Source organism: Oncorhynchus clarkii, chromosome 6 (genome assembly GCF_045791955.1).
Source record: "Oncorhynchus clarkii lewisi isolate Uvic-CL-2024 chromosome 6, UVic_Ocla_1.0, whole genome shotgun sequence".
In the NCBI taxonomy this organism is placed as follows: domain Eukaryota; kingdom Metazoa; phylum Chordata; class Actinopteri; order Salmoniformes; family Salmonidae; genus Oncorhynchus; species Oncorhynchus clarkii.
The window spans coordinates 36,911,325-36,983,413 of NC_092152.1; the positions used below are offsets into that span (position 1 = coordinate 36,911,325).

General features: G+C 43.3%; 3 protein-coding genes across 6 annotated transcripts; all 3 read right to left on the minus strand.

Moving 5' to 3' along the window:
• Window positions 1–16,061: 16,061 nt before the first annotated feature.
• Window positions 16,062–20,856, minus strand: LOC139412055 (cholesterol 25-hydroxylase like 3). Its single transcript, XM_071158843.1, has 2 exons — window positions 20,359–20,856; window positions 16,062–16,518 (listed from the first exon to the last, which is right to left on the minus strand). The coding sequence occupies exons 1-2, from the start codon at window positions 20,799–20,801 to the stop codon at window positions 16,062–16,064; spliced, it is 900 nt and encodes a 299-aa protein (XP_071014944.1). The 5' UTR covers window positions 20,802–20,856.
• Window positions 20,857–26,499: 5,643 nt separating this feature from the next.
• LOC139411097 (erlin-2-like) lies at window positions 26,500–36,168 on the minus strand. 4 transcript variants are annotated; one of them, XR_011634564.1, is made up of 13 exons: window positions 36,036–36,168; window positions 35,650–35,725; window positions 33,376–33,483; window positions 33,118–33,199; window positions 32,368–32,414; window positions 32,180–32,241; window positions 30,596–30,721; window positions 30,326–30,399; window positions 29,150–29,208; window positions 28,670–28,761; window positions 28,360–28,449; window positions 27,333–27,468; window positions 26,500–26,947 (listed from the first exon to the last, which is right to left on the minus strand). XR_011634564.1 is itself a non-coding variant. In XM_071156946.1 (13 exons), the coding sequence occupies exons 1-13, from the start codon at window positions 36,106–36,108 to the stop codon at window positions 26,774–26,776; spliced, it is 1,143 nt and encodes a 380-aa protein (XP_071013047.1). In that variant the 5' UTR covers window positions 36,109–36,168; the 3' UTR covers window positions 26,500–26,773. The 4 variants fall into 4 exon arrangements, 3 of the variants coding, with proteins under 3 accessions (XP_071013047.1, XP_071013049.1, XP_071013048.1); XM_071156946.1 differs by having other exon boundaries at window positions 27,333–27,412; XM_071156948.1 differs by lacking the exon at window positions 35,650–35,725 and having other exon boundaries at window positions 27,333–27,412.
• A 16,813-nt stretch (window positions 36,169–52,981) lies between these two features.
• On the minus strand, window positions 52,982–57,247 carry LOC139411081 (zinc finger protein 703-like). Its single transcript, XM_071156920.1, has 2 exons — window positions 56,577–57,247; window positions 52,982–55,340 (listed from the first exon to the last, which is right to left on the minus strand). The coding sequence occupies exons 1-2, from the start codon at window positions 56,826–56,828 to the stop codon at window positions 53,838–53,840; spliced, it is 1,755 nt and encodes a 584-aa protein (XP_071013021.1). The 5' UTR covers window positions 56,829–57,247; the 3' UTR covers window positions 52,982–53,837.
• Between the last annotated feature and the right edge of the window lie 14,842 nt (window positions 57,248–72,089).

Here is a 72,089-nt window from a genome sequence, read left to right on the forward strand (position 1 = left end):
TTGTCGATGTGTTCCTGGTTCGAGCCCAGGTAAGGGCGAGGAGAGGGACGGAAGCTATACTGTTACACTGGCAATACTATAGTGCCTATAAGAACATCCAATAGTCAAAGGTATATGAAATACAAATGGTATAGAGAGAAATAGTCCTATAAATACTATATTAACTACAACCTAAAACCTCTTACCTTGGAATATTGAAGTCTCATGTTAAAAGGAACCACCCAACTTTCACATGTTCTCATGTTCTGAGCAAGGAACTCAAACGTTAGCTTTTTTACATGGCACATATTGCACTTTTACTTCTCCAACACTTTGTTTTTGCATTATTTAAACCAAATTGAACTTGTTTAATTATTTATTTGAGGCTAAATTGATTTTTATTTATGTATTATATTAAGTTAAAATAAGTGTTCATTCAGTATTGTTGTAATTGTCATTATTACAAATACATTTTTAAAAAATCGTCCGATTAATCGGTATCGGCTTTTTTTGGTCATTGAAAAATCATAACCTCTATACCGTACCCAGCTAAAAAGTACCCAGAACACTGACACCGTGCAAGGGCCAGTTGACTGTATGCCAGACTGTTGGCATGGTGTCTCCCTCTTTGAGAGAACTAGTGTCACCCATGTCAACACACTGAGGAGGGACACACACAGATAAGTAGAAACATGGAGGAGCTATTGGCTTTCCCAAGCAGCATGCCACATGCCTTAAACTGCCAGGAGACAAGCATACTACCAGTTTAAACCCTGTGATGAAATAAATACATAACACAGAGTATAAAAACAGTGGTGGAAAAAGTACCCAATTGTCATACTTAAGTAAAAGTAAAGATACCTTAACAGAAAATGACTCGCATAAAAATGTAAGTCCTCCAATAAAATAATACTTAAGTAAAATAATAAAAGTATTTGGTTTTAAATATACTTAAGTATCAAAAGTTAAGGTAATTGCTAAACTAAACTTAAGTATCCAATGTAAAAGTATAAATAATTTCACATGACTTGTATTAAGCAAACTAGACAGCACAATTTTCCTTCCTTTCCGGAAGCCTGGGGCACACAACAACACTCTGACATCATTTACAAACGAAGCACTTTTCTTTAATGGGTCTGCCAGATCAGAGGCAGTAGGGATGACCAGGGATGTTCTCTTGATAAGTTTGTGAATTGGACCATTTTCCTGTCCTGTTAAGCATTTAAAATGTAACGAGTACTTTTGGGTATCAGAGTAAAAAGTAAAAGTTGTCCAAAATATACAGTAAATAGTAAAGTATAGTTATCCGAAAAACTTTAAAGCATTTTTATTTAAATACTTTACACCACTGTATAAAAGGACATGGCCCTACTCTCTCTCTCTCTTGCTCCACCTCGCTCTCTCTCTTTCTTTTACAAAACCTCTCTGTTTTCTTTATCTATGCATGTAATATTTATTCTCTCTCTGCTGCTAACTAGTGCTTTTCCTATTAGATAGACAATTACACAAAATGAAATATTTACACAAGGATTAGTTCACCAAAACACATAAAACTTGGATTTGACAAAACCATTAATCAAAGACAAGTAACCTAGTGGTTAGCGTGTTGGACCAGTAACTGAAAGGTTGCTAGTTTGAATCCCCGACCTGACTAGTTGAAAAATCTGTCGATCTGCCCTTGAAAAAGGCACTTAATCCTAATTGCTCCATGGTTGCTGTCAATAATGGCTGATCCCTGGCCATGACCCCAGTCTCTGAGGGCAGGGGGAGTGGGATGTGCAAAAAACACATGTCCATTTCTCACCGCACACTTGTAGATGTGTGAAAGAGGACAAATATAAGCACCACCAATTTGACCTTGAGGTCAAAAACTCATTAATTGCAAAATATGAAAAGTTAAGTCACATCGACCCACTTTTCTTGAAGAGTCCTATACCATAGAACTAAGTGCATGTGTCTAAGTTATTCACAACCATATACACAGCTATTTGGCATTACCATACTAATGACAAATGCACTGCAATGTTTTGGGAAGTAAACTATGAGATCCGTGACCTCTGTCATCTCGTGATAGATGAGAGCAGAGGTCATCTATAAATAGTCTCAGACCAGAAGGCAAGGACCCTAACCAATTACTAGACACTGGACATCAACAGGCTGGCATTCAAGCCTCAGTGTGGGAGCTCACTAATTGAATATTTACAGAAACCGCTGAAAATATGAGTCTGGCCACTGTCAACTAATGCCAAAGTCTAAGAAGCATGTTGAAATAGGAAGTCGTAGTGTTTGTGCTGATGATAGGACATGAATGTGGAAAAATCTGTGCTTTCTCTGGCTACTTCTCACATTACAAAATGACACGGCTCTCAAAACATGCTTCGTAATTACGCATCGATTGCCTTGTCAAGACTAGTATAAAAATCAGTATTTTACCCATTGTGTATGCTCATGCCAGAGTTTGTGGCAACATTTTTTCCCCCTGAATGTGGTACATACTTAGTCATAACTGAGAAATTGCCATGCATAGGTTAGACATTACAGATGAGTTTGAGATAATGCTGGAAAGGGTGCTTCGGTGTGTCATCCTGCCCTGCCTTTGCTCTGACGTGGGATAGCTCCCATCATATCCCTCCCTCTGAATCCCTCAGGCCCATATCAGGCCATGTGTGGGTTTGTGGGTGTTCTTTCCAGCTGTCATTTTGTGTAATTATCTATCCATGTTCATAGGCAAAGCACAAGAGAAGAAATGCTAGATTCATAGATAAAGAAGAGCAGATATGTTTCATACAAGAGAGAGTGGCAGAATGCGAGAAAGAGAGCAACATGGAGAGAGGTGGATAGAGAGAGAGGCAGAGCAAGAGAGAAAGAGGGAGGGAGCTGTGAGATGTGAGGAACCATCAAACGTGGGTATTTACATGGGAGGAAATGTACTAATTGCCTGTAATGGGGACAGGGGAAGGTGTGGCGTAGGGTCAAGGACGCTGCCCTCCATCCAGCCAGATCTCTGCCCCACAGCCCGTGCTGATCATGGAGATAGCTGGCACGCTTTTGGGCAGAGCCCCAGAGTCCAATTGTCCTGAGGAAGCTGTGCTGAAGTCACACTGCCATGTGGACTAGCTGTGTGGCAAGGAGCTACGTGTGTGTCTGCATCCCCCAGGGGTGGCCCCCAACCTTTTCTTCCCCCTCCTACTCCCACCCATGTTCATTACAGCTGGGGTGAGCCACACCTCAGCAGGAATAAACACTACTGTTCTGTACTGTACTGTAAGCAGCTGCAGCTCAACCAGGAGTTCTGGTGGGTGCACTTCTGTAGAGTGTAATGAAGTCTGGAACTTTCTGCACATTGCCACTCTCTGCACAGAGACTTGGTATTCCAGCAGTGTTCTATGCTGGCCAGGGCTTTGCTAATGGACTATTATTAACTTTCATCTCCTCCATCAGGGTTTTTTTTTTAATGTTTTATTTTTTCTTCATCCGTGTTCAACTGACTATCAATGATATGGGGAAAACAGGTGTGGGTTGTAGGGGGTTTGATGACCTTTTTTGGGGGGACAATGTACCAAATGTTTGTCATTGGTAGCCTCAACACTCACACACTAGACTATTGTGCTGGGAAATGTATTTCCTGTGTCTATGATTCATGGTTTATTTCTCAGTGTACTATCTGTCTTCCCCAACCACTGAGACTACAGAGTAGCCAACATGTTGCAATTCATTGACTTGAGGCCCTTTTGCTACATCCAGTCAAACTTATAATATTGACTCAATGAAGACATCTGGTGGCCTTCCAGGGTATTTATGGACGTATACACATGGATTTATGGATTTATAAACATGTACTTTCCAGGAACACAATGCATTGTATCCACTGTCATAGTATTACATAACTTTCTGTCTTGTTTACTTATATAATGTAGCTACAGTTACAGTAGTTAACTGCAGATCTGTGTGTTTCTACAATGGGGTGATGTTTGCCTATGATTGACTAAACGAAGTGTCCCCAGTTTGCCTTACCTTTCTTCCAACATTATGCAGTCAGACATTTTAAGTCTCGCTTCAGTTTGAAAACAGTGAAAGTTCGATTATGTCCTGTAAACCTAATGTACTAGGAAAACATAGGTATATTTGGTTTAGCTTTGTACAGATATGGTATATAATAGCAAATTTTATTTTTTTTTATTTTTTATTTTACCTTTATTTAACTAGGCAAGTCAGTTAAGAACAAATTCTTATTTTCAATGACGGCCTAGGAACAGTGGGTTAACTGCCTGTTCAGGGGCAGAACGACAGATTTGTACCTTGTCAGCTCGGGGGTTTGAACTTGCAACCTTCCGGTTACTAGCCCAACGCTCTAACCACTAGGCTACCCTGCCGCCCCTGGGCGGAGGACATACAAGTTAAATACAGTAGACAGTTGTTTGGAACTGTTGATTTTGTCATTATCGGGGAGTTACTTCACTAAGGGAATTGCCATTGTGACATTGTTATGAAAGCTGAGTAGTATGCCAGTGAACATGTTCTGTGATTGAGTTGGAATAGCGTGAAATGTAGTCGCTAAACCACCTCCAATCCCTGAGAGAAAAAAAGAAACATGACCTTGACCTCAACTAAAACCTCCACAACCATTATTTGTCAACATGAATATATTGGTGGTATTCACCTGGGACCTACAGAAAACCAAACCCACATTCATTAAGTCAACAGTTCTTCCTCCTGAGTAATTCTTGTTTTAAAAAGTGTTGCACTGTTGGAGCAAGGAACACAAGCATTTCGTTACACACCCCAATAACATCTGCTAAATACGGTTGAATTCGGAAGTTTACAAATACACTTAGGTTGGAGTCATTAAAACTAGTTTTTCAACCACTCCACACATTTCTTGTTAACAAACTATAGTTTTGGCAAGTCAGTTAGAACATCTACATTGTGCATGACACAAGTAATTTTCCCAACAATTGTTTACAGACAGATTATTTCACAATTAATTCACTGTATCACAATTCCAGTGGGTCAGAAGTTTACATACACTAAGTTGACAGTGCCCTTTAACAGCTTGGAATATTCCAGAAAATGATGTCATGGCTTTAGACGTTTCTGATAGACTAATTGACATCATTTGAGTCAATTGGAGGTGTACCTGTGGATGTATTTCAAGGCCTACCTTCAAACTCAGGGCTTATTTGCTTGACATCATGGGAAAATCAAAAGAAATCAGCCAAGACTCACACACTAGACTATTGTGCTGGGAAACGTATTTCCTGTGTCTATGATTCATGGTTTATTTCTCAGTGTACTGTTTTGCCCAACCACTGAGACGCCAACATGTTGCAATTCATTGACTTGAGGCCTCCACAAGTCTGGTTCATCCTTAGGAGACATTTCCAAACACCTGAATGTACCACGTTCATCTGTACAAACAATAGTGCACAAGTATAAACACCATGGGACCACGCAGCCGTCATACCACTCAGGAAGGAGACACGTTCTGTCTCCTAGAGATGAACATACTTTGGTGCGAAAAGTGCAAATTAATACCAGAACAACAGCAAAGGACCTTGTGAAGATGCTGGAGGAAACAGGTACAAAAGTATCTATATCCACAGTAAAACATGTCCTACAGTGAGGGAAAAAAGTATTTAATCCCCTGCTGATTTTGTACGTTTGCCCACTGACAAAGAAATTATCCGTCTATAATTGTAATGGTAGGTTTATTTGAACAGTGACAGACAGAATAACAACAACAAAAATCCAGAAAAATGCATGTCAAAAATGTTATAAATTAATTTGCATTTTAATGAGGGAAAAAAGTTACAACTTCATCCCAAGTATAGAAGATAGTGAGATGTCACAGCTATCTTTAGACATATAGCCAGTACCACCACTGAGGTATATTAATTATAACCCACCTGTAAGGGTTTTCCTGTGGTGAAGGAGAAGCGGACCAAAACACAGCGTGGTGGTTATTCATGTTCTTTAATAAAGGAACTAGACATGAAATAACTAACAAAACAATAAATGTGCGAAAACCTAAACAGGCCTATCTGGTGCAAACACAGACAGGAACAATCACCCACAAACACACAGTGAAACCCAGGCTGCCTAAGTATGATTCTCAGAGACAACTAATGACACCGGCTCTGGCGCCTCTGGGCTGAGGGGCGGGCGCTGGCGCCTCTGGGCTGAGGGGCGGGCGCTGGCGCCTCTGGGCTGAGGGGCGGCGCCGGCGGCCCCTGGCTGACTGGCGGCGCCGGCGGCCCCTGGCTGACTGGCGGCGCCGGCGGCCCCTGGCTGACTGGCGGCAGACTGGCTGACTGGCGGCGCTGGGCAGACTGGCGGCGCTGGGCAGACTGGCGGTGCTGGGCAGACTGGCGGTGCTGGGCAGACTGGCGGCGCTGGGCAGACTGGCGGCTCAGATGGCGCTGGGCAGACGGGAAGCTCCGGCAACGTTGGAGAGGAAGGCTCTGGCAGCGCTGGACTGAGTAGCTCTGGTGCCTCTGGAATGAGGGGCGGGAGCTCTGGTAGCGCCGAACAGGCGGGAGACTCTGGCTGCGCTGGAGAGGAGGAAGGCTCTGGCAGCGCTGGAGAGGCGGGAGACTCCGGCTGCGCTGGAGAGGAGGAAGGCTCCAGCAGCGCTGAACAGGCGGGAGCCCCTGTAAGGATGAGCCGGAGAGATAGCCTGGTGCGGGGGGCTGCCACCGGAGGGCTGGTGCGTGGAGGTGGTGACGGATAGACCGGACCGTGCAGGCGCACTGGAGCTCTTGAGCACCGAGCCTGCCCAACCTTACCCGGTTGAATGGTCCCGTTTGCCCTGCCAGTGCGGCGAGGTGGAATAGCCCGCACTGGGCTATGCAGGCGAACCGGGGACACCGTGCGCAAGGCTGGTGCCATGTAAGCCGGCCCAAGGAGACGCACTGGATACCAGCTGCGTAGAGCCGGCTTCATGGCACTTGGCTCAATGCTCACTCTAGCCCGGCCGATAAGCGGGGCTGGTATGTACCACACCGGGCTATGCACCCGCACTGGGGACACCGTGCGCTTCACAGCATAACACAGTGCCTGTCCAGTCTCTCTAGCCCCCCGGTAAGCACAGGAAGTTGGCGCAGGTCTCCTTCCTGGCTTCGCCACACTTCCTGTGCCCCCCCCCAATACATTTTTGGGGCTGACTCTCGGGCTTCCTTCCGCGCCGCCGTGCTTGTCTCTCCAACTCCATTCTCCGATAACCTTCCGCGCACTGGTCCATCGAATCCCAGGCGGGCTCCGCACTCTCCCTGGGTCGACCGCCCACCTGTCTATCTCCTCCCAAGTAGTATAGTCCATACTCTTGCTGTCCAAAATGTCCTCCCATATCCATTCCTCTTTTCGCTGCTGTTGCCCGTTACCACGCCGCTTGGTCCTGTTGTGGTGGGTGATTCTGTAAGGGTTTTCCTGTGGTGAAGGAGAAGCGGACCAAAAGGCAGCGTGGTGGTTATTCATGTTCTTTAATAAAGGAACTAGACATGAAATAACTAACAAAACAATAACTGTGTGAAAACCTAACCAGTCCTATCTGGTGCAAACACATAGGCGTCTCACAATTAATGTCTAAGTCAGCACTACAGGGAGACAGGACGGACAGCTGATCGTCCTCGCAGTGGCAAACCACGTGTAACAACACCTGTACAGGATCGGTACATCCGAACATCACACCTGTGGGACAGGTACAGGATGGCAACAACAACTGCATGAGTTATATCAGGAGCGCACAATCCCTCCATCAGTGCTCAGACTGTCCGTAATAGGCTGAGAGGCTGGACTGAGGGCTTGTAGGCCTGTTGTAAGGCAGGTCCTCACCAGACCTCACCGGCAACAATGTTGCCTATGGGCACAAACCCACCTTCGCTGGACCAGACAGAACTGGCAAAAAGTGCTCTTCACTGACGAGTTGCGGTTTTGTCTCACCAGGGGTGATGGTCGGATTCGCGTTTATTGCCGAAGGAATGAGCGTTACACCGAGGGCTGTACTCTGGAGCGGGATCGATTTGGAGGTGGAGGGTCCGTCATGGTCTGGGGCGGTGTGTCACAGCATCATCGGACTGAGCTTGTTGTCATTGCAGGCAATCTCAACGTTGTGCGTTACAGGGAAGACATCCTCCACCATGTGGCACCCTTTCTGCAGGCTCATCCTGACATGACCCTCCATCATGACAATGCCACCAGCCATACTGCTCGGTCTGTGCCTGATTTCCTGCAAGACAGGAATGTCAATGTTCTGCCATGGCCAGTGAAGAGCCCGGATCTCAATCCAATTGAGCACGTCTGGGACCTGTTAGATCAGAGGGTGAGGGCTAGGGCCATTCCCCCCAGAAATGTCCGGGAACTTGCAGGTGCCTTGGTGGAAGAGTGGGGTAACATCTCACAGCAAGAACTGGCAAATCTTGTGCAGTCCATGAGCAGGAGATGCACTGCAGTACTTAATGCAGCTGGTGGCCACACCAGATACTGACTGTTACTTTTGATTTTGACCCCCCTTTGTTCAGGGACACATTATTCCATTTCTGTTAGTCACATGTCTGTGGAACTTGTTCAGTTTATGTCTCAGTTGTTGAATCTTGTTATGTTCATACAAATATTTACACATGTTATGTTTGCTGAAAATAAACGCAGTTGACAGTGAGGATGTTTCTTTTTATGCTGAGTTTATGTTGGCTGTGTGTTGTTATGACATGAAGTTTTGGCTTGGAATGTTTTTTTTTGCCTGGTCACAGACAGCTGATGTGTTACGCACTGAAGTCCACAAGCGAACTGAAAAGATGAGAGGAGGAGAGTGCGTAGATGCGAGAAGGAATTAACGAGCAAAGTGATCATGCTGCTATAAAAGTAAACTGTGTTTGTATGTGATCAGGGGTGTATTCATTCTGCCAATTCTGTTAACCTCTCTGATCTCCCCATCCCGGATCCGGTATCGTGAATACAGACTCAAGCTCATTACCATAACGCAACGTTAACTATTCATGAAAATCGCAAATGAAATGAAATAAATATGCCATCTCTCAAGCTTAGCCTTTTGTAAACAACACTGTCATCTCAGATTTTCAAAATATGCTTCTCAACCATAGGAAAACAATAATTTGTGTAAAAGTAGCTAGCTAGCGTAGCATTTAGCGTTAGCATTAGCGTTAGCATCCAGCACGCAACATTTCAACAAAAACATAAAATCCTTAAAATAAAATAATTTACCTTTGAAGAACTTCGGATGTTTTCAATGAGGAGACTCTCAGTTAGATAGCAAATGCTCAGTTTTTTCCAAAAAGATTCTTTGTGTATTAGAAATAGCTCCGTTTTGTACATCACATTTGGCTACAAAAAAACCCCGAAAATTCAGTCCTCAAAACGCGAACTTTTTTCCAAATTAACTCCATAATATCGACTGAAAACATGGCAAACGTGGTTTAGAATCAATCCTCAAGGTGTTTTTCACATATCTCTTCGATGATATATCGTTCGTGGAAGCATGGTTTCTCCTCTCAATCAAATGGAAAAATACTTGCAGCTGGCTTTGCGCACCAATTTCGACGCAGGACACCAGGCGGACACTTGGAAAATGTAGTCTCTTATGGTCAATCTTCCAGTGATATGCCTACAAATGCGTCACAATGCTGCCGACATCTTGGGGAAACGGCAGAAGGTCTAAGCTTATTCCTGTCACATTCACAGCCATATAAGGAGACATTAGAAAACAGAGCTTCAGAAATTCTGCTCATTTCCTGTTTGACGTTTCATCTTGGTTTCGCCTGTAGAATGAGTTCTGGGGCACTTACAGACAATATCTTTGCAGATTCTGAAACTTCAGTGTTTTCTTTCAAAAACTGTCAAGAATATGCATAGTCGAGCATCTTTTCGTGACAAAATATTGCGCTTAGAACGGGAACGTTTTTTATCCAAAAATGAAATAGCGCCCCTAGAGATCCAACAGGTTAAAAAACGTTTCTTGAACAGAACGTAACTGTTTTCTTCTATCTCCTCCGCTGACGAGGAGGTGTAGCAGGGATCGGACCAAAACGCAGCGTGGTTACTTAGATTCATGTTTAATGAAGATGAAACACGAACAGTACAAAAACAATAACCGTAACACGAAAACCTAAACAGCCTAATCTGGTGCAAACTAACACAGAGACAGGAACAATCACCCAGATTCAGACGAATCAGACGAAACACTCAAAGAATATGGCTGCCTAAATATGGTTCCCAATCAGAGACAACGATAAACACCTGCCTCTGATTGAGAACCACTCCAGACAGCCATAGACTATGCTAGAAAACCCCACTAAGCCACAATCCCAATACCTACGAAAAACCCCAAGACAAAACGCACCACATAAAAAACCCATGTCACACCCTGGCCTGACCAAATAAATAAAGAAAACACAAAATACTAAGACCAGGGCGTGACAGTAGCAAAAACCTGTTTGCAACTCTTGTTTGTTGGACTAATGATTACTTATGAGATCAGCTAGATGCAGGCAGAGTGTGCAAGGCGGCATTGAATGTGTCACTGTCTGTCACCTTGTTTACTCAAATTTTCTCTTGACTTGTGCACCCCAGGTCGTTGCTGTGAATGAGAATGTGTTCTCAGTCAACTTACCTGGTAAAATAAGGGTTAAATAAAAATAAAACCTACATTGTAAACTTGAATTCAAATCAAATCCAAATCAAATTTTATTGGTCACATACACATGGTTAGCAGATGTTAATGCGAGTGTAGCGAAATGCTTGTACTTCTAGTTCCGACCATGCAGTAATATCTAACAAGCAATCTAACAATTTCACAACTACCTTATACACACACACAAGTGTAAATGAATGAATAAGAATATGTACATATAAATATATGGATGAGCGATGGCCGAACGGCATAGGCAAGATGCAGTAGATGGTATAGAGAACAGTCAATGCACATGAGATGAGTAGTGTAGAGTATGTAAACATTATATAAAGTGGCATTGTTTAAAGTGACTAGTGATACATTTATTACATCCAATTTTTAATTATTAATGTGGCTAGAGATTTGAGTCAGTTTGTTGGCAGCAGCCACTCAATATTAGTGATGGCTGTTTAACAGTCTGATGGCCTTGATATAGAAGCTGTTTTTCAGTCTCTCGGTCCCAGCATTGATGCACCTACAGTGCCTTGCGAAAGTATTCGGCCCCCTTGAACTTTGCGACCTTTTGCCACATTTCAGGCTTCAAACATAAAGATATAAAACTGTATTTTTTTGTGAAGAATCAACAACAAGTGGGACACAATCATGAAGTGGAACGACATTTATTGGATATTTCAAACTTTTTTAACAAATCCAAAACTGAAAAATTGGGCGTGCAAAATTATTCAGCCCCCTTAAGTTAACACTTTGTAGCGCCACCTTTTGCTGCGATTACAGCTGTAAGTCGCTTGGGGTATGTCTCTATCAGTTTTGCACATCGAGAGACTGACATTTTTTCCCATTCCTCCTTGCAAAACAGCTCGAGCTCAGTGAGGTTGGATGGAGAGCATTTGTGAACAGCAGTTTTCAGTTCTTTCCACAGATTCTCGATTGGATTCAGGTCTGGACTTTGACTTGGCCATTCTAACACCTGGATATGTTTATTTTTGAACCATTCCATTGTAGATTTTGCTTTATGTTTTGGATCATTATCTTGTTGGAAGACAAATCTCCGTCCCAGTCTCAGGTCTTTTGCAGACTCCATCAGGTTTTCTTCCAGAATGGTCCTGTATTTGGCTCCATCCATCTTCCCATCAATTTTAACCATCTTCCCTGTCCCTGCTGAAGAAAAGCAGGCCCAAACCATGATGCTGCCAGCACCATGTTTGACAGTGGGGATGGTGTGTTCAGCTGTGTTGCTTTTACGCCAAACATAACGTTTTGCATTGTTGCCAAAAAGTTCAATTTTGGTTTCATCTGACCAGAGCACCTTCTTCCACATGTTTGGTGTGTCTCCCAGGTGGCTTGTGGCAAACTTTAAATGACACTTTTTATGGATATCTTTAAGAAATGGCTTTCTTCTTGCCACTCTTCCATAAAGGCCAGATTTGTGCAATATAAGACTGATTGTTGTCCTATGGACAGAGTCTCCCACCTCAGCTGTAGATCTCTGCAGTGCATCCAGAGTGATCATGGGCCTCTTGGCTGCATCTCTGATCAGTCTTCTCCTTGTATGAGCTGAAAGTTTAGAGGGACGGCCAGGTCTTGGTAGATTTGCAGTGGTCTGATACTCCTTCTATTTCAATATTATCGCTTGCACAGTGCTCCTTGGGATGTTTAAAGCTTGGGAAATCTTTTTGTATCCAAATCCGGCTTTAAACTTCTTCACAGCAGTATCTCGGACCTGCCTGGTGTGTTCCTTGTTCTTCATGATGCTCTCTGTGCTTTTAATGGACCTCTGAGACTATCACAGTGCAGGTGCATTTATACGGAGACTTGATTACACACAGGTGGATTGTATTTATCATCATTAGTCATTTAGGTCAACATTGGATCATTCAGAGATCCTCACTGAACTTCTGGAGAGAGTTTGCTGCACTGAAAGTAAAGGGGCTGAATAATTTTGCACGCCCAATTTTTCAGTTTTTGATTTGTTAAAACATTTTGAAATATACAATAAATTTCGTTCCACTTCATGATTGTGTCCCACTTGTTGTTGATTCTTCACAAAAAAATACAGTTTTAAATCTTTATGTTTGAAGCCTGAAATGTGGCAAAAGGTCGCAAAGTTCAAGGGGGCCGAATACTTTCGCGAGGCACTGTATACTGACCTCGCCTTTTGGATGATAGCGGGGTGAACAGGCAGTTGGCTCGGGTGGTTGTTGTCCTTGATCTTTTTGGCATTCCTGTGACATCGGGTGGTGTAGGTGTCCTGGAGGGCAGGTAGTTTGCCCCCAGTAATGTGTTGTGCAGACCTCACTACCCTCTGGAGAGCCTTACGGTTGTGGGCGGAGCAGTTGCCGTACCAGACGGGGATACAACCCGACAGGATGCTCTCGATTGTGCATCTGTAAAAGTTTGTGAATGTTTTTGGTGGCCAGACAAATTTCTTCATTCATAGGCTAGGTTGGAGCAACCTTATGATGGGTATAGGTGTCAGTATCAAGTAGTAAGCTAAACCTATTGATGTTACATTGATCTGGGTGAATGGAATATGAATGACCGTCTTCCAATATGCTGCATTACAACCTATGTTGTGATAATTGCATTGTTTTCTCTATAACCCATTTGTTTCACACACCACTCCGACACAAGATACAATAAGACCGTGAAGACAAAAAGACAACAGTCACACAGTGGCGGAATAAATCAGAGAGCAACATCTGTCCGGTGAAGTCCACAAAGCAAATGTCTCCTGCAGCATGGTCAAGCAAGTTAATGCTTTCGATATGTTTAAGTCAGCACAACGACAACAGGAGTGCTGCCTCCGCTATTTCAGCACCATTTAAAGTTAAACATTACACCTCAATGCTGATTGGCTAATTCCTGTATGTTTTATTTTAACAAGGGAGGGCAAATTCTTTCTGGCGTCAATCAACAAATGCTATGGCGGCAACATGTTCTACTCTTTTGGTCCAGACAGCGTCAGATACCTGGGCTACACATACTGAGACAGAGGGGTTATTTTTCCTTCGCTCGGGTTGATTTCTCTGTTGAGATTCAGCCACTTCTGAATTGACGGAAAATTATGGAAACACAGAGAGACAGAATAGAAATTATTTTATAATTTTTACAATTTTTTAATTGGTTAAATATTTGCAACCATGGAATACACGCCACTGAATAGAAATAAGGCCATGCTCATTAAAAAAAAACAACCGCCACTGGTAGGTAGGTTACTCTGTTTCTGCTAGGCGCTTTCTGGTCAATAATCTGAATATGTGCATCCGCCTTTGCAATGCTGATGACTGGTCATTGGTCAACAGTCAAGATGCACAACTTTTTGTTTCTGAAGCACAGATTAGATGTTTCTGGCAAAAAAAGGTTTTGTAATCAAATCAAATCAAATGTATTTATATAGCCCTTCGTACATCAGCTGATATCTCAAAGTGCTGTACAGAAACCCAGCCTAAAACCCCAAACAGCAAGCAATGCAGGTGTAGAAGCACGGAGGCCTATGGTAACCAGATTGAATAAGGAAAGGTATGGCCTCCCCTATGGCACAGTGGTCTAAGGCACTGCATCGCAGTGCTAGCTGTGCCACTAGAGATTCTGGGTTCGAGTCCAGGCTCTGTCGCAGCCGGCCGCGACCGGGAGACCAGAGTTTCATGTTTAATCACATACGTTTCACAATACTTATATGTAAACCTGACAGCTGGAAAATGTACACTTTAAGAGATACAGTTATGTGTGTTTCCTGGCTATCCTGATGTCACAAAATGAAACAACTTCGACAGGATTGTTCTTTAAATACCCACGGACCATTCCCACATTCTCAAAAATTTAATTATTGTTTAATCCTCCAATTTTGGGGTTTAGGAGTTGAACATTCTCTCTCCATCAATACTGCATGTCCAAAAGGGGAGAGGGTCCCTTCCAGGAATTTACGACCTGTCGTTAAGTCGTAAAACTGTGGAGAGAGAGGGGTGCCTATGATACTTCCCCAAGCACAGTCATGACACCTGTCACCATCTTTAGCAGCAGCGCTCATTGGACTCACCTGGACTTCTTCCCTTTGTTGATTGCCCCGTCTATAACTGTCTGCTCCCCCGTTTGTTCCGTGTCTGCATTAATGTTATGTGTTTATGTCCAGACGCTGTCCTGTCCTGTTTCACGTCCGTCGCCATTAAATGTTCACTCCCTGTACCTGCTTCTTGTCTCTACCAGCGGCGATCCTCACAAATGACTACTGATTACTTAACCTAGAGTTGAAGTCGTAAGTTTACATACACCTTAGCCAAATACATTTAAACTCAGTTTTTCACAATTCCTGACATTTAATCCTAGTAAAAATTCCCTGTTTTAGGTCAGTTAGGATCACCACTTCATTTTAAGAATGTGACATGTCAGAATAATAGTAGAGAGAATGATTTATTTCATATTTTATTTCTTTCATCACATTCCCAGTGGGTCAGAAGTTTACATACACTCAATAAGACGAAATCGAGTGGTTTGCTTCCAAAAAGTGGGCCGCAACTGGGTAAGTCGAGTTAGACGCAAAAACTTGACTTACCCAGTTGTGACCCACTTTTTGGAAGCAAACCACTTGATCTTGGGGCAGCAGCATAGCCTAGTGGTTAGAGCGTTAGACTAGTAACCGAAAGGTTGCAAGTTCGACTCGCTGAGCTGACAAGGTACAAATCTGTTGTTCTGCCCCTGAACAAGGCAGTTAACACAATGTTTGTAGGCCACCATTGAAAATAAGAATTTGTTCTTAACTGACTTGCCTAGTTAAATAAAGGTAAAATATTTTTTTTGTCTCTACGTTATATTGGCATCGAACATGTCACCCTCCCTAGGAGAGGGGGTGACCTCGATAATTTATTGTTAAAACAAGAGGCTTTCTGGATCTTTAATATAAAGACCCTTGCTCCCTTTGGTCTCAACGTAGACTTTGATCTGAAGCCATTCTTGTGATTATTGTGATTTTGCTACTGTAAATGTTTGTAGGCTTATGTAGCCAAATTGTATCTACGATCATACGCTATCCATTTATGATTTTTGTATGCTATTTTAATATATGAGAATTAACCAATGATGTCAGGCCACACCAAGCCATGATTACAGACACCTGCATGTGTCTTTTGACACTATATAAACTAGTCATCCCGCAGTGTTTGTCATTATACCCTGATGAAGACAGCTTGTCTGTCAAAACGTTGGACATTACATTTTTGCATCTGAGCTCCTAGAGTGTGCGGCTGTCCTTTATTTTCACATTTAGCCAAATGACCAGCATTGTCTCTTCATATCTAATGCTTGTCAAATATTCAATTTGAGTCAACATATAACCTGTAATTTACAAACACAAGTACACATGACCCATGTGTTAGCCTGTACTCACTGTACTAATGATGCTACCTAAGATGTCAGTTCTTTGTTTGCTTCATAGATTACATTCATTTTAACACATGCAAGCTTGTGCGCACACACAGTCAGATCCAAGGCTCTTCTTTCTTCTCCTTCTCCTCATTGTCCTCCCTCCATGTTTACTCCCAGCCTCCTCCCTTACCCCCAGGTAGGTCCCACAGAGCCAGTCCCAGTGCCTGAAGTAGGGGGCATAGTTCCCCCTGTAGATGTGGTGGTGTGCCTGGTGGAAGGGGGCCCCTCCGAAGCAGGGCAGTAGTCTATGGATAGCCCAGGGCAGGTCGTAGCCACAGTGGTCCTCTATGGCCAGCCAGGTGTTGAGCAGGTGGAACAGGGCCTCACTCAGAGGGTGGCAGCCCACCACCCAGGCACTGCTCAGGGCCAGCATCTGCAGGGAGAGTAGCTCAGCCGGGCTGGCGTCCTGGGCAGTCAGGGCGAAGGTGATCCGGTTCTGGTGATGAGTCTGGTGGACCCTCCGATACAGCCAGGGAACCCTGGGGACCATACAGACAGAACATGTGTGTTTGGTAGGCAGTCAGGGACAAGCCTTATGTGCTCCTTCTAGACTCTCTACATGAGGGTTGTCCGAGGTAAAGGAGAATTTAGCTTTTTTTACAATATAATCTCTATTTTCCATGTAAATAGCATGTTATAGAACGGTCCGATTTAATTTGTTTTTGAGAAACTTGGTGTGTTTCCACTCCTCTGACTGCAGATAAAAATCAGTGCGTGATGATGTAGTGCACACAACATTTTATTTTCGCTTAAGTTTTCATTGTACTTAATAAAAATCTAAAAGTTCAGTGTTTCCATTGCATTTTCAACTCCACCGGTAGTTGTATCACAAAAACTGTTTCGTTGATTAGCAAATTTGCCTATTCTGGTCTTGGCACTAGACAAGAGCTCACCAATACAGTGAAGGTACGCTATGCTGGTAGACTAGTCTACATGATGAGATTATTATAGATAAGAGAACATTTGTATTTGTCAAACTGCAGTCAAGCATCGATCATCATGTCACCAGAAAAGGACCCTCGATACCAGGCAGTGTCAGAGGAAGGCCCTAAAATTTGTCAAAGACCCCAGCCACCCTAGTCATAGACTGTTCTCTCTGCTACCGCACGGCAAGCCGTACCGGAGCGCCAAGTCTAGGTCCAAGAGGCTTCTAAACAGCTTCTACCCCGAAGCTATAAGACTCCTGAACATCTAGTCAAATGGCTACCCAGACTATTTGTATTGCCCCCCTCCCCTCTCCACACCACTGCCACTCTCTGTTGTCATCTATGCATAGTCACTTTAATAACTCTACCTACATGAACAGTTGAAGTCGGAAGTTTACATACACTTAGGTTGGAGTCATTAAAACTCGTTTTTCAACCACTCCAAAAATGTATTGTTAACAAACTATAGTTTTGGCAAGTCGGTTAGGACATCTACTTTGTGCATGACAAGTTATTTTTCCAGCAATTGTTTACAGACAGATTATTTCACTTAGAATTCACTGTATCACAATTCCAGTGGGTCAGAAGTTTACATACACTAAGTTGACTGCGCCTTTAAACAGCTTGGAAAATTCCAGAAAATATGTCATAGCTTTAGAAGCTTCTGATAGGCTAATTAGTATCATTTGAGTCAATTGGAGGTGTACCTGTGGATGTATTTCAAGGCCTACCTTCCAACTCAGTGCCTCTTTGCTTGACATCATGGGAAAATCAAAAGAAATCAGCCAAGACATCAGAAAATAATTGTAGACTTCCACAAGTCTGGTTCATCCTTGGGAGACATTTCCAAACGCCTGAAGGTACCACGTTCATCTGTACAAACAATAGTACGCAAGTATAAACACTATGGGTCCACGCAGCCGTCATACCGCTCAGGAAGGATACGCGTTCTGTCTCCTAGAGATGTACGTACTTTGGTGCGAAAAGTGCAATCAATCCCAAAACAACAGCAAAGGACCTTGTGAAGATGCTGGAGGAAAGAGGTACAAAAGGTTTTATATCCACAGTGAAACGAGTCATATATCGACATAACCTGAAAGGCCGCTCAGCAAGGAAGAAGCCACTGCTCCAAAACTGCCATAAAAAAGCCAGACTACGGTTTGCAACTGGGGACAAAGATCGTACTTTTTGGAGAAATGTCCTCTGGTCTGATGAAACAAAAATAGAACTGTTTGGCCATAATGACCATCGTTATGTTTGGAGGAAAAGGGGAGGCTTGGAAGCCGAAGAACACCATCCCAACCGTGAAGCACGGGGGTGGCAGCATTATGTTGTGGGGGTGCTTTGCTGCAGGAGGGACTGGTGCACTTCACAAAATAGACGGCCTCACGACTAAAGAAAATTATGTTTATATATTGAAGCAACATCTCAAGACATCAGTCAGGAAGTTAAAGCTTGGTCGCAAATGGGTCTTCCAAATGGATAATGACCCCAAGCATACTTCCAAAGTTGTGGCAAAATGGCTTAAGGACAACAAAGTCAAGGTATTGGAGTGGCCATTAGAAAGCCCTGACCTCAAGGAAATTTATGGGCAGAACTGAAAAAGTGTGTGTGAGCAAGGAGGCCAATGAACCTGACTCAGTTACACCAGCTCTGTCAGGAGGAATGGGCCAAAATTCACCCAACTTATTGTGGGAAGCTTGCGGAAGGCTACCTGAAACGTTTGACCCAAGTTAAACAATTTAAAGGCAATGCTACCAAATACTAATTGAGTGTATGTAAACTTCTGACCCACTGGGAATGTGAAGAATGAAATAAAAGCTGAAATAAATCATTCTCTCAACTATTATTCTGACATTTCACATTCTTAAAGTAAAGTGGTGAACCTAACTTACTTAAGACAGGGGCTTTTTACTAGGAATACATGTCAGGAATTGTGAAAAAGTGAGTTTAAATGTATTTGGCTAAGGTGTATGTAAACTTCTGACTTCAACTGTACATACTACCTCAACTAACCGGTGCCCCACATTGACTCTGTACCGGCACCCCCCTGTATATATTGTTATTTTTTGCTGCTGCTCTTTAATTACTTGTTACTTTTATCTCTTATTCTTATCCATATTTTTTTAAACTGCACTGTTGGTTAGGGGCTCATAAGTAAGCTTTTCACGGTTTCACTACTACATAACTCATAACTTTTTTCATCTGTAGCCTAATAAACTGTATGGTTCCCAAATCATAGTGGGAGGACCACACATTATATCATCATGTGACTCCAAGTTTACTTCGATATGATGGTTATTATATCAATATTTGTACATAAAGGTGTTGCCACCACCATTTCTCGCATTATTAATTTTACAGACACAAAAAGATCCCACCATGTCGAACGAACAAATGATCTGTCGGCATTTACAAAATTGTACTGAAACTACCCGTTTCTATCACAGCTGTCGTGATTTTTTATATATTTTTTTACGGTATGACTTTATTTGCATAAAAACTGTTGATGGAAACGTGGTTATTAATGCTATTTTAATGTTGTTTGACTTGGTTTGCGTATTACCAAATTTGCTTGAGATGATTTTAATGCAACACCGCATCCAAGTTACTTGACATAAACATTTCAAAAAGCTGTCAGTCAAGGCGAAGCCATGAGTATAAGCTCCCCGCCCACTCAGCCTGTCTTTTCAAACTGACTGGTAGTTAGCCACGAGAGAAAAAGTACTTAAATAACAATATATATATAGCATTTCCATCCAAACACATAGTGTGGGTGATATTTTAGACACTCAAAAGGCTATTTTACATAGGAATCAGAATGACTGTTGGGACATTTAGTGTATTTGAATTATATTACCAATATTACAGGTGCAGAAGAGGTTTGGCGCATGTACACTTGGTCAAAAACAATACTTCGTTTTTTTCCAGACAATAAAAAAATATATATATATATATATATTTCACCTTTAACTTTCCAGACAATGCATTTTAAATCAGTTGCATATGTGACTTTTTATTTAGACCTTTTTAGGAAGTACATAAGCCTACTGGCTGTAACGGCAGTAATGACGATAGTTGTTCAGCGAAACGACATCCTTTTCTAATTACTGAATGTATTATGACAGTATTCAGCTTGAAAAGCTGGTGAATCTTCACATTCAATGTCTCCTGAGTCCAGTGGAGGCTGCTGAGGGGAGAACGGCTAATACTAATGGCTGGAACTGAGTAAATGGAATGGCATCAAACACATGGAAACATCAAACACATGGAAACCATGTGTTTGATACCATTCCATTTATTCCACTCGAGCCATTACCACGAGCCAGTCCTCCCAAATTAATGTGCCACCAACCTCCTGTGCTGTAAACCCAGATCCTGGTTCAAGCTTACCGATGCATGGAATAATGCCATATAAAGAACAGCGCATCAAATAAAAGTAGGCACGCGATAACCTCCCCAATGAGCAGGCTGCATGATGGCGCGAGTTCGGGAAATCTTGGAATCCTAACTCTTTGATAAAGCGCGGTGGCTGGGAGAACAGTTGTCAGGTATTTCAGAAAAATCCTCCAACAGCAGCCAACCCATCGCTGCAAACACAACAGCAACGGTTCAGCGGTCCTCGAGATCCTGTAGAGATTTATCCGTGGCCAGAAACATCCCAGCGCTTCAAAGGCTAGAAAAGGTGCGCAGAGGAGAAGGTGGATGAGGAAAGCGAAGCATGCGGGCAGGAAAGGTGACGTGAGGAACTCCCGTTGTGCTCGCAGATCATCCCACAGCGGCTGGAGCAGCATTCCATCTGGGTTCCCATGTTTTAGAAAAGTACAAATATTCATAATACCAGCATACGAAGGGTTATTTTTTAATCAAACAAAAAATGACCATCATGAAGTGTTCTCCACATTTATCCAAGTGTGTTGGCTACTACTTTGTAATAACGTAGTCCATGATGTAGTTTCTTCAATTCACTCTCTCCAGCTGACGGTACGCATTTAGTTTATGCTCGAGTGCCTAATTAAATACTTATTTTCTCTTCCACAATGGTTGACAGAACACGATTGGCTGTCGTTTGGTGGGAGGGTAATAGAGCCACAGAAGCAGTAAATGTAAAAAAAAAAATCACATTCCAATTTATACAAGTCAACAGCACAGCCTGGTCTCATAGAATATAGGTAACATAGTAAATGTAAATCTGTCCCCCTCCATTTAGTATGATACAGTATGTTACATTTCATATGGCATGCATTAACTTGTGGATCTCCATCATCCATTTTGTATGATAGTTAGGGGTAGGTAACATAGTAAATCTACCTCCCTCCATTTAGTGTGATATGTTACGAATTCTATTTTTTATGGCTAACGTTAGCTAGGTGGCTAACATTAGCTAGGCTAGGGGTTAAGGTTAGCTAACATGCTAAGTAGTTGCAAAGTAGCTAAACGGTAGTAAGTCATTGCTAATTAATAAAAATGCTAATGTGGTCCGTGATGAGATTCAAACATGCAAGTGTTGGTTTGCTAGACATTCAGGTTACACGCCCACTCATCCACCCTGACCAACTACCCTCCTTTAGTTTTTGCCTTATTAAGTAACCTTCTGTCTTATGTAACCATACCAAACGTAGCATATACTAATTTCAGTGTCCTGTATTTTCATTTACTATGTTACGTCTAGTGTATGATACCATGCTGGAGTCAGATGGTTTCACATAAGCATCTTGCGTGGGGCCCCTCTCTGGAACAGGGTTATCTGTCTAGACAACGTGTTCCATTCAAACTCAAAGCCTGTGATAATTTTATGGGAGTAAAGCAATTCATGTCATAGACCTGACTTCAGATAAAGATTTTAGCTTTGTCATTATATTGTTTATTTTAAAATCATCTTATTTTATAATTTTATATGACCACATGGAGGGCCAGAGATAATTACAGACACCTGTGATAATCTGATGTACCCAATAAGGCCACTAGATTTCATGTGATCACATTTTTTAAAACTTGAAAGTTACCAAGTTCTGGTAGTTTACCGGTAGCTTCGGAAGTTACCAGTAATGCAATCCTAGACATGTCTCATGCTTGAAATGACCTCTACAAGCCTGAATCTGAAGCAGGGATATTGGCACCTTGGGGCCTGCCTACGCAGTCGCAGACTTCTGATTGCACATCCGGCATACCTGTTTGGGAATCTAGGGGGTTTCTCACAGGAGATAACAGGTGATTGAACTTTCAGCACTTGACAGTGTACGCCAGGTTATCAAGTCATCTTGACGCGGCAGGTAGACTAGTGGTTAGCGCCTTGGGCCAGTAACCAAGAGTTTTGCTAGATGAAATCCCCCAGCTGACAAGGTAAACATCTGTCGTTCTGCCTCTGAACAAGGCAGTGAACCCACTGTTCCTAGGCCGTCATTGTAAATAAGAATGTGTTTTTACTGACTTGCCTAGTTTAAAAAAATATTTAAAAAATCACAGTGCTACATTATGAAATACTATACTTTTTATAAAATGTTACTGACTTCTTCTCCTGGACTTCATTCCCTTCATCATTTCCTCCCCTTTATATGTAACTCCCTTATGTTTTCTCACCAGGTGGTATTGTTCTTGTTTACCGGTGTGTATTAAGGAATTGTCTCGTTACTGGTTTTGTTGTTTTATTAAACATTTCACCTGCACCTGAAATTGGGTAACTTCTCTTCTCCATGACGTCTGAAATCCAGTCCACATGGTGTGCAATAGTCTGAATGTCAGTCAAGATGTGAATCTATCATAGTTTAAATAACATAAGCAGATAAATATATTTTTTTAATAGACTGTGTGGTATGTAACAGTCTACCCCTACTAAATTGCAAAATCAAGATTCAGTCTCTTTGTTTGACAGATGTGAAAGGGCTATGTAAGAAAAAGGCAATAAAAACAGACTACATTTCAAGACAAAGTACCTCGTCATCAAAGAAAAACATTTAATCGTGTAAATCACAAAATGATGGATTTCTGATTCACAATTTAACATCAGTGAGCGAGTGCAAAATAGTCTCCTTCAAGTCATAATCAGTCAAGTCAACCTGAGAGTCTAACAAACAGTTTACACAGCCAGAACAAACCCGTGTTACATTGAGAGAACAGTTTAATGGATACAACCCAAGTGCCTCTCAAACAAGTCATTGCTTTAGTCAAAGCGTTGGTGAAAAACATACAAATGATTCACCCCAAATGAACTCAGTCCAACACTACACTGAGGGCACCAGTGTGTGAAATAGTCAAAAAGTTACAGTAGCATCTTTCATGAAAACCGCATTACATGTTTATACCATTGACTCATCCTTCCAATATGAAGGACTAAGACAAGTCAGCTTTTGTTTGCTTTTATGTAAAGAAATCACTTTAATAAGAAAAAAAACACTATTGGTTTTTTATTTCCACCATTCCTTTCCATGTAAGATGACAGAGAGATTTTATTTGGGAAATAACAAGAGGCCTGGTCCAATATTCAGCGAACATGCGTCACAATGACGGAATTAATATATATGGACATGATCTGTCATGAACCGCAGACGAGACGCAGACGAGACGCAGACAATAAAATGTACTGTTAAAACACGCACCTGTAATGCTCTTAGTATCCAATGTCAGGAATTTTTTTTTTCCATGTAGAGCCTGTATGAAATGCCTAGCAGATAACGACAAAAGTTGCTATTTTTATTTTTTTCTCGAATACTGAACTGGGAGTGGTTGGACAGGGCATCAGACTGTTAAATAGTGCTCTCTGGCCGGCTTCCGCCCGGTTACTCAACCCTGCACCTTACGAGGCTGCTGCCCTATGTACATAGACATGGAGTCACTGGTCACTTTAATAATGTTTACATACATACTAATTTCATATGTATATACTGTATTCTATTCTCCTGTATTCTATTTAGTCAATGTCACTCCGACATTGGTCATCCTAATATTTATTTATTTATTAATTCCATTATTCCATTTTTTTTCAACTCCCACCAAAGATTTTCTATGGGGTTGAGATCTGGAGACTGGCTAGGCCACTCCAGGACCTTGAAATGCTTCTTACGAAGCCACTCCTTCGTTGGGGGGTGTGTTTGGGGGGTGTGTTTGGGATCATTGTCATGCTGAAAGACCCAGCCATGTTTCATCTTCAATGCCCTTGCTGGTGGAAGGAGGTTTTCACTCAAAAGCTCACGATACATGGCCCCATTCATTCTTTCCTTTACACGGATCAGTCGCCCTGGTCGCTTTGCAGAAAAACAGCCCCAAAGCATGATGTTTCCACCCCCATGCTTCACAGTAGGTATGGTGTTCTTTGGATGCAACTCAGCATTCTTTGTCCTCCAAACACCGACGAGTTGAGTTTTTACCAAAAAGTTATATTTTGGTTTCATCTGACCATATGACATTCTCCCAATCTTCTTCTGGATCATCCAAATGCTCTCTAGCAAACTTCAGACGGGCCTGGACATGTACTGGCTTAAGCAGGGGGACACGTCTGGCACTGCAGGATTTGAGTCCCTGGCGGCGTAGTGTGTTACTGATGGTAGGCTTTGTTACTTTGATCCCAGCTCTCTGCAGGTAATTTACTAGGCCCCCCCGTGTGGTTCTGGGATTTTTGCTCACCGTTCTTGTGATCATTTTGACCCCACGGGGTGAGATCTTGCGTGGAGCCCCAGATCGAGAGAGATTATCAGTGGTTTTGTATGTCTTCCATTTCCTAATAATTGCTCACACAGTTGATTTCTTCAATCAAGCTGCTTACCTATTGCAGATTCAGTCTTCCCAGCCTGGTGCAGGTCTACAATTTTGTTTCTGGTGTCCTTTGACAGCTCTTTGGTCTTGGCCATAGTGGAGTTTGGAGTGTGACTGTTTGAGGTTGTGGACAGGTGTCATTTATACTGATAACAAGTTCAAACAGGTGCCATTAATACAGGTAACGAGTGGAGGACAGAGGAGCCTCTTAAAGAAGAAGTTACAGGTCTGTGAGAGCCAGAAATCTTGCTTGTTTGTAGGTGAACAAATACTTATTTTCCACCATAATTTGCAAATAAATTCATTAAATATCCTACAATGTGATTTTCTGGATTTTTTTCTTCTCATTTTGTCTGTCATAGTTGAAGTGTACCTATGATGAAAAGTACAGGCCTCTCTCATCTTTTTAAGTGGGAGAACTTGCACAATTGGTGGCTGACTAAATAGTTTTTTGCCCCACTGTATCTGCACACATCTCTCATACACTTACTGTATGAGCTATGCAACACATAGAAAAGACATGAAAGCGCTACCAATTAAATGAAGTTACAAAACATACATCATACACTTGCAAAAGTTCAATTCATGTTTAAAATGTCCCAAACCACACTGTTACATTCAATATATCATTGTTTCGCCTACGGTCTGTTGTAGGGCTAGTAAAACCTCCGGTCCAGGGTAGCATCCCAAAAGGCACCCTATTCCCTATATAGTGTACTATTTTTGAAGTGTCTGTCCTATATCTAGGAGATTTAAGAAATTTCAGGAAATATTTCGTTTTTTTGGACACATATTTAACCCCTTTTTTTGTAGGCACAAAACCACCTCCATACTTCCATTCATTTTTAAAACCGGTCCCGGGTTACCTGCTAATGGGCAGGTATGTCTCACTGTCTGGGTGTTCTGCAGTAGGATTGGATAGAGGCAATTACCGCAGCTGTGTAACCCTGTGTTAGTGGGCAAGTGAGCATTGTTGAAATCAAAACCCAACCCTCAAGTAAGTCATGAAGAACTCACTTACTAAACTCAGTTTTGGACAAGACTGACTTTATGAACAAAATGATCCTTTTTACACTTTGTAGTACATTTTGACACTAGAATAAATGTTTGACTAATATAGATGCCACATATGCCATTTTCTATCAGAGAAGTTGTTTGCCTTCAGTTGCACTTTAAAAAGGCAATCAGCGGTAGAATTTTTTTTAAATGTTTGGTAAAAAGATGAGGGATGGGGCTGGAAGAATGTAACCACTAAAATGAATAAACAGAGCTATGGGTCATGTTGAGGCTATATAGTGTTTGTTTACATTTACTTTGTTAACAAACACTGGAGTAAAACAAGCGTATATTTGGGGTTCTGATGGGGTACGGCAGCTGACCTAAGCTCATGTGGCATTTATAAGTTATATTCTTCAATAAGGTACATATATTTAATGTATAACTCCAAAAATGAATGTAGCAACTGCTGATTGCCTCTTTAAAGTATCTGTGGACCAGACTTCTATGAAATATGACCTATAATTAATAACACGAGTGAAATAGTTTTCCTTCCCAAAAAATGGCAATTAAGTAGGTTAGAAAGCAGCTTTCCTGTGTTTGAATGGTGTGGGAATAACCCAACAGAATGGTGTGGCCGTATACTGGTCATTAAAAATATTCATGCTAGTAGACCGCTCATTGGTCAGCTCAGCCAATAAGCCAACATGACATCATGTTTTATGAGGAAATAGCAAGCATTTTTGTTATTTTTTTTAAACGGACTGTTTGAGGTGGGGTTTTGAAGTGTTTATTTTTAATTTTTAAATGTATAAAGTTCTTTGACCACAAATATGAATACGACAAGTCAAAAACATTTTGGTATGAGTTAACAGAATATTAACTTTTAAAACTAAGATTTTCACTGGCCAGATACTTCAAAAATAGTAGTGCACTATATAGGGAACAGGGTGTCATTTGGGACACATAACCCAAGGCTCATCTTTCACCCCACCTTCTGGCTGACATGGGCCCAGCTCCACAGCTCCAGCCCTGGGATGGGTCTCTTCTCTTCTCCTTTCCATCAGTCTAGGTCCAGGATCTGTTCAGTTAGGACGTCCATGGCATCAGAGGCCTTAGTGGAGGAGGGGCCAGAGTCAACAAACATCTGGGGGATCTTACTCCCAAAGTAGATCTTACTGTTAGCTGCTATGGCCTGGAACTTCATAAGCTGCAGATACTCTGGCGTCAGCTTCAACTGGGAGTGGAGAGAGAGAGGGCGGAGAGAGAGGGGGGAGAGAAAGGAAGGTGAGGGTGGAGATAGAAATGGAGGGAGAGAGGAGAGAGAGAGGGAGAGAAGGCAGAAGCCAGTGATGAATGCCTGGATGTCCTGTGATACTGTTAGATTGTAGCCTGAGGAGGGAGTGTGTTCTCTCTCACTCTTCCAGCCAGTCTGAATTCACTCCCTACCACCTCGCCTTGGCTCTAACCCTTGGATATTTGTAGATCTGCATGGAGGAAGCAACATGGAGAGAGCTGAGAGATCTTTCACCACCCTGATTATGCAGATCCTTCAGATCTGCAAACGTGGAAGGGTTAGGGCCAAGGAGGACCGGCGGTTCCTCTCAGTATGGTCCTCTCACCTTATTGGCCTCGGCCGCTCTCTCTGCTGTGTAGAACTCTGCATCGGCCCTGGCCTTCATCTTAGCCAAGAATGCTCCGTCTGCAACCCAGGGGTAAGACGTCAAATTGTGTTGACGCCATCTAAAATATTATCAGCTGGCGGGTAGAATGAAAACATTATTTCAACCGGTGGGTTGGTTCGCGGTTCAGAATTACATTGTGGGTCGGAAACATTTTAAAATCAAGATAATACTTTTAAAAACCCAGGAGCTTGTTGTGATACGAATTCCATTCTGTGAGTGGCGAGACAGACACAAGGCTACCAGCCACGCATTGAGTGTGTCGAACCGGGAACTGTCCCTTATTTTGTGTTGTGCTAAAACATTCCAATTTGTCTACGCCAGAGCTTATGTTCCCTCTCCCCACGTGAGAATACGACAAGTTTACTTTCCATGGATAGCCTAGCACATGCCGAAAATGTCTAACGTAGGCCTAGCCGGAGAAACAAAAACAAAGGTTATGATAAGGGAATAGGCTACAACACCATCGTGGTCTGAAGACAGGAGGGAGCAGTAATGGGGTATGTCTAAATGTATAGCTTTGAGCTCCCATAGTCAATCCTCAGGAGACTACTCTTTCTACCATCATGACCCACAGGGAAAAGGACAAAAATGTAGAGCATCATAAAAGCCCCGTTATGCCAGCATGCCATTTCACTGACCAGTGGCCTAATGACAATTATAAACTGGGTGGTTGGAGCCATGAATGCTGATTGGCTGAAAGCTGTGATATATCAGACCGTATACCATGGGTATGACAAAAGCATGTATTTTTACTGCTCTAATTACATTGGTAACCAGATTATAATAGCAATAAGGCACCCCTGGGGTTTGCGGTATATTGCCAATATACCACAGCTCTGTATCCAGGCACTCCGTGTTGCAAAGAACAGCCCTTAGCCGTGGTATATTGGCCATATACCATACCCCTTCTGGCATTATTGCTTAAGTATACAGTCTTATTGTTTTGCCAAACACACATACACACCTTCAATTTCAGAGATCCTTTTCTCTGTTTCTTTCTCCATGACTTTCTGGCTAAATTTGATTTCAGCCACTTGAGCTAACTTCTCTGCCTCTGTAGGGCAGCACAGGGAGGAGACAGGAAATGAGCCTTACATTCTGGGATTTAATGAGAAAACGGGCAGAATTCCTCTTAAAAATTAATTCAAGAAAACAGACTTACAGTCATTTGTTTATAAATGTCATGTATTATTATAAAATGTCAGTTTAATATTTTTTTCTGTGAAAATGTAAAGGTCATAGTGCGTTAGTGTCTGACCAATCACATGACTGACCGATCACAGCCCTCTTCCGCTCTGTCTCCGCCTCCTTCTCCACCACCTTCTGAGTCTGAGCAGAAATCAGAAGCTTTGTCTTCTCAGCCTCCCTAAACAAACAAACAAACAAACGCACGCACGCACGCGTGACACACACACACACACACACACATTAAAGGTGCGTGCTAAAAGTTGGTTAATATCTTTCTCCCATCCTAAAACAACAGCCAGCATGTTAACATGGAAAAAATACCATCATCAGTCAATTACTAAAGCCCTCCAGATGGTAGTGGTGAGTGTCCCAAATAGCATACTATTCCCTATGTAAGTGCACTTGTCAAAGATCATGCACTATAGAGGGAATAGGGTGCCATTTGGGATACAACCAGGTTCGAGGAGAATGAATAAAGGATGGAAGGGGGTTGGAGGTTTTGGGAATATGGAGCATTGCAGTGTTCTAGAATGTTTCAGTGTTACACAGCCAACTGTTCTACTCACATCATCTCGTAGTTCCTCCGAATGCTCTCAGGAATGTTGGGCTTTGTGACTCGGACCGCCTACGGTCAAGATTGCCAAACCACAACCGTGAAAAAGAAGAGTGACGGAGAGATGACCGAGATCATATTGAACATTTGTTTTACTGTGGAATTGCAAGTCATTACATGGCATTAAGAGGCATTCCATCACCAGGGAATCATCTAGGCTAAATGCCAAATGACACACTATTCCCTTTGTAGTGCACTGCCTCTGATCCAGCCCCATAGGGCTCTGGTCATGGGAATAGGGTGCCTTTTGAGCACAAAAGAACCAACGCAATCTTACTCCTGCCCAAACACTTTCTGAAGTGAACTGTACTGTAGTGTTATGCGTTCCTGGCAGAACCTACAGCTGTTATTGTAGTTTCTTCTAGAGGATTAATGAGGACAAAAAGCTAAGTGTTTAAACCTAGAGGGGCCTTAAAACTGTAAAGGAATGAGCGGGGGTGGGGTGGGGCCGGGGAGGAAATTATTATTCCTCTCCCTTTCTCCAGCTCGCTCTCTCATTTTTGAGTCTGACAGAATCTGTCATCGTTTTCCAGTCCAGATATTGCAACATGGGATCTGTTCTGTCTATTGTCTTTCATTAAGTTTTAGCTAGTAACTGAAGTCCATCCAGGACAGCTTAGCAGCCCACTCATCGCCTGGCATTCATTATCACAATATAGAGCCTCATAAAGTGGAAGAACAGTATTCTACTTTAACCTTACACATTACTTTCAATTTAACCCTGTTTCCTGTCTTCCATTCAACCCCCTGTGTGTGTGTGGCTCTACCTGGATCACACAAGGATAAGTGGATTATCAAACCGAATCAGAAATCAATACGAGGTAATCTTTGTACATAAATAAACAGTTATGAAACAGTACTCACATAACATGGGCAGTTTCAATGTTCAAACTGCTTATGATATTGTTAAATGAGTATTCACCATCAATAACATATTTATATGCAAGGATTCTCTACAATTCAAACCTCCCATCGCTCTTCCTCTCCCAGTCACACAAGGATAAGTGGAGTATCAAGTAAATCAAATCAATCATCAGAATTCCTTGCCTATAAACCTTTAATAAACATTTATACTGGTATGCAAGGATTCTCTAAGATTGGTTTGTTGTCTCTTCCTCCTTCCAAGTACCTGTATGATGAGTCCAGGAGCCATGCAGGTCAGATCCTCCTGTAAGGTCAGCTTCAGGTTTTCATCTATCTGGTCTGAGGAGGGAAACCAACGCACGCACACGCACACACACACAATGGAGACAGAGGCTGCATCCCACACACTACCCTAGTCACTATTCAGTATAGTACTTTTGCAGTTGTAGTGCACTATGTAGGGAATTGGATGCCATTTGGGACCACCCAGAGACAACACTAGGCCTTTAAAACCCTTTGAATATTGATTACTTACCGAACAAGCCGATGTAGACCTCCTGTAGAGAGTGGACGCTGCAGAACTGGTTGAGCTCATGGTGAACCTTGTTGAATATCAGGGCCTTGTCGTAATCCGCTGTGAAGTTCCTCACTATATCATACACTGTAGAAGAGAGGCGAAAGAGTTGCTGTGAAGTTGCTCACTATACCATACACTGTAGGAGAGGAGAAAGAGTTATTGTGAAGTTCCTCACTATACCATACACTGTAGAAGAGAGGAGAAAGAGTTGCTGTGAAGTTCCTCACTATACCATACACTGTAGAAGAGAGGAGAAAGAGTTGCTGTGAAGTTGCTCACTATACCATACACTGTAGAAGAGAGGAGAAAGAGTTGCTGTGAAGTTGCTCACTATACCATACACTGTAGAAGAGAGGAGAAAGAGTTGCTGTGAAGTTCCTCACTATACCATACACTGCAGAGAAAGGACAAAGAAGAATGGCTACAGCACAGGAGGTTGGTGGCACCTTAATTGGGGAGAACGGGTTTGTGGCAATGACTGGAGCGGAATTGGTGGAATGGTATCAAATACATCAAACGGAGCGCCGCTCCGAACATTATTACAACCCGTTCTCCCCTCCTGTGGGCTACAGTAATATCCCTTTCACACCAAAACGTTTTTCTGCCAACTTTACCATACCGCCAATTTTCCCCCGCCCTTTCTTTATATCTGAAAGTGCATCAATATTACATTTGCTTTTTGATATAGTACCGTAAATCCTATGTGAAAGCAGTATAAAGTAAGTAAGTAGTAGTGGCTACAGTAAATACGGAGCTTGGTCCGAGCCTGAACGGTCCATATGGCAGAAGCCTCCTGTTTCTTAGCATCGGGCAGCTTGATGTAATACCCCTTGGACCGGAAGCTAGTCTATCGCAGGGTTACAGTAAGCTGAGTTCAAAATGGTTGCCGAGTACTAGTGTTGTGTTCTAGACCACCTGAAGCGAGACTGATTCAAGACCGGAACAAATAGAGTCAAGATCAAGACTGGATGGGGATTGTAATTGTGTCAAATTGCCAGCATAAGAGTTCAAAGCGTTCAGTATTTCTGTGTTCATATTTTACGACAACATATCGATTCTTTAGAAATTCAGAATGGTGAGAAGAAGAAAAAAGGACCGGTCTCACTTACTACAACACTGCTAAGTACACAACCATCCCACACCAGGCTGCCCCTCATCCCCCCCACCCCTTACATCTGTCATAACAAAAGAGACTTGGAGCACACTTTGAGAGAACATGGAGTAAACACAGTGTTTAAATGTGTCCAGACGCCTTTCACTAACAGAACCAGGGACTTACTAAACAGTGGTTTTATTTTTACTCAAACACAGGTTGGAAAATGAGTCTCCCATGAAATGATGGTGCAGCGGACAACACACACTGTTACAATACATGGGTTACACTGGTTTTGAAACAATATAGCATATATACTAAGGAAGGATTTGAACATCAGGCATGTTATGTCACAAGCAAGATCAGTTTTTAGTTTTGTGTTGAGAGATAAAACTTGAGCACCTTGTCAAAATTGCTCCAACGTTTGATGTATTGGCTTATGACTTTACCTGCTGAGGGCACCAGGTAGTTCACCACTTCTATCCGGTCAAAGTAAATCATCACTCCCCCACTGAACAAATAAAACAGAATGTAACTAGACATGCATGCAATACATCCTCAAGAATGGAGATACAAGTAGCTGGTAATCTTTCCATCCAGGAAGTTTATTTCGGGGGTTGACGACATACAACCCTACCTTGTGCCACATGGTACATTCTTCACTTCATCCGTTTGTAGAGTGGTCTACAAAGAACAGAAAGAGAAGGCGTTAAACACTCGACAAATCCAGAATTTCTGCAGGGCTCAATTCAATAAAACCTACATTGTAGTATTTACACAGTAGTTATTTTCCCTCATGGTCCCAAAACTCTTCTGACAGGTTCTTTGGGCGGCAGGTAGCCGAGCGGTTAGAGCGTCGGGCCAGTAACCGAAAGATAGCTGGTTTAAATACCCGAGTCGACGAGGTGAAAAACCGGAACTAGGCACATAACCCTAATCTAATCCCAGGGGTGCCGTACTACTATGGCTGACCCTGTAAAACAACACATTTCACTGCACTTATCCGGTGTATGTGACAATACCACTGTATAAAAACCTGCAAACCTACCAGGGGTGTATTCATTAGTAGCACACTCGTAGCTAAATGTTCTGTAACAGAAACCGTAACCTAGATTTACTATTAGACAAATATAGGCAGGTTCCTCCCCGTTTGGTTCCTAGTGAATAGACTCCCATCATAGATTTGCTGTCACTTTTCAGAATAAGAAGTGTGTGGGCACAGGGTGACTTTTTTAAACAAAAAAAACTGACTTAACTTTGCAGTTTGATTGAAGTCCAGTACACCTCTGAGACCAGTCAGGTTTCAGTTCCTCTCTTTGTTCAACTACATTTCAGCCTAAACCCCAGCCAGACCAGTCATGCCCAGGGCCTAAGACATCATTCTTACCTGCACAGACTTGAAGTTAGTGATGAAAGGCATCATCAGGTGGAACCCAGGGTTACTGGTGGTGGTCAGGAGAGCTCCTCCCCTGTGGAACACACAAGTCAAGGACACATTTAGGAGGGAGCAACATAACAAATGTTGCAGATAGATGTGCCACAAATAGAGATGATATGATTCCTTACTCTGCATGCATGTTGAAGGGACATGTCTGTGCTACATAATAATATATCAATTTAAATGAAGACATAACATAAATCTGACCTGTAGTAAACTCCAGTGTGTCCCTCCTCAATCTTGTGAACAGAGGCGAAGAGAGCAGCGCCACCAATCGCACAGATTATTGAAGCAATGGCACCCAACTGTGCCATCCTGGGAAGAAGAGGAAGAATAAACCATTTGTTTTTAAAGGATTGGCATGCACAATGTTGGACATAGAGGATGGATGAATTAAATAATAACCAAGCTTACAGTGCATTCGGAAAGTATTCAGACCCCTTGACTTTTTACACATTTGGCTATGTTATAGCCTTATTCTAAAATACATTAAATCGTTTTTCCCCCCTTATCCATTTACACACAATACCCCATAATGACAAAGCAAAAACATTTTTGATTTTTTTGCAAATGTAAAAAAAAAAAAAGTATTCAGACCCTTCACTCAGTACTTTGTTGAAGCACCATTAGCAGCGATTACAGCCTCGAGTCTTCTTGGGTATGATGCTACAAGCTTGGCACACCTGTGTATGGGGAGTTTCTCCGATTCTTCTCTGCAGATCCTCTCAAGCTCTGTCAGGTTGGATTGGGAGTGTCGCTGCACATCTATTTTCAGGTTCAAGTCCGGGCTCAGGTTCAATCGGGTTCAAGTCCGGGCTCTGGCTGGGCCACTCAAGGACATTCAGAGACCTTCGACCCAGTCTGAGGTCCTGAGCAGGATTTCATCAAGGATCTCTTTGTACTTTACACCGATCATATTTCCCTCGATCCTAACTAGTCTCTCAGTCCATGCCGCTGAAAAACATTCCCGCAGAATGATTCTGCCACCACCATGTGTCACCGTAGGGAAGGTGCCAGGTTTCCTCCAGAATTGCCGCTTGGCATTCAGGCCAGAGTTCAATCTTGGTTTCATCAGACCAGAGAATCTTGTTTCTCATGGTCTGAGAGTTCTTTAGGTGCCTTTTGGCAAACTCCAAGCGGGCTGTTGTGTGCCTTTTACTAAGGAGTGGCTTCCGTCTGGCCACTCTACTATGAAGACCTGATTGGTGGAGTGCTGCAGAGATAGTTGTCCTTCTGGAAGGTTCTCCCATCTCCACAGAGGAACTCTGGAGCTCTCTCAGAGTGACCATTGGGTTATTGGTCACCTCCCTGACCAAGGCTCTTCTCCCCAGATTCCTCAGTTTGGCCGAGCATGCAAGCTCTAGGAAGAGTCTTGGTGATTCCAAACTTCTTCTATTTCAGAATGATGGAGGCCACTGTGTTCTTGGGGACCTTCAATGCTGCAGAAATGTTTTGGTACCCTTCCCTTGAACTGTGCCTCGACACAATCTTGTCTCCGAGCTCTACAGACAATTCCTTCAACATCATGGCTTAGTTTTTGCTCTGACATGCACTGTCAACTGTGGGACCTTATACAAGACAGGTGTGTGCCTTTCCAAATCATGTCCAATCACTTGAATTTAACACAGGTGGACTCCAATCAAGTTGTAGAAACATCTCAAGGATGATCAAATTGAAATAGGATGCACCTGAGCTCAATTGCGATTCTCATAGCAAAGGGTCTTAACACTTAATAAGGTATTTCTGTTTTTTTTAAATGTAATAGATTTGCAGACATTTATATTTTTTCGCTTTGTCATTATGGGGTACTGTGTGTAGATTGATGAGATTCTTTTATTTAATCCATTTTAGAATAAGGCTATCACGTAACAAAATGTGGAAAAGCGAAGGGGTCTGAATACTTTCCGAATGCACTGTTGATACCTTTCACTGAAGAGTTGAAGTCTAATCTAATACATAACCTTACAAATATTCTACCGCTTTTACAAAAATGTTGTTTTAGGGTAGTAAATAGTAATCTTGCAAGTTCTGGATGTTAGGAGAGTTGATTAGAATAGAATGAGCTGCATGTAGTTTAAAACAACATCTGAGCAGAGCATTCTATTTGTAAATAGAAGGCTATGGATGTGAGATCATTCAGCTGGTTAAAAAAAAAACAATGTTGTAAAACATTACTAAAACGTTCTGTGCCAGCTAGGTATGCTGCCGTCAAGGTAAACTCCTATTAGTCAGGAAGAAGAAGCTTAGCTGAGACATCAGCAGGGACTGACCTTACAACATTATAAGAGGATTGACCAAGAAAGGCATGGAAACTTCTCGCCTGCCTCACCTCACTCCGAAAACATCAACAACTGAAGCCTGCCACAAGTTATTAGTCTGTGCACAGCTACAACAAGAATCATATTAAGATACTATAGTGATCTTGTCTAGACAACTACAAGTCAGTCAATCAATCAATGACAGCATGCAGTCTTTTCATACCAGGTCGTGAAACTTGAGCTCGCACGTGAAGGTTCAGTCATCTTTGGTTCAGTATCTTTGGTTCCACTTTCTAAGTCTAACATGGAGAAGTTGTTTCACTTTCAGTTGACAGAATGCTGACAGCTAAAAATGAATTACCTAGCTAAGCGCCCAGTCTTGGATTTACTCATACACCCCTCCCAGTAACGCAAAACAAGATAAGCCAACTACGTAACAGGCATTGTGCAACAACAGTTTAACGTTAGTTTGTTAAGCTATCTTTAGTTCCTACAGAGGATGGTATCTAACCTACATTGACTAAATATTTCACAAACATTGTTGTTGCATGTAACGTTAGATACTTGAAAGGCCATTGATAAAAGTGTACTCGAAACCCGTATTATTACCTGTATTATTACACGAGGTGCCTCCTCCACGGTAAAAAAATAAATAAATACAAAACATATACGCTAACAACATTTGCTAACACCTACTACAAAGTTCACTTCCTCATTTTGCGTCATGCGTCATCAGCTGGGCGTCCTTCAGTGCCTTTAGAGGAAATATCCTTCAAAACCGGTAGAGGGCAACAAAGACTATATCAAAGAAAGCTAAATATTCTGACTGTTATGTAGAAGTTGTTTCTGTGATTTAAAAAAAATCATATATCTAGGTTTATGAGTTTTCTATTAATTGTGGCATTTATATGATGCATTAATACAAGTGTACTGATAACCCACTGGCTCCATGTCATCTACAAGACCCTGCTAGGTAAAGTCCCCCCTTATCTCAGCTTATCTCATTGCATCTCCCACCTGTAGCACACGCTCCAGCAGGTATATCTCTCTAGTCACCCCCAAAACCAATTCTTTCTTTGGCCGCCTCTCCTTCCAGTTCTCTGCTGCCAATGACTGGAACGAACTACAAAAATCTCTGAAACTGGAAACACTTATCTCCCTCACTAGCTTTAAGCACCAACTGTCAGAGCAGCTCACAGATTACTGCACCTGTACATAGCCCACCTATAATTTAGCCCAAACAACTACCTCTTTCCCTACTGTATTTAATTTATTTATTTAATTTGCTCCTTTGCACCCCCATTATTTTTATTTCTACTTTGCACATTCTCCCATTGCAAATCTACCATTCCAGTGTTTTACTTGCTATATTGTATCTACTTTGCCACCATGGCCTTTTTGCCTTTACCTCCCTTATCTCACCTCATTTGCTCACATCGTATATAGACTTGTTTATACTGTATTATTGACTGTATGTTTGTTTTACTCCATGTGTAACTCTGTTTCGTTGTATGTGTCGAACTGCTTTGCTTTATCTTGGCCAGGTCGCAATTGTAAATGAGAACTTGTTCTCAACTTGCCTACCTGGTTAAATAAAGGTGAAATAAATAAAATAAAATAAATAAGTAAATTGCTACACTGTTTGCTGTGATACAATAGGGCAGAGTTGCTTTTATATTACTGTAACAAGGTAGGAACCATAGTTTTGGTCAGTGCTTCACAGAGGATCATAATTAGTGGGGAACATGTAATGGTATAAAACCACCCCTGGTAATATAGACTGTCCAGTGAGGGGATTCGAGTAATGCACCGGGCCAGTGTTGATTGTATTCGTTTTGGAACCGGGCTGCCTCCCAGGCATGAGCTCTGTGCCCCATTTTGTCCGAAGTGATGTAAAAGTGATGTAGATTAAGCACGTGGGGTAATGAGTAGGATTCTGTGCTTCATATGCAAAAGTGATTGTGAACTATTTTGAAAATTCAAATAGACACTACCATTCAAAAGTTTGAGGTCACTTAGAAATGTCCTTGTTTTTGAAAGAAAAGCAATTTTTTTGTCCATTAAAATAACATCAAATTGATGAAAAGCGTTATCTCTGTCCACTGTCTGTGTTCTTTTGCCCATCTTAATCTTTTCTTTTTATTGGCCAGTCTTGAGATGTGGCTTTTCTTTGCAACTCTACCTAGAAGGCCAACATCCGGGAGTCGCCTCTTCACTGTTGATGTTGAGACTTTCAAAAACAAGGACATTTCCAAGTGATCCCAAACTTTTGAACAGTAGTGTATATTTTATGAAAAAGAGATGTGTGTATCTAAACAAAGCATCATGCTGCCTTGTTGGCAACATGACCGAGCGACGCAGATCATTGTTCGATTTGAGAAGGGTGATCCTCCCTCACCACTTTTGCCCATTCACATCATAGACCATAGCCCGGTTCACTTTATCAAACTCCCTCATTGCCATTTGTTTGAGAGCCATTTAAGGACCAATGTTGTCTTGAACATTTTGGGGATGTCCAAATATTTATATAAAGTTATGCCGCGGTAGCCTAATATTTTCAAATAGTTTCAGTTGATTATAAGGAGTTCCGAGCCAACTTGGCTATTATGTGATTCTTCTGGTGTTTATCTTTATCGCGACAGTACCTCTTCCCCCTACGGAGGTTGAAAAGATTTGGCATGGACCCTCAAAAGTCCTCAAATGTTCTACAGCTACACCATGTACTGACTGCGTCAATGCTTGGTATGGCAACTGCACCGCTCTTGATCGGAGGGCGCTACAGAGGGTGGTGCAAATAGCCCAGTACATCACTGGGCCTGAGCTCCCTGCCATCCAGGACTTCTATATCAGGCAGTGGGAAAGGAAAGCCTGGAAAATTGTTAAAGACTCCAGCCACCCAAGCAATATACTGTTGTCTCTGCTTCCGCACGGCGAGCGGTACCGGAGCGTCAACTCTGACACCAACATGCTCCTGAACAGCTTCTATCCCAAATCAAATCAAATAAAATCAAATTTTATTTGTCACATACACATGGTTAGCAGATGTTAATGCGAGTGTAGCGAAATGCTTGTGCTTCTAGTTCCGACAATGCAGTAATAACCAACAAGTAATCTAACTAACAATTCCAAAACTACTGTCTTATACACAGTGTAAGGGGATAAAGAATATGTACATAAGGATATATGAATGAGTGATGGTACAGGGCAGCATAGGCAAGATACAGTAGATGGTATCGAGTACAGTATATACATATGAGATGAGTATGTAAACAAAGTGGCATAGTTAAAGTGGCTAGTGATACATGTATTACATAAGGATGCAGTCGATGATATAGAGTACAGTATATACGTATGCATATGAGATGAATAATGTAGGGTAAGTAACATTATATAAGGTAGCATTGTTTAAAGTGGCTAGTGATATATTTACATAATTTCCCATCAATTCCCATTATTAAAGTGGCTGGAGTTGAGTCAGTGTGAATGTCAGTGTGTTGGCAGCAGCCACTCAATGTTAGTGGTGGCTGTTTAACAGTCTGATGGCCTTGAGATAGAAGCTGTTTTTCAGTCTCTCGGTCCCAGCTTTGATGCACCTGTACTGACCTCGCCTTCTGGATGATAGCGGGGTGAACAGGCAGTTGCCTCGGGTGGTTGATGTCCTTGATGATCTTTATGGCCTTCCTGTAACATCGGGTGGTGTAGGTGTCCTGGAGGGCAGGTAGTTTGCCCCCGGTGATGCGTTGTGCAGACCTCACTACCCTCTGGAGAGCCTTACGGTTGAGGGCGGAGCAGTTGCCGTACCAGGCGGTGATACAGCCCGACAGGATGCTCTCGATTGTGCATCTGTAGAAGTTTGTGAGTGCTTTTGGTGACAAGCCGAATTTCTTCAGCCTCCTGAGGTTGAAGAGGCGCTGCTGCGCCTTCTTCACAATGCTGTCTGTGTGAGTGGACCAATTCAGTTTGTCTGTGATGTGTATGCCGAGGAACTTAAAACTTGCTACCCTCTCCACTACTGTTCCATCGATGTGGATAGGGGGGTGTTCCCTCTGCTGTTTCCTGAAGTCCACAATCATCTCCTTAGTTTTGTTGACGTTGAGTGTGAGGTTATTTTCCTGACACCACACTCCGAGGGCCCTCACCTCCTCCCTGTAGGCCGTCTTGTCGTTGTTGGTAATCAAGCCTACCACTGTTGTGTCGTCCGCAAACTTGATGATTGAGTTGGAGGCGTGCGTGGCCACGCAGTCGTGGGTGAACAGGGAGTACAGGAGAGGGCTCAGAACGCACCCTTGTGGGGCCCCAGTGTTGAGGATCAGCGGGGAAGAGATGTTGTTGCCTACTCTCACCACCTGGGGGCGGCCCGTCAGGAAGTCCAGTACCCAGTTGCACAGGGCGGGGTCGAGACCCAGGGTCTCGAGCTTGATGATGAGCTTGGAGGGTACTATGGTGTTGAATGCCGAGCTGTAGTCGATGAACAGCATTCTCACATAGGTATTCCTCTTGTCCAGATGGGTTAGGGCAGTGTGCAGTGTGGTTGAGATTGCATCGTCTGTGGACCTATTTGGGCGGTAAGCAAATTGGAGTGGGTCTAGGGTGTCAGGTAGGGTGGAGGTGATATGGTCCTTGACTAGTCTCTCAAAGCACTTCATGATGACGGAAGTGAGTGCTACGGGGCGGTAGTCGTTTAGCTCAGTTACCTTAGCTTTCTTGGGAACAGGAACAATGGTGGCCCTCTTGAAGCATGTGGGAACAGCAGACTGGTATAGGGATTGATTGAATATGTCCGTAAACACACCGGCCAGCTGGTCTGCGCATGCTCTGAGGGCGCGGCTGGGGATGCCGTCTGGGCCTGCAGCCTTGCGAGGGTTAACACGTTTAAATGTCTTACTCACCTCGGCTGCAGTGAAGGAGAGACCGCATGTTTTCGTTGCAGGCCGTGTCACTGGCACTGTATTGTCCTCAAAGCGGGCAAAAAAGTTATTTAGTCTGCCTGGGAGCAAGACATCCTGGTCCGTGACTGGGCTGGATTTCTTCTTGTAGTCCGTGATTGACTGTAGACCCTGCCACATGCCTCTTGTGTCTGAGCCGTTGAATTGAGATTCTACTTTGTCTCTGTACTGACTCTTAGCTTGTTTGATAGCCTTGCGGAGGGAATAGCTGCACTGTTTGTATTCGGTCATGTTACCAGACACCTTGCCCTGATTAAAAGCAGTGGTTCGCGCTTTCAGTTTCACGCGAATGCTGCCATCAATCCACGGTTTCTGGTTAGGGAATGTTTTAATCGTTGCTATGGGAACGACATCTTCAACGCACGTTCTAATGAACTCGCACACCGAATCAGCGTATTCGTCAATATTGTTATCTGACGCAATACGAAACATATCCCAGTCCACGTGATGGAAGCAGTCTTGGAGTGTGGAGTCAGCTTGGTCGGACCAGCGTTGAACAGACCTCAGCGTGGGAGCCTCTTGTTTTAGTTTCTGTCTGTAGGCAGGGATCAACAAAATAGAGTCGTGGTCAGCTTTTCCGAAAGGGGGGCGGGGCAGGGCCTTATATGCGTCGCGGAAGTTAGATTAACAATGATCCAAGGTTTTACCACCCCTGGTTGCGCAATCGATATGCTGATAAAATTTAGGGAGTCTTGTTTTCAGATTAGCCTTAAAATCCCCAGCTACAATGAATGCAGCCTCCGGATAAATGGTTTCCAGTTTGAAAAGAGTTAAATAAAGTTTGTTCAGAGCCATCGATGTGTCTGCTTGGGGGGGGGATATATACGGCTGTGATTATAGTCGAAGAGAATTCTCTTGGTAGATAATGCGGTCTACATTTGATTGTGAGGAATTCTAAATCAGGTGAACAGAAGGATTTGAGTTCCTGTATGTTTCTTTCATCACACCATGTCTCGTTAGCCATAAGGCATACGCCCCCGCCCCTCTTCTTACCAGAAAGATGTTTGTTTCTGTCGGCGCGATGCGTGGAGAAACCCGTTGGCTGCACCGCCTCGGATAGCGTCTCTCCAGTGAGCCATGTTTCCGTGAAGCAAAGAACGTTACAGTCTCTGATGTCCCTCTGGAATGCTACCCTTGCTCGGATTTCATCAACCTTGTTGTCAAGAGACTGGACATTGGCAAGAAGAATGCTAGGGAGTGGGGCACGGTGTGCCCGTCTCCGGAGTCTGACCAGAAGACCGCCTCGTTTCCCCAAGCCATAAGTCTGCTAAATAGCTAACCAAATGGCTACATGGACTATCTGCATTGACCTTTATATTTTATTTCTATTTTTGACTCTATGCACATTCTACACACTGACACTCCAACACACACAAACACACACTATTTGCTCACACACGCATACCACGCACACACATTCATACTGACTCTTGGCACACGCACACACAAATTCACATACAATCATCATATACGCTGCTGCTACTCTGTTTATCACACATCCTGGTGCCTAGTCACCTTACCCTTATACATATCTAACCCTACCACTCCAGTGTCCCTGCACATTGTAAATATGGTATTGGCACTGACCCTGGAACTGACCCTGGAACGAACTGACCCTGTATATAGCTTACTTATCTTCTTGTGTTCTTTTTATTTATATTTGTTGTGTTTTTGTTCGACTTAAATATATATATATTTTTACATTTTATTTATTTATTTAAAAAAAATATTTTTTTTAAAGAGCTAGAATGTGACAATAAAAACTTGAAAACTGATTCCATATCCTGGACTGCCTAAATTAGCTGATGATGGTGCTCCGGTACTGCTCCCTGTGGAAGCAGAGAGAACAGGCGGCAGCGTAGCCTAGTGGTTAGAGCGTTGGACTAGTAACCGAAAGGTTGCAAGGTCAAATCCCTGAGCTGTCAAGGTACAAATCTGTCATTCTGCCTCTAGGCCGTCATTGAAAATAAGAACTTGTTCTTAACTGACTTGCCTAGTTAAATGAAAGTAAAACATTTTTTTTTGTTTTAATGGTGAGACTAGTGGTGGACTGCAGCAACGGCAGAACTCACAGCGAGTACAAAACATTATTTAAGATGATCTAGCTACATTATAGTTAGGATACATTTGACTATTTACTGTGCAGCTCACAAGGTAGAGTGATAACACCTCATCAAGCTTGAAAGGCATCTGCTTCCTCACTTCCTAAACAAGCCTTTTATAGCCCTCGGTCCGTTTTTTTTAGACATAGGAAAAGACAGCCCTAACCCCTAGGTGCCGCAGTGCATGGCAGATCTGTGCTGTGCATTTTAAACGGGGAAAGAAAAAAAGGAACAACAGAGCGAGGGGAAAATAAGTTTGTCAGAGTTCATTAAGTATCAAGGGAACATTGCTGGAACTGGCAATGTAAGCCACACCGGGGCCCTACCATTAATCACGACTGACAAGGAACCAGGGGCCAGGGGAGGAGGGGGGAGGGAAGGAGGGGAGCGCACGGGTGCTGCTGCCAGAGACTCTGGTAGTGATTATAGCATGGGGTCTACACACAGAGCGAAGGTGTTGAAGGTAGAACAGACGAGACCACTGAGCTAAAACTCATAGTTCAGGTATGTTTCCACCGTCTGAACAACAAGGAGCCCACCATAGTGATATTATCACCGTTTTTCCTGTACTGTTTCCTAACCGTTACTCTTTTTTAGAAGATTATGTAAATCACACCACGCCCGTGTAACATGAATAATATACAGTGTGTAGCAGTAGTAAAGGGTGGCATGGTGCTCAGAGGTTTTCTTGCGGCTGCTTTGTGTGAAGTCCGGCTTAATAGTGTGCGTGAGGTAGTGAGGAGTGTAAATGAAAGAGAGCGACCTCCGTATATCTCTGTCTGCTTTGCCCTGCCTTGTTCTCTCAGTAGCCCAGCAGGGCTCTCATGGCTGCTAGCCCTCTCCATACTGCCACTCCAGAAGAGAAAATACATGGGAGAGAGAGGAGAAGGACCCTGTGACTCGTGAAGATGGAGGCCTCTGTTAAGTGCTGTTCTTGAAAGCACGTCTGGCCTCATTAGCTGTCAGTTGTAACAATACTGAACTGGCAGCGAAGACTGCTCTGAATCTAGCAACCATAAATCACAGCCTGACAGCCCTCTGACAGGCTGGGAACTAGCACACATGCAAGCCTTGCTCCTGCTCCTGCACACACACAAACGTACACCGCACAGCACATCTACAGACAGCCCAACCCACACACTCCAACACACACCCTCACTAACTAACACACATGGCCACTGCAGCACTGTCTTACCTTCCAGAACAGGAGAGGTTGAGAAGCGAGGTTTGGACTGAATTATCCCTGGAGCTTTGTATCTTGTGTTTGTGTGTGTGTGTGTCTGTCTGTCTCTGTGTGTGTGTGTGTGTGTGTGTGTGTGTGTGTGTGTGTGTGTGTGTGTGTGTGTGTGTGTGTGTGTGTGTGTGTGTGTGTGTGTGTGAGCACACGCACATACATGTGTGTATGTCCATGTGTAGTACCTAGTAACCTCCAGTCTATTGCTGTGGCCTAGTGGGGGTTGCTCGAGTATCAATCTGCCGGCGTCCATTAGGTTGACGCGTGACGGTGAGTGTGACATGGCTGGAAAGAAAGGAAGCAGCAGAAACAAGGCCTGTGGGTCATTAATCATAGGGCCCTGACACACACATACCAGGAGGCCAGGGGCACTGCCGGTGAGCTCACAGCTGGGACAAACTCAACAAATACAGGCTCTCTCACACACACTCACACTCACACACACACACACACACACACACACACACACACACACACACACACACACACACACACACACACACACACGGTTCAGACATACACATAGGTATACAGGCACACGGGTGTACACACATATACACCCTCAGACAGCCAAGAAAGACATGGCACCATGAGTGAGCTTACAGCTGGGCAAGACACAACTCAACTCACAAAACATGCTGGCCAACTACTCATACTCATACCCTGCATTCCCTCTCTCCCTCTCTCTCTCCCTGCCTTTCTCCCTCCCAGATTCTAAGCTCCCTCCACCCCCCCCCCCCCCCACCCCCCCTTTTAGGATAAATCACCATAGCCTCACAATGCCTTAGACACCTGACACAAAGTTAAGCAGGAAGGAAATAAGTCAAGATATTACTTTTAGCTTTTGGAAACTGATGTTCTGCTACCTTTCCCCTCTACTCCATTTCGGTGCCATTTAATATCATTACTGTTTGTGCTCCAGGTCTTAGATGTCCTCCTCTCCTCTCTGCTGCCAGAAGTGGTCCCAGTGCAGAGTAACACAAGCTTGACCTATCTCTCTCTCTTTCTCTCCTTCTCCCCCTCTATATCCCTCTCTACACCCTCTCTCTCTCTCTCTCTCTCGCTCTCTTTCTTTCTCTCTCTCTCTCTCTCTCTCTCTCTCTCTCTCTCTCTCTCTCTCTCTCTCTCTCTCTCTCTCTCTCTCTCTCTCTCTCTCTCTCTCTCTCTCTCTCTCTCTCTCTCTCTCTCTCTCTCCAGCAACACATTAATCTTCTCCTCGTTGCTGAGATCTCCATTTAACACCTTCCTCTTCATCTGAAGAGTTATGAGAGGGCTCAGTGTATGTGTACAGTGTGTGTGCATGGGCGGGGTAAAATGGTCCTGTGAATGTGCCTAAGTATATTTCTGGTACATAGAGACACAGTGTGTGCGGTGCTGTGGGGGTGTGGGAAAGGCTCTCCGAAGGCTTCAGCGGGGCATTGGAAGAATGAGAACATTCCTGATAGACAGCCCCTGCATCTGCTGGAGGAACTAGATAGAGGCTGTAAGGCTAACAGCTGCTAGCCATCTATCTGGCCTCGCTGGAAGGAAAAGGGTGGTCTGCAGGGACTCATAAATAGGCAATGGGGAGTTTGTAGGGTAAACCTGTGGCCCACAGGACTGGTCAAAAGTAGTACACTATTATAGGGAATAGGGTGCCATAGGGTGGACATGTTCTAGAACCTTTGGATAAACCAGTTGGTGGTTTTGATGAATGCATTGATGGATTTGTATTATCGTCTTAGTCATATCCATTGAGAGTTGTACTGTAGAGGTATTATACTTGACAGTGCATATCCCATGTCTTAGGAAACATGTTGTACATGCATGCACAGTTATTACATGAAGTCTCAACCTGATTAATGGAAAAAGAAATGGTTTTGTGTCCCTTTCTCACTTAAAGGGGATTTATAGTATAATCCATTGCTTTGAGTGCAGGTCTATTAATTAATTCATTCAAAAAAAGGCAGCTTGACAGGTTTGTTGATTTATTGCTTGCGTGATTTATTGAGATTGAAAATGTGACAGCATTTTTCTTTCATAACACCAAAAATATGAAAGTAGCACTGGAAATCCTACTCTTGACATGTTGCATTCTAAAACCAAGGGGCCAAAGTTTGTCAGAGTCACAGTATTTACTTGGCTGTTTCTGCCTCCCACCCCTCCACCCCTCCCTTCCTCTCCTTTATCCCTCCCTAACTCTCTACCTCCTGTGCCCTAATGCTCCCTCACCACAAATCCCTTTCCTCGCTCCTCACCATCCTGCCTCTCCCCTCCTCCCCCTCCCTCCCCCAGCGCTCCCCTAACCCCACTATGGCCTCACACACCAGGCCTGCCATAAATCAATGGGTAGGATCGTGTCTGCCAGTTAGACTAAACAAGAGCATTTGTGAGGATTTTGCTCTACCCCATTAATCATCTTGACAGTTTGAAAAACACATTTCCCCTTTAATGACTGTATTTGGATAATCAGCTCTGTTTCCCCTCCTGGCTTTTCCAGCCCCTCCCCTCTTATCCCCTCCCTCTTTTTCTTTCCGCCCCAAGCAACATCACAGGCAGCTGGGTTGACTTATTACAGGACAGAGGCTGCGTCCCAAATGGCACCCTATTCCCTATAAAGTGCATGACTTTTGCCCAGGGCCCATAGGGCTCTGTGCACTATATAGTAACTAGGGTGCCATTTGGGACACACATGGAGAGGAGGGGTGAAGAAGGAGTGAGGGAGTGGTCTCTCTCAGGCTTCTAAAAGGGGCTTGAGTAAAAAAAAAAGTGAAAATAATTACAGCTAGGGCCTCTGGAGGGAATTTGTTTTTTTTCACCCTCACTCAAGAAACCGCTATGACTCTCCTAATGTAAAGTCCCATATGGGAACACAATCTCACAGTCCTGCTGAATTAAAATACACACAACACATGGATGGGCATGAGATGCCAACACCAGACAACTCTGTAATGTAGTGCTATAGTGGCAACAAGAGCTATAGAGACTCGTGGGACAATAGCTAAATACAAGGGCTCATTAGAGTCACTGTGATGGAATCAGGCCATAGTGTCAGTTTGGACCAACTGTGTTCACTGTGTCTTACTCAGAGCTGTCACTGCCTAAGGGAGACATGCAAGCTGAAGCTTAGGTATGGGAGTGAGAAGGGGAACTCTCGCTGTGCGTGTGTGTGTGTGTGTGTGTGTGTGTGTGTGTGTGTGTGTGTGTGTGTGTGTGTGTGTGTGTGTGTGTGTGTGTGTGTGTGTGCTTGCGTACATTTGTGTGTGGTGAGGTGGAGGGGGCACCGGCAGTGTGTTGACACCTGGAATTATGTCTCTGTTTGAACAGTTGCGAGACGACAATACCATCCCCTAAATACACTCTCTACAGATGAGTGAACGTGGCACACAGAGACACACAACACTGTTTGCTCTAGAGGCAGCACTCCTACAATACAGTCAACCAATCATTCATTCTCGTTACCTACAGTCTGAAGAAGTTCAGTCCTCACATACTGATATTCCTATAGAGACTGACTCTGTAATAGATGAATAGATGGTTACTCATCATGAGGGTTCACATCCTTTTATTTCAACATGTGGTTTCAATCTCACATGTCAGATAAGTTCACCCTAGGCCCAAATATAAGTGTATAAGATAACCTTGATTTTGCCTCTGATAAGAATATACGAATTTGGGATTGATTAGACTTTGAAGTTCATGACTTTGCGAAATTCAGACCAGCTGCATTGAAAGTACGATCTAAATAACTTCTCTCTAGCTATCTAGACATTTTGACTGAAGAGTGCATCTGGTTTTAGACAGACTCTTTGATTTGAGAGAGACAGAAGAGGCAGAAACCTTAAGGGTTGTTCCACCAATTTGTAACCTTTTGAGAAGTGTAACTTGGTCAAAAAAAAAACATTTGATTTCACCTAATTTTAACATTCTGTCATAAAGAGCACATGTTCAATTTATTTAAAAAATGACTATAGTAAGTACCTATAAGTGGCAAATAAAAACAGGATTGACCGACCATAACAGGGTTAATGATCTCATCTTAAATCAGGAATAAATCCCCTCATCAGGGGGAATGGAAGCTTATTGTGTGCAAGCTTCACAAAAAATGAAATTGCTAAAACCTTTTTGGCCTGTCCATCAGGACAGGGTTGACGTGTTATGTTTTCCACCACTAAACACCAGAAAATGGCCAAAAAGAGTAGAACCAGCTCACCTGCTTTTACACTATTAGATGTTCAATGTATTTTTTTTAACAAAAAAAATGAATGTGTTCACCATATTAAAATGACAGTTCATTGCACATAACAGGGTTGACCTTAAAAAGAGGGACATAAATACATGAATCATTAATCACATGAAAGAAATAATAATCTTCAGAAATTACTAAAGCAGCAACATAACTAGGGCTTCACAATAATGGGGAAACCTGGAGATGATGGGGAAACCTGGAGATGATGGGAAACTTGGAGATGATGGGGAAACCTGGAGATGATGGGGAAACCTGGAGATGATGGGGAAACTTGGAGATGATGGGGAAACTTGGAGATGAAGGGGAAACCTGGAGATGATGGGGAAAATTGGAGATTATGGGGAAACCTGGAGATGATGGGGAAACCTGGAGATGATGGGGAAACTTGGAGATGATGGAGAAACCTGGAAATTATGGGGAAACTTGGAGATGATGGGGAAACCTGGAGATGATGGGGAAACTTGGAGATGATGGGGAAACCTGGAGATGATGGGGAAACTTAGAGATGATGGGGAAACCTGGAGATGATGGGGAAACTTGGAGAGGATGGGGAAACCTGGAGATGATGGGGAAACTTGGAGATGATGGGGAAACCTGGAGATGATGGGGAAACTTGGAGAGGATGGGGAAACCTGGAGATGATGGGGAAACTTGGAGAGGATGGGGAAACCTGGAGATGATGGGGAAACTTGGAGATGATGGGGAAACCTGGAGATGATGGGGAAACTTGGAGATGATGGGGAAACCTGGAGATGATGGGGAAACTTGGAGAGGATGGGGAAACCTGGAGATGATGGGGAAACCTGAAGATAATGGGGAAACCTGGAGATGATGGGGAAACTTGGAGATGATGGGGAAACCTGGAGATGATGGGGAAACTTGGAGATGATGGGGAAACCTGGAGATGATGGGGAAACTTAGAGATGATGGGGAAACCTGGAGATGATGGGGAAACTTGGAGAGGATGGGGAAACCTGGAGATGATGGGGAAACCTGGAGATGATGGGGAAACTTGGAGAGGATGGGGAAACTTGGAGATGATGGGGAAACTTGGAGAGGATGGGGAAACTTGAATACTATTTTTGATTAAGTGGTTTGAAATCTTCCTAGAAGTGACACAGGGTTGACATAGGGGACATGCTGAATTTTGCCACTTTAGCAATCCTTTATTCATATAAAAAAAATCAGAATAATGGAATTTTCCATGTGTTCTACAAAATACCACTTCATTTAATATAACAGGCATTTAAAATTCAAAATTGGTGCGCAACTTCTACTTAAAATATCAAAGGGACGCAAAAATACTATTTTCTAAGTGAAGGGGGAAAGATTTGCATACAAGGCCAATAATGGCAAGTAGCCGGGCCAACGCTCATTCCTTTCCAAGGCACCTTCTCCTGTGCAACACCGTGATTGTGACATCCCCACCAAGCTCTCCCAGCGCACAAACAAATGGAATCCAGCTGCAATAGCGGTATGCGCGTTATTAGCGGTGCGCCATAATTGCGATGTACTTTTCTGCTCCGGGGTTACCGGGTGTATGTTTATTAACCTCGCACACGCATGCAATAGGACAAACGAGTTTGGCCTCCCTTGGGGCGCCATGTGCTTTATTTCTTTGTTTTTGTTTTAAAGACTGGCATTATGCTGTGCTTAAATTCGGGTGTGAATGAGATGAGAGGTTGATTTGAAGCATGTAGAGAGAGGCATTCCTCGTGTTTTTATTTGGAAATAAAGCAGGAGTTGTGTGATTGCTTAATGGCCCAGATGAAGGATGTGTTTTACCATCTGGTTTGCTTTACAGTGTGGTCACTGTTGGAAAGAGTAGAGCTCTGCATTGTGTCCTGTTCTGAATGAAGCTAGGCAACTAACTAGGCAAGTCAGTTAAGAACAAATTCTTATTTTCAATGATGGCCTAGGAACAGTGGGTTAACTGCCTTGTTCAGGGGCAGATTTCTACCTTGTCAGCTTGGAGATTTGAACTTTCAACCTTTCGGTGGCTAGTTCAACGCTCTAACCACTAGGCTATGCTGCCGCCCCGTAGAGGTCAGAGTCATGGAAGTTGAAGTTGAAGTTAACATTTGGTTATGTTTGACTGTTTATTTGTGTTTATGAGAGAAGAGTGTGTAAGTGAGAGAAAGAGAGAAATAGACTCTCTCTCTCTCTCTCTCTCTCTCTCTCTCTCCCTCTCCTCTCTCTCTCTCTCTCTCTCTCTCTCTCTCTCTCTCTCTCTCTCTCTCTCATCCCTGTGTCTCCTAGGACAACATCTTGAATGGTAAGCCAGTGTGGACTTGGCGTCTAATTGAGGAGCAGCTCCACACCCTGTCATTAATCACTGGGGCTGTCTGCCCAGGACCCCACAGTGACATGCAGGCAGGCAAGCAGGCAGGCAGGCAACACAGCTCTCTTTCAGCCTGAGAGAGAGGCTACAATCTCCCTTGCTGTGTCCCAAATGGCACTCGACTCCCTTTCTAGAGCACTACTTTTGACCAGGGTCCAAACGCTTTTGACCAGGGTCCAAACCCAGGAAGTAGGGACAGGACAGGGAGATCAATCTATCTCAGGTGTGGGCCCTCCTGGGAGGACAGCAGCTGGAGACTTTATGAACTGCCCTCCTCACCCCTCACCCCTCCTCCTCACCCAGCCAGCCTGCAGAGCAGAGGCGACAGAAATGGAGAATCTGGGTGTTGACTCAGCTGGAGCAGTGAGAGAGGAGAAAGATAGATGGAGAGTGAGATTGATGAGAGTACTTGGATGGTAAGAATAGTGAGGCATTTGATGAACGAGTGTAAATAGCGACAGCGGAATTAATTCCTCCCCGTGGACAAGATTGAAAGTTTTGCCCTCAGTTTGACCTCTGGTTCTAGGCCCCTCTCTAATACACTAGCGTGAGGCTGATCTGTCACAAGTATTTTAAGGGCCAGTGCCAGCCTCACCCAGGACATTAACTTAATATTTAAACTCTTACTACTACATTTACACAGGGACCCGGATATACAAAGTCAATAGCTGTGTACAGCATGGCAAAGAGTAATACGTAGTACAGTACTCAGTCAAATATATCATCTTTACTTCTAAAACAGACCCATAGGTGGCAACACAAACCAGGATATGACCAAATTTGAACAGTTTAACATATCTTCAATATAAAAGTTATTCTTATTTACAGTACAACCTCAAAATAACAATTCCTCTGTCCTAGTTTTGATTCCAACCTCTGATCCAACCCTGAAAACAGGTAGAGAACCCAGATAAACCATATCTGATCCAACCCTGAAAACAGGTAGAGAACCCAGATAAACCATATGTGTGGCAGACACTTCCCATCCCCGTCTGCTGTGGGCCTTAGCTTGTTCCTGGGGATGAAAAATGTGTCCGCTGGGCATCCCTCCTGATGACTTCCTGTGCTCAGCTCTCAGGGCAGAGTGATCTTGCTGGTCTGGAGCTGGCCAGCCCGCCATGGTTTGGGAGGGTGATCTATTTTGTTAATGGCCCTGTCAAGTGACACCTGTGCTCGCCTCTCTCTCTCTCTCTCTCTCTCTCTCTCTCCCCTGTCTGGAGTGCTAATGAACCGAGAGTGCTTCTCTTGCTAGGGGAGTCTGGGTCAATAGCCGCCCCTGAGACAGACTACTATCCTCTTTACTCCTGGATAAACCTCCTGTACGATACACTGTCAGACAGTTAAAGGCTGGAGAAATAAACCATTATTTAACCAAGATCCAAACCACTGGAATTGCTGAACGGTGGTGTTGTTGTTACCTAGGCTTGCATTCTCTTTCCTGAATATTAGTATCTAACAAATACTAAAAACAGAGAAATCTGACCTCAGATTATACATAACACAGTATTGTATTTATTAACCTACAAAATGCTTTCCTCCACCAGGAGAAAGACATAGAATGCATCCCAAATGCGACCCTATTCCCATAGAGCTCTGGTCCATAGTAGTGTCCGACATAGTAGGACATAGTAGTGTCCTAGAATAGGATGCTATTTGGGACGCACATAGCCTTTTTGTTTGCGCTGCCTGGTTTAAAGGCTGTACTCCTCTCTGGGGAGGACAAAATGTCAAGAGCTTTGATTAATATTTCTCTATTTACCGCTTGCATTGTCAGTCCTGGCCTTTGTGCAGCAGGGCCATCCATCAGACAGGGAGGGGAGCCAGGGTTGGCATCCCTCTCTCTAGTCATTATTGAAATCCCACTGACCCAGCAGCCATTCAGAGACAGCTAGCAAGCCACAGTGCTGCTGAGACGGCTATTCTGGCCCGCTAACAAACAAGCATCAGCAATTAAACCCTGCACTCCCAACAGCCAACATTATGGTGGCGGTAGAGGGAGAAGGGGAGGAAGGAGGGATAGTTGTCTTTAGAAAGAAGCTAACTGGCTAAATGTGAGTTGACCTGATCTGCCTTCTCTGAGACACTAAAATCCTGTCAACTGCTATTATTTATTCTGAATTATAAATTGGGTAGTTTGGGTCCTGGATGATGATTGGCTGAAAGCCGTGGTATATCAGACAATATACCACGGGTATAGGCTGTCCAGGCTGTATCCCAACCGGCCATGATTGGGAGTCCCATAGGGCAGCGCACAATTGGCCCAGTGTCATTCGGGTTTGTCCCGTCCCGTGTAGGCCTTCATTGTAAATATGAATTTGTTCTTAACTGACTTGCCTAGTTATATAAAGGTTACACATGACGCAAAAATACTTGTTTGTGATATATGGCCAATGTGCCACGGCTAAGGGCTGTCTCCAGGCACTCGTTGCGTCATGCTTAAGAACAGCCTTCAGACGTGGTATATTGGCCATATACCACACCACCTCGGGCCTTATTGCTTAAATATAACACATAGCCATATAGCTGTAGTATATCACTAAATCATTACTATACTGGTCCATAGAGACAACTGCAGTACAACAGCAGTGCAACAGCTAAATGTAATTGCATTTAACAGATAAATGACCCTCTTATACCCGTGAGGAAAACTAGTTTTACGTTAGGGCAGTATATAAACATTTAATTAAGACAAAACAACTTCCAATGCAATCAAGTATGATTTATTAAAGAAAATAAGACATTTCCCTGTCAGATGCATAGCACTGCCATCGTTGTGTATTCATTTTTGTTTGATTTAATCCCGTCCTCTTTCAATGACAGTCAGCAACCCCAACGGGCTCACACAATAACACTTGAAAAAATATGACATCTCTGCTTACAAATAGAAAATAAATGGCAATTTATCAAGAAGACTTTCACCGTCAGGACATGCGATACTCCCTCAGAGTGTGAATAGCAGATGGGGAAAAGAACAGTGGAAATGGAAAGATACAGAAGAAATGTCAAAAAAGTAGGCTTATTCCTCCAGAAAAAAACCATCAGTCCATCTTTGCCATGGTGCAAAACTTTATTTAAAGAGTGTACGATAGACATAATGCTATGATTCAAATCATTTTTTCTATTCGAATATTTATGAACAATTAATTTGGATAGTAAAACTTCCCCCATTTTGAATGCCAAGCGCTCAAGTGAAAAATAAATACACGTTTTCATTCCTAGGAGGGAGCGGGAAAAAAAATCATAATCTAAAATCAAAAAACAATCTAAATTCCACCATCTCATCCAATCAAATTCAAGCTCCTTTCTGTTCCCAGGCAGGTGTCTGGCCCACACACCAATGTCTCTGGGCCTGTACTGCTGGCCAGCCATCACCACTGGGTCTCTTGCCATTGCAATGCCATTCAGAATCCTGTGGCAACAGGTGGTATTCCAGGCAGGCAGGGTGAGGCCCCCTTGTTGTAGTGACTGGCAAAGACCCCTCCTGTCCAGACGGGGCCTGGTTCATCCATCCACTGTGCATGTCTGAGGTGCCTGTTCTGTTGTCTCTGTGTCCTCAGACATCACTGGTAGCCCAGGGCAGAGGCTGAGCCCAGTCTCTGGCTGTAGAGGGCATAGGGGGAGTAGTAGGGCGAGGAGGCCTGTAGAGAATGCATGGACAGGCCTGGGGCTCCTGGCAGGTGGGCCTTGGTGTAGGGGTGGTAGCGGGCCAGGCCTAAGCCAGGTGACCCCCGCAGAGAGAAGGAGCTGGGCATGGTGCCAGGGCTGCCGGGCTGAGGAAGGTGGAGGTGACAGGAGGCGGCTGAGGAGACAGAGGAGGGGTAGGCAGAGAGGAGCTTACTGTCCAGCCCACCAGAGAGAGCTGTGTGAGTACGCAGGTGGGCCAGCAGCTCCTCTGACGTGGAGAAACGTTTGTCACACGGCCCTCCTACTGACACCCAGTTACAGGCGTGTGGCTGGGGCTCGTTCTGCAGCATGTAGCCGTAGGTGTAGAGCGGGTGGGACAGGGTGGGGGTGGTGGAGGATAGAGAACTGGGGTGGAGGGAGTGGAGGTGGTGAGACGGATACATGATTTGGAAACCTGATTTTAGGGAGGAGGGGTCGTGGACACACGTATTGCAGTTGCTGCCCCCTAGATGGGGGTGGTTGGGATAGGTCAGACAGTATGGGTCCCTGCATAGACCCTGCATGAGGGATGGAGGTGAGGCCCCGGTGAGGGGGCTGGAGCCAGGGTGCTTCCCTGGGATCCCCATCCCTAGACTAGACTTGGTATGATCCAGGAACTGAGAGGGGTAGCCTGCATAGGCGCCCACTATGGAGCCATGGTAGCCCATGGAGGCGGGGGGCATGGGGAAGACGGAGTGTCCTGGTTTGAAGGGGGAGACAGGGGCGATGTGTCCGGAGCCTAGCCCAGGCTGAGAGGACTGTGGGTCAGCCTTGCTATCCGGCCGCGGGCTGCTAGCGGAGCTGGCATTGCTGGAGTTGGCGCTAGCCCGCATGTGACTGGAGTTTGCTAGCTGGGCCCCATCCAGCCTCTCCTTGCTGTGATCAGAGTCTTTCTTCCCTGTGCTGCTGTTGCTGTCTGAGCTGGCCTGGTCTGAGCTCACAGGCTTTTTGTCCATGTGCAGGGCCTGAGAGTGTGATGTCTGCTGCTGCGTGGAGGGGGACTGGGTCTGTCTGTGGGACTGGCCCTGGGAGTGCAGGGGAGGGGAGCTGGAGCTAGGAGAGGTGGAGTGTGGGGGGAAGGAAGGGCAAGAGCCGCCGCTCCCGGATCCACCACTGGGCACTCTGAAGCCAGCTTTGTCTGTAGCACCCTTGGTCAACAGCCCATCCTTGCGGCATTCCCCTCCGGCCTTGTTGTAAGGCTTGAAGCTGGACTTATCCTCCAGAGACTGATGCTGGTCTCCAGACTTGTGGCCGGAGCTGGAGGAGCGTCCGGATGGGTCCTTGTCACTGAGGCTGCCGGAGGAGAGGGAGCCCAGTTTGGACGAGGACGGGGGGTCTGGTTTGCCAATCTGAGAGCAGGTCTGAGCCAGCAGGGCCAGGGGACTCTTCTTAGCATCCAGCTGAGGGGGCGACACACATAGAGACAGGATGAGAGCACTGCCATGTTAAAAACACTCTATATTCACACTATACTAGACTTACATTGGATGGTAATTTGGTAAGTATTGGGGTAATTCTGTAATTATTTGGTTACTATTCTGTAACTATTTGGTTACTATTCTGTAACTATTTGGTTACTAATCTGTAACTATTTGGTTACTATTCTGTAACTATTTGGTTACTAATCTGTAACTATTTGGTTACTATTCTGTAACTATTTGGTTACTAATCTGTAACTATTTGGTTACTAATCTGTAACTATTTGGTTACTAATCTGTAACTATTTGGTTACTAATCTGTAACTATTTGGTTACTAATCTGTAACTATTTGGTTACTATTCTGTAACTATTTGGTTACTAATCTGTAACTATTTGGTTACTATTCTGTAACTATTTGGTTACTAATCTGTAACTATTTGGTTACTAATCTGTAACTATTTGGTTACTAATCTGTAACTATTTGGTTACTAATCTGTAACTATTTGGTTACTATTCTGTAATATTTGTGCTGCGTGTAGTATTTCCACTAGAAATCTATTTCAGCCACTATCATTTAATAGGCCAAATAAAATACATGGATGTGATTTCCATCCAATAAATGTCATCACAACGAGGTGCAGTAAAATGTGTTATAAATGTTAGTCATAAATTAGCCCATGAGTCATATATCCGCAGAAGGAAGGAAACAGAATTCTGCTCGAGAGTTGTAATGTCCCTGTGTATTCAGTATGAAAATCCCCAATAGAAAGATTTATGACTGCAATGTTGGCACGTGGTAAACAGCATCTGTTCTATTTGGAGAAAACTAAGGAAACAATTGAACTAATTCTGTTTCCTTCTTTTACAGACAATTACGCACAATATCTGAGAGTATCAAGACACTGGCTTATTTATGTAATCTAAAAAAGTCGACTCAATAATAGGCTACTAATTTGAGAGATTCATTCAGTGTAATTCGTTGGCCCATGTTTGTAATATCTAAGAACAAAACTTAAAAGGGAAAAAAATATAAACAGCATTGTAATGTAAACTGTTGACGCATTAGCGACAATTTGATGCGTAATTTGATGCGTAATTCATGATTAATCTCGTAAACTACATGGGATATTTGTAAATATATGTAGATATTTCCAAACATTAACACGGTAGATGATGATTGAACAATTAGACAGTTTTAGAAGATATGCTTCGCTTACCTCAATGCTCACTGGCGCGGACGTCAGGGGTTGGAGATATTCCGGGTGTAGCAAGTGGCTGCTGTGTGCGCTCAACATCTTTAGAATCCGAATGGGCAGCCTTTTAGCCTGGCGTGTTGGATCTGAGGGAGAAGGTACGGAAACCAGCGGTCTTTTCGCTCCTCTCTGGGGTGAATTACCGCTGTTGTTACCGGTGCGCTCGGGGGACGGATTGCGTAAATGCGCTTCAGATCCGTGGGGAGAACCGTTCATCTGGATCGAGGCGGCGCAGAGTTCAGGCGAGGGCAGCGAACGTGTAGGTGCAAGTCGAAATACATTTATGTACACACCGTATTATGCGAAAATCAATAATCAATGATTAGTACCCGGTTTGTTTAATCCAAATATACCAACGCTAGCATGGGTTCCCTGAATCAGATCAAATTATTGTCTTTAAAGAGGAAGATTTATCTCAAATGTCATCATTCCTTGATCCGCTCTTCTGTCCCTTCAAAATACTTTCCTTGGAATGGAGCAGAAAGATCATCAGTAGTCAGTTATCACAAGAACAGAATAAAAAAGAAGGACTAAATCGAATATCGCCGTAGAGGATATGGTCAGGCTGCTCCGTCGATGTCCCACTGTCTCTCTCCGTTCACACAACAACTAGTACCATGCTCATTTCACATACTAAAGATCTAAGGGCGAGGAATTTCAAAGCAAGAAGCCGTCGCCCAATAGCGAGTTCCCGCATTCAATAAGGGGAAGACTCTCTCCATGTAGAGGCGTGGCCTGCCTATGCCCACACCCTTACACTCTCTGTAGCAATGTTGTAAAGTATGGCCTATGTTCTTTTTTTGTTGTAATTTTATTTAACCTTTATTTAACTAGGCAAGCCAGTTAAGAACAAATTCAAATTCTTATTTACAATGACAGCCTATCCCAGCCAAACCCGGATGTCGCTGGGTCAAGTGTGTGCCGCCCTATGGGACTCCCAATCACGGCCGAATGTGATACAGCCTGGATTCGAACCAGGGGCTGTAGTGACACCTCTTGCACTGAGATGCAGTGCCTTAGACCGCTGCTCAACTCGGGAGCCCTAGACGCATAGACCTATTTTTATGATAACTGACATTAAGTCGTTTTTTATTGACATAGATAGCGCATAGCCAAACAACAAGCTGATGGTTTCCTAAAGAGGTCCTTTTTTTATATAGCCTATCCATTCCCCTTGTAAATAAATGAAGTGCTTTCGAAATAACAGCCCTATGTTCATGTCTGGGTACAATTCTGGAATGTTAATGACTTCATTGCATTGCTGCTATTTGAATCGCCAATTAGGTAATTTAACTAATCTAATTGCGCAATGAATTGTTTGTATTATTGGAAAATTAGTCCTGACAGATGCTATTAAGCTCGGGCTGAAATAAATAAACTTTGATGCTCAGGGTACTCTGCTCCTCCAATGGTCATAAATTGTGTCTGGCATGATTGTTCTCATTTCTCTCCCAAGTAACTACATGATGCCACATCACCTCTTGTTATATCGGCCGTATAATACACGTCACTGTCTCCACTGAGGTTATACATTAGAATGACACGCTTGTGTCTAGAGATGCCTGTCATGACAAGACAACAGCAACTGTCTGACAACACAGCAACAAAATGAGTCACTATTCAACAGATATTATCCAACAGAACTATGCATCAGGTTATGTTACAACAATCAACATATCAAGTTATTACACATATGGATTTTTCCCCCCCCTTATTCAGTAATACAAGTCAAAACATTTTGCTTCTCAGGCCAGTTGAGATGAGCAACAAGTCAACCCATCTGTAGCAAATGTATGTGTTCTACAGTATCTTCCTAAGCAACAGATGTGTCTACTGTGCATACGGAAATGATTCAGACCCTTTTCTTTTTTCACATTCTGTTACGTTTCAGCCTTCTCCTAAAATGGATTAAATGAAAAAAAAATCCTCATCAATCTACACACAAACCCAATAATGTCAAAGCGACATCAGGTTTATATACATTTTTGCACATTTATTAAAAATAAAAAAACAGAAATAACTTATTTACATGAGTTTTCAGACCCTTTGTTAAAAGTTCTTATGGCTGCAGGGGCAGTATTGAGTAACTTGGCTGAAAGGTGCCCAGAGGTGCCCAGAGTAAATGGCCTGCTCCTCAGTCCCAGTTGCTAATATATGCATATTATTAGTAGTATTGGATAGAAAACACTCTGAAGTTTCTAAAACTGAATGATGTCTGTGAGTATAACAGAACTCATATGGCAGGCAAAAACCTGAGAAGAAATCCAAACAGGAAGTGGGAAATCTGAGGTTGGTCGATTTTCAACCCAGCTCCTATTGAATACACAGTGGGATATTGGTTATGTTGCACTTCCTAAGGCTTCCACCTGATGTCAACCATCTTTAGCAACTTGAATGAGGCTTCTACTGTGATGTGGGGCTGGATGGGATCTGTTTGAGTCACTGGTCTGGCAGAAAGCCAGGTCCTGGTCTCACGCATTTCACATGATAGCTTTTCTACAGACAATGGAATTCTCTGGTTGGAACGTTATTGAAGATTTATGATAGCAACATCCTAAAGATTGATTCTATACTTAGTTTGACAAGTTTCTTCGACCTGTAATATAACTTTTTGAAGTTTTTGTCCGACGTTCGGCTGGACCTGCACGAGCGTTTGGATTTGTGTACTAAACGGCCTAACAAAAGTAGCTACTTGGACATAAATAATGGACATTATCGAACAAACCTAGCATTTATTGTGGAACTGCGATTCCTGGGAGTGCATTCTGATGAAGATCATCAAAGGTAAGGGAATATTTATAATGTTATATTTCTGTTGACTCCAACATGGCGGACCATTTTTTTTATTTTTCTGAGCGCCGTCTCAGATTATTGCATGGTTTTGCTTTTTCCGTAAAGTTTTTTTGAAATCTGACACAGCGGTTGCATTAAGGGGAGGTATATATATATATTTCCATGCCTAACAATTGTATTTCCATCGACATTTATAATGAGTATTTCTGTAAAATGATGTGGCTCTCTGCAATATCACTGAATGTTTTTGGAACTAGTGAACATAACTCGCCAATGTATACTGAGATTTTTTAATATAAATATGAACTTTATCAAACAAAACATACATGCATTGTGTAACATGAAGTCCTATGAGTGTCATCTGATGAAGATCATCAAAGGTTAGTGATGAATTTGTGCTTTTTGTGACTCCTCTCTTTGGCTGGAAAAATGGCTGGGTTTTTCTGTGAGTTGGTGGTGACCTAACATAATCGTTTGTGGTGCTTTCGCTGTAAAGCCTATTTGAAATCGGACACTGTGGTGGGATTAACAACAAGATTACCTTTAAAACAGTATAAGATGTATGTTTGAGAAATTTTAATTATGAGATTTATGTTGCTTTGAATTTGGCGCCCTGCACTTTCACTGGCCGTTGTCATATCGATTCCTAAGAAGAGACTCGAAATTGAGCTCAGGTGCATCCTGTTTCCATCCTTGAGATGTTTCTACAACTTGGTTGGATTCCTCCTGTGGTCAATTTAATTAATTGGACAAGATTTGGAAAGGCACACATCTGTCTATACAGTGAGGGGAAAGGTATTTGATTCCCTGTTGATTTTGTACTTTTGCCCACTGACAAAGAAATGATCAGTCTATAATTTTAATGGTAGATTTATTTGAACAGTGAGAGACAGAATACAACAACAAAAATCCAGAAAAATGCATGTCAAAATGTTATAAATTGATTCGCATTTTAATGAGGGAAATAAGTATTTGATACCCTCTCAATCAGAAAGATTTCTGGGCCCCAGGAGTCTTTTATACAGATACCGAGCTGAGATTATGAGCACACTCTTAAAGGGAGTGCTCCTAATCTCAGTTTGTTACCTGTATAAAAGACACTTGTCCACAGAAGCAATCAATCAATCAGATTCCAAACTCTCCACCATGGCCAAGACCAAAGAGCTCTCCAAGGATGTCAGGGACCAGATTGTAGACCTACACAAGGCTGGAATGGGCTACTAAATTATAGACTGATCATTTCTTTGCCAGTGGGCAAATGTACAAAATCAGCAGGGGATCAAATACTTTTTTCCCTCACTGTATAAGGTCCCACAGTTAACAGTGCATGTCAGAGCAAAAACCAAGCCATGAGGTCGAAGGAATTGTCCATAGAGCCCTGAGACAGGATTGTGTCGAGGCACAGATCTGGGGAAGGGTACCAAAACATTTCTGCAGCATTGACAGTCCCCAAGAACACAACGTCCTCCATAATTCTTAAATGGAAGAGGTTTGGAACCACCAAGACTCTTCCTAAAGCTGCCCACCTGGCCAAACTGAGCAATAGGGGGAGAAGGGCCTTGGTCAGGGAGGTGATCAAGAACCCAATGGTCACCCAGAAAGAGCTCCAGAGTTCCTCTGTGGAGATGGGAGAACCTTTCAGAAGGACAACCATCTCTGTAGCACTCCACCAAATCAGGCCTTTATGGTAGAGTGGCCAGACGGAAGCCACTCCTCAGTAAAAGGCACATGACAGCCCGCTTGGAGTTTGCCAAATGGAACCTAAAGACTCTCAGACCATGAGAAACAATATTCTCTGGTCTGATGAAACCAATAAACCAACTCTTAGGCCTGAATGCCAAGCATCACGTCTGGAGGAAACCTGGCACCATCTCTACGGTGAAGCATGGCGGTGGCAGCTTCATGCTGTGGGGATGTTTTTCAGCGGCAGGGACTGGAAGACTAGTCAGAATTGAGGGAAGGATTAACAGAGCAGTCTGAATACTTTCCAAATGCACTGTACATGCCTGTTTGGTTCTAAACAACACCATGCTGTTCATTCAACCTTGTTAAACTGAGAACACTGACAGACTCAATGACTCAAGAGAACAATAAATAAGGGATTTTCCTGTGCTGCTTTAAAAAAAATCATAGGACGTAGAAAGTCTGTGACAGTGCTTATCAAGTGTTGTCAGCAGTGGAGTCCTTGACTAGAATGACTATTGCCATTTATCTGCAGTTAAGAGGAAAGGGAGTGGGAAGCTGGCTGGCTGAATGGCTGGCTGGGGGTGGATAGATGAAGTCACTTCTTCTGCCTCACTCAACAGGATCACTGTCTGACTTGTCATCGTTAGCCTTGAGCCATCACTTCTCACCTACACACTGCAGCTAACACTCAAATAACCTGCCGAGACCCAAGAACATGTGTATGCAGATGTACTCAGGGTTAAGTGTGATGTGATCTTCCTTTTGAATGTGTCTGTCTGTCTGTCTGTGTGTTTGTTTTACTCTGTCTCCACCGTGGGATGTAAGACGTATAAACAGATGACGCATGCGCGGGTTGGTTATTCTGTTCACAAGCCAATTCAAGAGTAGGCCAGGCTATGAGGCAGGCAAGAATTGAATGAGCTTCAAATATATTTTTTTTTACTCCGTGTCTACTTCTGATCTAAAGATGTGAAAAATGTCACAAGGAAATGTGCCGTGCTATAAACTCAAGTCATTCCCTGACATAACTAATTTCTCCATTTGTAAGGGGGTCGGTGGGTTGAGAGAGAGGATAAGTGTGGGTGGGGCGGGTTAAAGAAGGAGGGGGTTGAAAGGAGCCCTGGAGGAGGACAAGAGAGGAAAAAGACAAAGAGCGAGAGAAAGGAACAAGGGGAGTAGTTCCTTTCATGTCTTGCATTGAAGTGGGGCTTGTAACAGCTGTTGTGGCGTGTTGGTGACTGATGGCCACTTCCTGTTGTTGATATTTAAGGGGCAGGTTTTCCGTCAAGAGGGTGCTCAGGAGTAGAAATTCCTTTGGCCCTGAAGGCATTTGCCTTTGCATGGCCATATCAAAGCAAGAGGTCTTTACTAGAACAGCAGCCTAACAAAACGCCCTGTCCTGTGGCTATATGGAGCTGGGGCTACATGGGTAGGTAACTGAGAGTAGAGGACCCCACAGACATGCCCCTCTGTCTGTAATCCTGTGATTTATAGACCCACTGAGGCCTGTAATGGATGCCTAGCTTCATGGCAGGCCTTATTCAATTTAAGTGGTGAAAGGCTGGTGTTTGACTCAGTTGAGAGTAGAGTGTAATGGTACAGTTGAAGTCAGAAGTTTACATACACCTTAGCCAAATACATTTAAACTCAGTTTCTCACAATTCCTGACATTTAATCCTAGTAAGCATTCCCTGTTTTAGGTCAGTTAGGATCACCACTTTATTTTAAGAATGTGAAATGTCAGAATAATAGTTGAGAGAATGATTTATTTCAGCTTTTATTCCTTTCATCACATTCCCAGTGGGTCAGATGTTTACATACACTCAATTAGTATTTGGTAGCATTGCCTTTAAATTGTTTAACTTGGGTCAAACTTTTCAGGTAGCCTTCCACAAGCTTCCCACAATAAGTTGGGTGAATTGTGGCCCATTCCTCCTGACAGAGCTGGTGTAATTGAATCAGGTTTGTAGGCCTCCTAGCCTGCACAAGCTTTTTCAGTTCTGTCAAAAAATCTATAGGATTGAGGTCAGGGCTTTGTGATGGCCACTCCAATACCTTGACTTTGTTGTCCTAAAGCCATCTTGCCACAACTTTGGAAGTATGCTTGGGGTCATTGTCCATTTGGAAGACCCATTTGCGGCCAGGATTTAACTTCCTGACCTTCTTGAGATGTTGCTTCAATATATGAACATAATTTTCCTTCATGATGCCATCTATTTTGTGAAGTGCACCAGTCCCTCATGCAGCAATGCACCCTCACAACATGATGCTGCCACCCCCATGCTTTATGGTTGGGATGGAGTTCTTTGGCTTGCAAGCCTCTCCCTTTTTCCTCCAAACATACAATGGCCATTATGGCCAAACAGTTCTATTTTTGTTTCATCAGACCAGAGGACATTTCTCCAATAAGTATGATCTTTGTCCCCATGTGCAGTTGCAAACCGTAGTCTGGCTTGTTTATGGCGGTTTTGGAGCAGTGGCTTCTTCCTTGCTGAGCGGCCTTTCAGGTTATGTCAATATGTCAATATAGGACTCGTTTTACTGTGGATATAGATACTTTTGTACCTGTTTCCTCCAGCATCTTCAAAAGGTCCTTTGCTGTTGTTCTGGGATTGATTTGCACTTTTCGCACCAAAGTACGTTCATCTCTAGGAGACAGAACGCGCCTCCTTCATGAGCGGTATGACGGCTGCGTGGTCCCATGGTGTTAATACTTGTGTACTATTGTTTGTACAGGTGAACGTGGCACCTTCAGGCGTTTGGAAATTGCTTCCAAGGATGAACCAAACTTGTGGAGGTCTACAGTTTGTTTTCTAAGGTCTTGGCTGATTTCTTTTGATTTTCCCATGATGTCAAGCAAAGAGACACTGAGTTTGAAGGTAGGCCTTGAAATACATCCACAGGCACACCTCCAATTGACTCAAATTATGTCACTTAGCCTATCAGAAGCATCTGAAGCCATGACATAATTTTCTGTAATTTAAAGTACCTGTCATGCACAAAGTAGATGTCCTAAACGACTTGCCAAAACTATAGACTTGCCAAAACAAGAAATGTGTCGAGTGGTTGAAAAACAAGTTTTAATGACTCCAACCTAAGTGTATGTAAACTTCCGATTTCAACTGTATATACAGTGCCTTGCGAAAGTATTCGGCCCCCTTGAACTTTGCGACATTTTGCCACATTTCAGGCTTCAAACATAAAGAGATAAAACTGTATTTTTTTGTGAAGAATCAACAACAAGTGGGACACAATCATGAAGTGGAACAACATTTATTGGATATTTCAAACTTCTTTAACAAATCAAAAACTGAAAAATTGGGCGTGCAAAATTATTCAGCCCCTTTACTTTCAGTGCAGCAAACTCTCTCCAGAAGTTCAGTGAGGATCTCTGAATGATCCAATGTTGACCTAAATGACTAATGATGATAAATACAATCCACCTGTGTGTAATCAAGTCTCCGTATAAATGCACCTGCACTGTGATAGTCTCAGAGGTCCGTTAAAAGCGCAGAGAGCATCATGAAGAACAAGGAACACACCAGGCAGGTCCGAGATACTGTTGTGAAGAAGTTTAAAGCCGGATTTGGATACAAAAAGATTTCCCAAGCTTTAAACATCCCAAGGAGCACTGTGCAAGCGATAATATTGAAATGGAAGGAGTATCAGACCACTGCAAATCTACCAAGACCTGGCCGTCCCTCTAAACTTTAAGCTCATACAAGGAGAAGACTGATCAGAGATGCAGCCAAGAGGCCCATGATCACTCTGGATGAACTGCAGAGATCTACAGCTGAGGTGGGAGACTCTGTCCATAGGACAACAATCAGTCGTATATTGCACAAATCTGGCCTTTATGGAAGAGTGGCAAGAAGAAAGCCATTTCTTAAAGATATCCATAAAAAGTGTCGTTTAAAGTTTGCCACAAGCCACCTGGGAGACACACCAAACATGTGGAAGAAGGTGCTCTGGTCAGATGAAACCAAAATGGAACTTTTTGGCAACAATGCAAAACGTTATGTTTGGCGTAAAAGCAACACAGCTGAACACACCATCCCCACTGTCAAACATGGTGGTGGCAGCATCATGGTTTGGGCCTGCTTTTCTTCAGCAGGGACAGGGAAGATGGTTAAAATTGATGGGAAGATGGATGGAGCCAAATACAGGACCATTCTGGAAGAAAACCTGATGGAGTCTGCAAAAGACCTGAGACTGGGACGGAGATTTGTCTTCCAACAAGATAATGATCCAAAACATAAAGCAAAATCTACAATGGAATGGTAAAAATAAACATATCCAGGTGTTAGAATGGCCAAGTCAAAGTCCAGACCTGAATCCAATTGAGAATCTGTGGAAAGAACTGAAAACTGCTGTTCACAAATGCTCTCCATCCAACCTCACTGAGCTCGAGCTGTTTTGCAAGGAGGAATGGGAAAAAATGTCAGTCTCTCGATGTGCAAAACTGATAGAGACATACCCCAAGCGACTTACAGCTGTAATCGCAGCAAAAGGTGGCGCTACAAAGTATTAACTTAAGGGGGCTGAATAATTTTGCACGCCCAATTTTTCAGTTTTTGATTTGTTAAAAAAGTTTGAAATATTCAATAAATGTCGTTCCACTTCATGATTGTGTCCCACTTGTTGTTGATTCTTCACAAAAAAATACATTTTTTTTTAGCAAAAGGTCGCAAAGTTCAAGGGGGCCGCAAAGTTCAAGGGGGCCGAATACTTTCGCAAGGCACTGTATATATATATATATATATATTTCAGCTGAATATTTTAAACTACAGTGGATGGATTGCTCATCCTGTCAATTGTAGAATTACTTCTTGTAAGAGTAAAATAAAGTTTGAGGCACACGTGAGGATGTTGACTTGTGAGTTGGTTGAGTTCCAAGTTCATATTTCAAGGGGCTTTCAGGTTGTTTTCAGACCATGTCCATGTCTATAGCCTTCTGATTGTATCAATGAAGCGTAAACGGAGAGAAACTACTGACTGATTGAGTGTAGTGTAATACTGACTTGCATCCCAAATGGCACCCTATTCCCTATATGGTGCACTACTCTTGAGCATATCCCCATTGGCCATGGTCAAAGCAGTGCAATTAATGGGGAATAGGGAGCCATTTGGTACGCATCTACTGTAAGCTGCAGGCACAGAGAGGATAAGGATAAAGCGTCTGAGGGGCAGAGGAGAAGAAATGAATGTAAATAACTCCTATTTACTTATCTGTGACTGATTTATGGGGTGTGTGGAATGGGAATACAGGCCTGAGGCTGGGGCTCTGCTGATTTAGCCCTGTCTGTGGGTTCTCCAAAAATAATACAACCAAAGGCTGTTTCATGGGGTGTAGCAGACATGCCATTTAGGCTTCAAACACTTAAAAGAGGAAAACCATAGTAGCTAACATTCCATCCTGGACAAATAGTTTAAAATATGGATTTCCCTTGGTTCTGGTGTTAAACATTCACAAAACAGTCTCTACATACAGGGTTCTCTCTTTAAAATAATTATCTCTCTCTCTCTCTCTCTCTCTCTCTCTCTCTCTCTCTCTCTCTCGCACACATACGATAAGATCTAAGAAGTGGGATATTTACATATTTCTGTTACATTGTAATGCATCGGTGTGTCAGTACCACCGCTGTGGCTGATATACTTATCTCTCCAGTTTAGGGGTTTAGATTGTCTCTGTTGTCAGCTCAGTCTGTCTCTCCAACACAGCTCTCCTCTTATCTACCCTGCCTGCCTACCTGTCATCTATCTGTCTGCTCTGCCTGATCATCACACCAGGATAATGGGTTCTGTCCCAAATGGCACGATTCCCTGTATGGTGCACTACTTTTGACCAGGGCTGATAGTAGTGCTCTGTTCAAAAGTAGTGCACTTTAAAGGGAATAGGGTGCCATTTGGTATGCAGATATGGACTTTCCTCGTAGCGTTAATGGTGGATTGCCACTTTTATTTCCTAGGAAAAGTGATCCTCGTATGATCCCCAGTTCCACTTTTAACATACACCTGTACAAAAGCACAGACACAGATGCACATAAGCATGACAGACACCCACACGCGTGCAATCTCAAATTCTTCCCCGCTAGATACGAAACAAAAGCAGCTATTGTTCTCCACATGGAGAAGTTATCAGGAATAGTGGGTGTGGGTGGGGGAATGCCCAGGAAGAAAAGACAGACTGACTCAATGCCCGACCACATCTGACTCAAATCAGATTGTCCTACATTGTTGTGTGAAATTTCAGCTGACATCAAAAGGTGTTTTTCCATTGGTCCAGAGAGGGCATTTTATAGCAGTACAATCGAGGCATTCACAGGACCCATGACAGGTTCCAGGGCAGTGAATGCTTGGGGTTTGCATCCCAAAGCACCCTATTTCCTATATAGTACACTACTTTTGACCTATGGGCCCTGATCATAAGTAGTGGACTATATAGGGAATAGGGTGCTATTTGAGACAGCCTCTGTGCAAATGAAATCTCCTGCACATTCCTCACGCTTGTTAAACTCACTGCTGCTTCCTCTCCTCACACTCACAGTCACTGGCTCACAATATCTTCATCACCCTCATCCGTTCTGTAACACCAAGGACACAAACATAACAAGCACACTCACACGCATGCACACGCATGCACACGCATGCACACACATGCACACGCATGCACACGCATGCGCACACACTCACACGCATGCACACGCATGCACACGCATGCACACACATGCACGCACGCACACTCACACGCATGCACACACATGCACACGCAAAAAAATGAACATTTGATAACTCCATATGTCCTTCCACTTCATTGCAAAACAAACAAAACATTATATTCTAAATGGTTATTTATCAAACCTGATTACAAAAGAGCATCAGCTTCCACATCCGCACATTTGTTGGCTTCTAAACGTGATAAAATACAGATGTTCTCTATTCCCAATAGGCCCTACATTCATGAATCAACAGCCTCACCCAGATAAAAATGATGATTGCATCTTTTAGAAAAAATAAAGTCAAAATGTACTCCGACTGCAAATAGTGGTGTAAATCATGTAGCCATGGTTTTGTAAGAAGAAAAGTAGTAATCAGAAATACTTTTATTGGCATGGCCATCTAGTGGTTTACGTTAAGGACTTGTGACAATACACTTCCCATGCTCATCTGCATGTGAGAGAGAATATTCAGTGAGAGATGTGTGAGTGAAAGGTCAGGTAATAGATCATTACAAAGTCTAGAAAATAGTTACAATAATATGGTCATAGCCTGCCAATAACCTACATTTTAAAATCCCTACAAGACACTGCGAGAATCCTGTGGGCATATAGGCCAACAATCCAAACAGTCCCGCGTTTTTAGTTTGTCTGTGCGGCGATTCCTGCATTTCCTGAATCTATGTGGTGGGGGTGGGAGGAGAAGGGAAACGTTTGGCTTCACAGTGGTTGGCTACCTGTCAATCATCAAGACCCGGAGTGAGAGGGGGAAACTTGTCGGTCGCCCTCTGCCTTTGATGTGACGAAGGATGGAGCCGCTCAATTAAAAGCCTATCAATGTGTAAGTAAATCAACGCCTATCAGTCTTGTCACATCAAACAAACGGTTATTGCACTGGTCCGCCCACCCCATTAATCTCCCAGCGTGTTGCTTGCCAACCCTGGGTCATGATGCCACAACGAAATCCTGGGATGGAGTCAGAAATTGGGAAAATGCGTTTCTCCATACTTTATTATTTTGGATCATTCACAAATATTTGACTTTATCAAAAGATAAAGGTAGAAAATAGTTGCTATTGAACATTTTCATCTTATGTTCACCGTCTTGATATTCTAGAATGATTATTTTTGCACTTTTTGAGTCCCACGTGGGAAACCGATAAACTGTAGGCTGTGTTATAGACATACATCACTCAGTGTAGCTACAGTGCACAGTTGTAATAGCCCTGTTTTATAAAGGCTATATAGCCTGTCACCTTCAAAAGATGACAAATAAGTCATATGTCTTCTCAGATGAGCATGCTGAAAACATATCATTTGCTTGACAAATATATTGCCAGAACATAGACCCTCTTCCCTTCTGCTGTCCATGTGTATGAGTCTGGGAACAGATCCAGATTGACAGTCATTGATGATTCACAATGACATTTAAATCCACCACTAGTCACTATAATTCATTTCTCACTTTTAAGGGAACCATTTGGTTGAAAAACAAAACTATAAAAAGCTGCATTCCAATCGTAGTGGAGGGACATACGATTAGTCTTGTAGCCTGGGTCCTTGTGGTAGTGACAAAGCACTCTGCCAGACCCCGGGTGTAATTCACAGACTGGAGATGAATACATGAAAGTGAAGCAGTCCCATACATCACCGTAACTCCCCTCTACGGTCATGTGTGCCCCAGAAAGTCACATGCCTACTGCCGTTTGTCATCGGAGCGTGCATTCTCATTTGGAACTTTGTGCTAAGCGCTGTGGGCCAAGCTGACACTTATGAAATATTTCCCCTGCTGACCCCGGCTACCGCTGCAGCCCAGTCATTAATCCTTGCTCTGCAGACAGACAGCGAGAGGGGTAGCGAAGGGGGTAACGAGAGAGGGGGAGGAGGCACAGAGAGAGAGAGAGAAAGGGAGGGACAGAGGGAAAGTAAGAGAGAGAGAGAGAGAGAGAGAGAGGGGACTCCAACGACAACCACACAGCCTTCATGGGAGGCCCTCACATAACATAACACCAACAGCTTTTCTATAGCAATCGATACTTCTAGTGGAAGGATTGTGTTGCTTCACAAGTTCCCCTCCTCTCATCTACTGTCTGTTTCTCTGTTGTGCTGCTTTCCCATATCTGGATCCTTTTCCACTTGATCCTTCTTTTCTTTCGTGTGCTTTTCCTTTGATCTCTACATTTTCATCCAGTTGATTTGTTTCGTCCTCCCCTTTCCCTGGCCCGAGTGCATGTGTGCAGCACCCCAATAACTAAGTTTGGGCCTTATAAAGGTTATTTAGTTGCCAGGAGAAAGAGCAAGCTGCTTCTGCATGGCCTGCCAGAAGGTTACACTCCTGGTGCATCGTAAATTACACACGACAGGCAACAACAGGGGAGCAGAGAGGAAGAGAGAGGGGTTGTGAAGTGAAGACGTAAGTGCAGTTTTCTTTCTGGTCTGACTTGATGAATGAGTTTGAGAACAAGGCAGAAAATACATCAGATCACCTTTAATGGGTACAGATCTCTGCAGTAATAACTCAACCTTAAAAATGTAGGGGAAAAAAAGGTGAAATATGGCTTCGCTTATTCCTCCCAATGACACTTTTACGAGCCCTCCCTGCAGTATAAAGGCATTGATTGCTATTTCAAAGTACTGTGTTGGACCCAATACTGAGTACAAACAGCTGTCACAGTGGAGGTAGTGGTAGGGAGAGGGAGGGAGGGAGGGAGGGATGCTGAGAGGACTTATGGCTCTCGCAAATTTAGGGCCTCTTTTCACAGAGTCGTTCACAGCTGTAAATTTACAGTGTTTGTGCTAACTGTTATTAAAACCAAATCCATGGCCTGGCCAATGTCATCCACTTTAGGAGAGCAGTTGGGGAGAATTATTGTGCTGACGGCCTGTCCCTATGGTGAAGGTGACAAAGAGCCCATATAATAAAATGAAAAGGTAACGTGTGTGTGTGTGCGTGTGTGTTTGTGCGTGCATATGGAGAGATGAACTATCTCTGCTTGTCTTTATGTGTGCGTCAACATTATGTCTTGTCCAGACCAGTCATCTTCTCCATCTTGCTCTGAGAAACTCTGTTCTTCTCTCCTTCTCTCTCCTGTTTTCCGTGCTGTGTACTTCGTTACTTTTACGAGAGCTCTGACCTTATGAAGTATGCTATAACTATTTGTGCTTACACTGTGTGACCTAAGCCAGTCCTGCTATAAACCAGGCGTAAGTAACATGTGTGTCTCTCTCTGTGAGCCCGGAGATGTCAGCGGCTAGGGGGATTTCATTACTGTTGAGTACACTAGACATGATGGGAAACACAGGGAGCACAGACCATTACTCTCTGCTTATGGAGTTCGGTCAGTGTCCTTGGTGGTTTATTCATTATCAATTGTAAGTCAGGGCTCCCTGGATTCAATTTGAGAACTTTATGAATATCTCTACCTTTTGTCAAACTAAGATGAGATGAGCAGGCTTCATGTTCTCTTTGTCCTCTCTCTCTCTCTCTCTCTCTCACACTCACACTCACACTCACACTCACACTCACGCTCACGCACACGCACACGCACACGCACACGCACACGCACACGCACACACACACACACACACTTTCTCTCTCTCTCTCTCTCACACACACTCTCTCTCACAGCCCAGTCTATTAAAACCTATTCTGGACTCCTGCCACCTGCACATCATTTATTTTAGCTGAGGCCAAGAAGAATTATTGATGTGTAAATCCTAAAGCCTTTTAGGAAATCAAAGTTCCAAGACATAAATCAAATTTCCTTGCAAATCCAACAGTCTCACTCACTCACTCACTCACTCACTCATCCTAACACAGACAGAGGGTGAGGGAGTCTCTGGACTCCTTCCTATCTATCCCCCGCTTCTTTCTTCAGGCTCATGAGGGAAAAGTTCAGGTCTCATCCTTTCCTCCCTCAGTCTAGCTGTCTCATCCCTCTTTTCTCTGTTTGTACTTTACACCTCCACATTTGACTCTGCTCTCAATCACCCCAACACAGTACCACATATACTCACTGTTCTCTTATTTCTCTGCTAAACTTCTTATCTCTCTTTTATTTTACAGCTTTCATTTGTCATTTCTATCCCTTTCTCACATATCCACTTTATGGATCTCTCTCTCTCTCTCTCTCTCTCTCTCTCTCTCTCTCTCTCTCTCTCTCTCTCTCTCTCTCTCTCTCTCTCTCTCTCTCTCTCTCTCTCATGATTGAGTCCCAAATGGTACCCTACTCCCTATATAGTGGATTACTTTTGACCAGAGCCCTATGGACCCTGGTCAAAAG

Bases quoted from the DNA above. Each gene is read 5' to 3' on its own strand.
- LOC139412055 (XM_071158843.1), bottom strand. From the start codon at position 20,801: ATGAATATTTGTACTTTTCTAAAACATGGGAACCCAGATGGAATGCTG. The intron at 16,519-20,358 runs GTAAGCTTGAAC...TATGGTCCCCAG, and splicing joins TGGCATTATTCCATGCATCG to GGTTCCCTGGCTGTATCGGA.
- LOC139411097 (XM_071156946.1), bottom strand. From the start codon at position 36,108: ATGTTGTTAGCGTATATGTTTTGTATTTATTTATTTTTTTACCGTGGA. The intron at 33,200-33,375 runs GTCAGATTTATG...TGTGTTCCACAG, and splicing joins CACACTGGAGTTTACTACAG to GGGAGGAGCTCTCCTGACCA. The intron at 30,722-32,179 runs GTAAAGTCATAA...TCTCTTCTACAG, and splicing joins CTACCTGGTGCCCTCAGCAG to TGTATGATATAGTGAGGAAC.
- LOC139411081 (XM_071156920.1), bottom strand. From the start codon at position 56,828: ATGAACGGTTCTCCCCACGGATCTGAAGCGCATTTACGCAATCCGTCC. The intron at 55,341-56,576 runs GTAAGCGAAGCA...TCGCCCCCTCAG, and splicing joins CCGCGCCAGTGAGCATTGAG to CTGGATGCTAAGAAGAGTCC.